General features: G+C 37.9%; 2 protein-coding genes across 3 annotated transcripts in view; one reads left to right on the top strand and one right to left on the bottom strand.

The window, feature by feature from the left end:
- Nucleotides 1–16011: 16011 nt before the first annotated feature.
- On the bottom strand, nt 16012–32794 carry LOC114908895 (gastric triacylglycerol lipase). The gene is made up of 10 exons (XM_029245629.1): nt 32738–32794; nt 29437–29545; nt 29111–29228; nt 28377–28575; nt 27169–27278; nt 22886–23022; nt 20950–21096; nt 19891–19962; nt 19410–19481; nt 16012–16382 (listed from the first exon to the last, which is right to left on the bottom strand). The coding sequence occupies exons 2-10, from the start codon at nt 29536–29538 to the stop codon at nt 16146–16148; spliced, it is 1194 nt and encodes a 397-aa protein (XP_029101462.1). The 5' UTR covers nt 29539–29545; nt 32738–32794; the 3' UTR covers nt 16012–16145.
- Nucleotides 32795–47277: 14483 nt separating this feature from the next.
- The window catches only part of RNLS (renalase, FAD dependent amine oxidase), a 266259-nt gene continuing 241447 nt past the window's right edge, over nt 47278–72089 (top strand). The window contains exons 1-4 of one of the 2 annotated variants that reach the window (XM_029245137.1): nt 47278–47698; nt 48590–48695; nt 49300–49442; nt 57244–57402. In XM_029245137.1, coding sequence (XP_029100970.1) covers nt 47278–47698; nt 48590–48695; nt 49300–49442; nt 57244–57402 — 829 coding nt within the window. The remainder of the gene's footprint in view (nt 47699–48589; nt 48696–49299; nt 49443–57243; nt 57403–72089) is intronic. The other variant, XM_029245138.1, reaches the window with a different exon arrangement.

Genomic DNA, 72089 nt, shown 5'->3' with positions numbered 1-72089 from the left:
TCTCAAATTTTGAGATGATAGAAAACCTATCCAAAATTGACACTGAGGGGGAGAAAAAATACTTTTCCCTCTAACCTTGTAGGTTCTTGGCTGAGAGACCCCTGTAATAAAAGACAGATTAACAAGAGAAAAAACAAACAAGTTTCATAACATGTATACCTCCTGTATACAACATAGGAGAGACCCTGGAAAACTGAGTAACTCCCAAAAATGGCCCAAGCCACGACCTTAAATACCACCTCAAGCTAAGGACAAAACAAGATCTTGGAAGGGGGGAGGAATTATGAGAGGTGAACAGCAAAACACAGTAACAAGGGGTAGGTAGTTATGCACAGTTAAGTTGTTGTCTTCTCCATACCTAAGAGTGTCTAGAGATTTAGAGTCATTCTTCTCTTTCTAGTACTACAGAGAGGGAGACTGCCTTACCAATGGAGATTTCCCTTATAAATGTAAATGTCTCGTACAAAATGGTAATTTCTACTCAGTTTTTAGAGCCTTTCCTATGTGTACTGTTTCTTAAAAATAATCAGCCTAAAATAATCATTATGCCAAAGAGTCATATCTTGGGGTGACAAATTTTGCTCCCCTTTGACACCGTTAGTCACAAATCAGAATCTGGATTTGGGCCCAGCTCTAAAGCATATGTTCTAATATTCTGCCTTGCAATAAAGAACAAAATATATGGATTAAACAGCGGGGAAAAAAATCTTCTCATGAGCCTATGTTTATGTCTTCTGTATAAACTAACCAAGACTTTAAGATCAGTAAGCTTTTTAAGATATTTTAATGGTCAAAATACTTTTATTAAGAGCTCAAATGTTTGGCTGTGCTATTTGGCTCAATCACTTCAGACTGACAGCACAGTTATCCCCAAAAGTGCTCAGTAATCAGCCTAAATGCATTTCCCTGATTGTGGAATGCACTGAGTTCAACTTTAACATACAGGAAGAACTATACCTTGGATCATTTGCAACTTGGGCTCAGGAAATACTTTTGAATGAGGACATTTGCCTTAATAACTTGAGAACACATAAGAATGACTTTGTACTGAAATCTTGCAGCAATTGCAGAACAAGTGGCAGGTAATTTTAACCACCTTCCTATATCCCTGATGATCAGGCCTCCTCTGGAAAGATTTGTCTTTCTGATTCCACCATGCTGTTTATTCAATGAATATAATAAAGATTCCAGAAAAAGCTTTTAATTGTTTATAAGAATAGTTGGCTCATAGGTGATGTAAATGAAATCAAATTCTGACATGGGTAAAGGAGTAACCAAACAAGTCCAGGAAGAAAACCTCATTACATCCTAATTATTCCTGAAAGCATATCTCGATATTTTGATGAGAGGGTGGAAATTCAGGGAACGACAACAACTTCTTAAATATTGTTAAAAAAGAATTGAGTAAATTTGAAGATCTAATTGGGTTTATTCAATGATTTATGAATCAGCATCATCTTCCCTAGAAAATAGAAAGGATCTCCAAAGAGCTACAGAATGGGAAATGCTTTTAAGGGCAGAAAGGGGATGGAACAAGAAAGTCTTAAAAATGAAAGAATTATTTCCCCAGGCAAGGCCACTTTCCTTTGGGGGAAGGCAGGGGTCGATCAGGTGGATTACCTCATTAATGCTGGCCATGTAATTCCAGATGGTCTGGTTAAATTTCACATTCCTGGGAAAGGTTGAAACTGCAATTAAGTCTTGGTTTGCTGACATGAGACTTGGCACAAGTGACTTCATTTTGAGCCTTTTTTTAAAACACTTCCCCACTTTTGATCAGATTCTCAAACTAATTGAGAGATGTGATCAAAATTTAAGATACCAGTGCCACTTGCAGCTACTGCTCTGGAGTTCTCCCAGTTTTTGATGATCCTCAGTGTGGTATTCACAGGTCATGACTTTTTTTGTTGAATCTCTGTTGTAGTCCCAGGTCACAGTTTCAGGTTGACTCTTGTTTTAGTTGATCATTCTCTTCATTCCATTTTTGATGTTCCTGTCTTAAGGAGACCATGTGCTTGAGCTTAGTGGCTGTAACATGCATTTAAAGCCTTTGAAAGAGTACATTGCACCGGTAGAACTACCATGATTACTATAAACAGAATAATTCCTGATGTCTGGAGTGCACTTGGAGGCTATGGTTGCAAAGACCCAAACCAATCAAAATCAGATAAGTCAAAGAAAGAACCCACCGAGGGAGTAGTCTTTTTAAGCTAACTGGTTTGCTCAGTGATCTTATGTAACTGAATTTCAACATCCCCAGAAGTGTCAATCCAGGTACAGCAGGCGATATTGATCACAGCACAGACAACTCTTTGCTCAGCTAAAAGATAATTCAGGGCTAGGGTATTACAAGAACAACTTTGGCCAGTGAGTCTAAGATTTTCGATGAGCAGCTATTGTTTTAACTATCACCAATACTTTCAAGAGTTAAGGAAGGTTTCCTGATTATAACATATTTGCAGGCATACCTCAGAGGTATTGTGGGTTCAGTTTCAGATCACTTGCAATAAAGTGAATATCACAATACACCAAGTCACATGATTTTATTTGCTTTCCCAGTGCATATAAAAGTTATGTTTACTCTATACTGTAGCCTATTTAAGTGTGCAATAGCATTATGTCTAAAAAAAATGGACATACCTAAATTTAAAAATCTTTTATTGCTAAAAAGTGCTAACCATCACCTGAGCCTTCAGTGAGTTGTAATATTTTTGCAATAGTAACATAGTTTCATCTTAGGTTACGGGAAAAGGCCAAAAATTTAAATGAAATTCTTTTAAATATCTTGTCAGTTTTCAGCTGGGACAAATAATAAATATTTCTGCAGTATTGAGCAACTTTTTTTTTTGAATTTTATTTTATTTATTTTTTATACAGCAGGTTCTTATTAGTTATCTATTTTATACATATGGTCAAAATATTAGTTATCTATTTTATACATATGGTCAAAATACTTTTATTAAGAGCTCAAATGTTTGGCTGTGCTATTTGGCTCAATCACTTCAGACTGACAGCACAGTTATCCCCAAAAGTGCTCAGTAATCAGCCTAAATATATATGTATATATGTCAATCCCAATCCCAAATATATATGTATATATGTCAGTCCCAATCTCCCAACTCATCAACCCCGCCTCCCCGAGCCCCTGCCACTTTCCCCCCCTTGGTGTCCATACGTTTGTTTCTCTACATCTGTGTCTCTATTTCTGCCCTGCAAACCAGTAGTATTGAACAACACCTTGAACTCAAGTGATATCCCCAGTAAGAGTGCAAAAGATATTTTATTTTCCTCTTTCTACGTGGTACTACAGACAGAGATCTGGGACAGCTGACTCTGGTAAGAATTCTCACCCTTTGCGAGCTTCTGCTAGTTTTCCCAGGATACCATCTGTAGCTTAGGTACCCACCAAAATTTGGAAAGGTTTTTTTTTTTTTTTTTTGCGGTACGCAGGCCTCTTACTGTTGTGGCCTCTCCCGTTGCGGAGCACAGGCTCCGGACGCGCAGGCTCAGCGGCCATGGCTCACGGGCCCAGCTGCTCCGCGGCATGTGGGATCTTGCCAGACCGGGGCACGAACCCGTGTCCCCTGCATCGGCAGGCGAACTCTGAACCACTGTGCCACCAGGGAAGCCCTGGAAAGGTTTTTAAAATTAATTTTAATTTTAGTTTTCTTTTGACTATTTCAGGAAATAACTAGCAGTTTACTAGAAAATCCTTCAGAGTCCTGTTGACCCTTGGAGGGACCATACAGTGGCTGTCCTTTAAGGTTAGATATGAGGGTGCCTTTAAGGGTAGATATGACTGTCACTAATTAGGCGACCTTTTATTTACAATATTGTGGTCTCTTTATAATGGACAGACAATTTAGACAGAGAATTACTGGAATGAGTACTCAAATGAAAGACGAGAGAGGAGAGCAGTAGGAGTGACGTCAGTCTCTTGTTTTTTGTTTTGGGTACTCCTTGTGTCTTTAATTTTCATTAGCCTTTGCAACAATTTTTTTAATGAAGCAATTTCAATTATGAAGAATCCCATTCAGTTTGTTACTTTGGGAATCTTATTTTCAAGTGTGCTTTTAAAATGATCTTATTTAATTGGAATGTTCCTCATAACGGCCATGGTAATTTCCCTGAGGGCTGCCGGTAGTTTGGTAGGACCCTTAGCTGCAAATAAGGAGAACCCATATGTCTGTCCAGCCACATCTTGGGGCCCCCAACCTGATGGTTACCAAGCTAAGTTCTGAGGAAACAAAACAAAGATCTTGTCTAAAATCTAGATGCTCTGAGTAAGATTTTGTCACTTTCATAGACATTTATACCTTCTAGGACCATAGTTCTTAGACATAAAATAAGCAGGTGTGCTGGAAGGTGGCATGCTTAACTCTTGAGAATTTAAGGGTCCCATCTTTTATTATTTATTTATTTATCTATTTTAGTGAAGTTTTGGGGGCTCTCAGAGCCAAACTGATACTTAAAAGGTATGCACTACTGGGTTGGGAATTGTGTGATGTTTTACAGTGTAACCTGTTGCACAAAATTTTTCTTGAGGTTGGTGGGTTACCTAGTGTCAATCTAGCCCACTCTGTGATCAATATATCCTAACACAGGAGTCTTTAGATTAGGTGGTAAGTGCTCTAACAGCTTCTAAATACTCAATCCATGCTCACCAATTTTTGTGGCTTTTTGGCTTTTAAGATTCCCATTGGCAGTAGCCTTTAACTATACAAAAGAAAGAAAATAAACATGTGTATCTTAATGTATCAGGTAAACAAGAGATGTTGCTACATCCTGGCCAAGAGAAGGCCCTGGGTTTACCACCACCAACTCCCACCATGGAAACTTGGACTGGGGAAAGGATGGATTGGGGACTGCGAACTGGGGGCTCTACATTAATGGGGAACTGTGAACTGCCACTAACAGTTTCCAAGTGGATCTTAGGACAGAATTAAGGGCTAAGAGTTTTCATTAATTAAATTACAATTGTGATCTGGAATAAAGGTTAAGGGCTTGGGCTCCAATCAGAACCATCTGTCAGCTCAAGCTGACCTGCCCTGTGTTGGAAAGTCAATTAGATCAGGAGCTCCATGCAAAGAGAGTGGACCTCAGAAACGAAAGGAACTTACATACGGCCCTTGGAAATGGGGAGAAGACAAAGAACTCAAAAGGGTTCGTGGGTGCCATATCTGTGTTTAACAAAATCTGTTAAAAAACAATATTCAACTAAGTAAATTTGAAGATTTAATTGGCTTTATTCAACAATTCATGAATTGAACAGCATCCCATCTAGGAAATAGAAAGGAGCTCCAAAGAGTGGCAGAAAAGGAAAGGTTTTTATAGGCAGAAAGGGGATTGGGGCAAGGTAGTCATAAACAAAAGAAAGGATTATTTCAGGCAAGATGATCTTCCTTTGGGAGACGGCAGGTGTTTATCGGATGGATTACCTCATTAGTGCTGGCCATGTAATTCCAGACTGACTGGTTAAACGTCTTATTCCTGGGTGAGGCTGTAACTGCAATTAGGTCTTCGTTGCAGACATGGGGCTTAACACAACTGACTCCATTTTGAGCCTGTTGCTTCTTTTTTAAAAATGTACAGGCATATCCTTGTTTTATTGAACTCGGCTTTATTGTGCTTTTCAGATATGGTGTTTTTTACAAATTGCAGGTTTGTGACAATCCTGCATTGTCAGATGATGGTTAACATTTTTTTTGCAATAATGTATTTTAAAATTAAGGAATGTACATTGTCTTTTTGGATATAATGTTACTGCACACATAATGGACTACAGTATAGTGTAAACATAACTTTTTTATGCCCTGGGAAACAAACAAACAAAATGTGTGATTCACTCTATTGTGGTATTCACTTTACTGTAGTGGTCTGGAACCAAATCCACAATATCTCTGAGGTATGCTTGTATAAGGATATTATTAATATTACAGGTCTGTCATATCATGAGGGAAAAGACTTTTTTAAAAGAAACTCAGAAATCAACTTGATTCTCATTTAGGAATTAAGCCTCTGTTGGTTAAATCAAAAGCTGGAAATTGTGAGAGGCTTCTTATGTTGGATTCAATCAGGAGAGATGGAGTCAAAAAACTAAGGGTTCAATAGTCCAGCTCTAGCATGAGGTTGAGGATGAGCCTAATAGTATTGATGTTATATGGTAGGAAAATGTATTTAAGAGGGGCTGGGGAGTGGAATTTTATTAGGAATATAGCACTTGCATAGATTGAACTTAATGTGGCCATTTTTGGAAAAAAATAAAAGGGAACATTAAAAAGTAAAATGGGATTATAAATTGGTTATACCTTACTGTCTTAGAGGAAAAGGATTGCACTTGGTTAAAAAAAAAGAATTAATATAAAGTATTCTCAAGGATGGATTATATTATTGGGATTGGAGAATACCATCAGTGAATATATGGCAAGAAAGAAATAAGAAAACAGGAAGGAAGAACTGGGATAAACAGAGTCTTGAGATACTTATAAACCAAATACAGTGTACGGGAGTGTTTATGTCCTGATTTGGACAAACTAATTGTAAAAAACACATTTATGAGACAATCATGGAGAGGTGAACATTGCCTGAATATTTGATAATATTAAGGAATTTTTGACTTGCTTGGTGCTTAGGTGTGATATTGATATTGTGGTTATGTTTATAAATTGTCTTATGTCTTAAAGTTATATAATAAGATATTTCTAGATGAAATGACATGATGTCTGGAAGTTTGCTTTTAAACAATCTGTTGGGCTTCCCTGGTGGCGCAGTGGTTGAGAGTCCGCCTGCCGATGCAGGGGACACGGGTTCGTGCCCTGGTCCGGGAGGATCCCACATGCCGCGGAGCGGCTGGGCCCGTGATCCATGGCTGCTGAGCCTGTGCGTCCGGAGGCTGTGCTCCACAACAGGAGAGGCCACAACAGTGAGAGGCCCGCATACCGCAAACAAAACAAAACAAAACAAAACAATCTGTTGCTGGGTGTGGTGGGATATAAATGAAACAAAATTGGCTATATACTAATAATGATTTATGCTGGACTATAGATATTTGGGGGTTAAAGTATTTTCTCAATTGTTACATTTGAAAACTTCAAAACTAAAATTAAAAAAAAATAACGAATAAGAGATGAAGTAAATCAAACTCAGAGAATTGTAAGTTTTATATTAAGTTTAGGAATAAGTGCTGTAATGATTGTTTGCTATTATATGTGATTTGCTATTATACATGTAAATATGTTATTTATATGTTTGCTATTTATATGTGATTTTAAGAGAATCTGGCACATTAAAGAAATGGACAGATTAGGCACATGGAGAAAAATTTGTTCAATTCTTTGTTGCACAAAATTAGTAAAGGCATTAATTACAGATGCACATAATGATAAGCTTCAATAATTAAAACAAAAGCTCCTATGTTTCTGCCTGTGCCATGCAGAAGAGAAGATATAAAAAGAAGCAAACTGGGTTCCCTGAATTTATAGACTTTATAAACATAGAAGAAGTGATTAAAAACACATCAAACATACCTACTGTGCAAAACAAAATGGTAAGAACCATAACAGAGGTAAAAATGTACCTTGTAGCATGGTATCATGTGAAAGATTTATTTGTATTAGGACTTGATTTGGGGTGTAGAATTTGGTGGTGTGGAATATTGAACAAACTTGGGTTTTCGAGTCAGGCAGAACTGAATTAAAATTACCTTTCCACTATTTGCTGCGAGATTTTGCACACAAAATTTATCTTCAGCATCCTTACTTTTTAAGATTGGTATAATATTGTCACTTTTGTAGTATTTTTGCGGGAATTGTGATGCCATTATCAAGTATTAATACTTAGCAAAGTGCTTATTTTCCCTACCTTAAGTTTGTGAACTTCTCTAAAACTCAATTCCTATTTTTTAAGTTTTCCACAATTTTTACACAGGGTCTTAACATACTACATAAAATGAGCATAACCACTATTGATAAAATGTATATGCCCTGGATTAAGAGGAAAAACAGAAGCAAATTTCCAAATCTTCCCTCTAGTGTCAAATTTGGGTAATTGCATAGTTCCTACACATTTCTTTTGAAAATAGATTGTGAATATGAGAATACTATTTTAAATAACAGTAAGTGTTTTTCTCTTAAGATTATTAGCTGCATGTTCCCTTCTGGCCACTTAAGGAATTTATCTCATAAAACAGTTAAATTTTAGAGCTGTAAAACAAAAAACACTGCCAGATCTGCAGGAATTCTCATGTAACCATTAATCATATTTTTATATTAATGGCATAGGTTTCCGGATCTGTGTGTAATCTGAAATATCTAAATACGATTGAGGCAGGAGATGGATGGGCCCCAAGCTAGGCATTTACAACTGGCCTCCCGTTTACATTTCACGGGGCAGGAAAAAGTGGGCTTCAGGTTGGACAGCTACAACTAGTCTCCTGTTTGCATTTCCTGAGACAGGAGATAGGTGGGATCCAGGTTAGACATTTAAAATCAGCCTCCTGTTTGCTCACCGAAATGGAAGTAACAACAGAAACAGGTTAAATAGTCAGACTTTGTGTCCTGTGTACCTCTTAAGATAATAGTCATGGCAGGAACAGAGAGGAGCTAACACTTGTTTGAGTAAAGGACCAACAGGTCACATATTTCCCATCCTTGGGGCCAGGGAGACACTGCACCTGTGCATAAAGCCTCCTTGGGGGTCAAAAAGGAGGGGGCACCACCCCATAATATGTGATGCTAAGACCGTCCCTTAGGCCTCTGGGCTGTAATCCATCTTGGAAAAAAGTTGTGCACGCATGTTGGGGAGGCTAGGGCGGGTCAGGTGGAAAAAGAAACCAGATAATTGGCCAAAGGTAAACAAAGACCCAGAAGAACTGACTTATGTAAGTGACTTAACCGCCTCTTCACTGCGCTACTCCTTATTAGGACGGACGCCCACACCCTTTCTCTCGGGGTGTGCATCTTTGCCTTGCTTCTGTCTTAACTAAACAAGCTGTTTCTCTGTGTGCTCTCCCACTTGTTGTTGTGCTATGTCTCTAATAATTAATTTTGCACCTGTTTCTACAGATTTTGCCTCCTGGAGAAATGCATTTTTCACTGGGGGCAAGGGCCAGAGGGTCTGGTGGCTAGGATTCCTGGTTTTCATCCAGGCTACCCAGGTTCAATTCCTGGGCCGGGAAATAAGATCTGCTGCCTTCCGAGATCATTATTATCTTATTTAAAACTCAATTTTGACTTCAAAATGTTTTTATAGGTGAAGAAACCAAAAATAGGTTATAGTAGATGGAAAATGATCATCACTCTTGAAAGAATTTGAAGAGGTTCAGAAGAAGCCTCCCCAAATATGCCACTTTGTTATGCAGACTATTTTGAGCTGAAGGCAGCCACACCCAGCAGACTCAATAACAAGGTAAAACAATTTAGATAGGGGGTCTAACTCAGAAAGAGAGCTATTACCAAGAGATAACTTTTTATCTGAATGATCTATCTGTGTGGCAGGACAAACATCAAATTACCAAACATCTGCCCTCCTCACCGCCCCGTGAGTCACCTCCACCCATTGAAAGCCCCAAGCCCCTATCCTGTTCCTTAGCCCAAGATAGCATATAAGCCTCAATTGTCTGCCTTGTCCTTGGGTTTCATTGTCTTTGTGGCGTCCCCATATGTACATAATTAAATCTGGTTTTCTCCTGTTTATATGTCTTATGTCAGTTTGATTATTAGACCAGTCAAAGAACATAGAAGGGTAGAGGAAATTTTTTTATCTCCTGCAGTTCTGGGCTTCAATCAGTGCACCTTGTAGTTATAGACTGGAATGTCATTATATCAGCTTCAGGCATGAAATTACCATTAAGATTATTAAGATAATATCACAAGCAAAAATTTTTCTCTTTTATTTCAACTGTTTCTTTGTTTCATATCTGGATAAACTGAAGTTGATAATGAAACCGAGCAGGACCCCGTGGGACTCCTGGGCATGGAAGCCTTTCTGTACACCATTTCTTGTTTGCTGGAAATAGGCTTTAGCCTCCATGACCTTCCCTGAGTTCCAAAGGGCAAGTTCAAGCAGTTGTTAATCAGGGAAGGGAGGGGATGCAGAGACAAGGGAGGGGCAGTCAAGAAACAATAGTGCAGCCTTGGGACAGGATCCCCGTCCTGCCTCAAGGGATACGTATAACAATATCTTTGAGCTCTTCTGCAGAACTAAAACCCTGAACAAATGGAAGATGTTAACTACTTGAAGCATTCTTCATTCCAGAGAGAAGGTCACAGTTTGATAACCTTGAGAATCACAGAAGCTCATCAGGAGACCACCTGAGTCCAGATTAAAGGAGTGCAAGCCCCACACGAACCCTGATCCTTATCAGCAACCCTGCCCTTGAACCATTGCTATAAAACTCCTCACCAAATCCTCCCCCCACATTGGGACACACAGTTTTGAGGGCACAAGCCCACTCTGTCCCCCTTTTGTAACCAAGCAGGACCCTATGGGGCCTTCCCGGGACAGGCCTTCCCCGTATCCTCTGTTAGCTCCTCCCTGAAGTACCTAGATAATAGTATTTGATGCACAATTCCTGAGTGGTTTTGCAGATGTGAACTGTGCCCCCCCCCCCCAAAAAAATGTAAGATGTTAACTACTTGATGACCATGAGCATATAGCCCCAGGCCTCCTGGAACCTAAGGATTGATAATGTTAACCCCTGTGACACCACCCTGTTATCTCACCATCAGCCAATCAGAGAATTGTGTCCAAGCTGATCCCATACCCTGCCACCCCCTTCCTTCACCTAAAAGTGCTTTGCCGAACCCCTTCGGGGAGTTTGGGGCTTTTAGGGCATGAACCACCCATTTCCTTGCATGGCCTTGCAATAAACCTTTCTCTGCTCCAAATTCCTACGTTTCAGTTTGTTTGGCCTCACTGTACATTGAGCACACGAACTTGCGTTAACACTTTGCCTGGCAAAGCAATAAAGTTATTCTTTCTACTTCACCCAAAACTCTGTCTCAGAGATTCAATTTGGCACCGGTGCACAGAAGCCGAGTTTTCAGCATCAATAACAGCTAAGGTTCGTCTGAAATAGAAGTATAAAAGCCACAAAGCTGAACCACATTATAATATATGAGAAGTGTCTCTAATAAGAAATGTGTTACTTACCAGAGTCAATGACATAAAGATTACAATAGGTATAAGTATTTAGAAATGTGAGTTTCTGATTATAAAGCCTAGCCAAAGGAAAGCAAATCAACAACAGCATAACACAAGGTGTCTTCTTAATAGATTTAGAACAATGATTCTCAAAGTAAGTATTTCTTTTTTTTTTTTTTTTTTGCGGTACGCAGGCCTCTCACTGTTGTGGCCTCTCCCGTTGCGGAGCACAGGCTCCGGACGCGCAGGCTCAGTGGCCATGGCTCATGGGCCCAGCCGCTCCGCGGCATGTGGGATCTTCCCGGACCAGGGCACGAACCTGTGTCCCCTGCATCGGCAGGCGAACTCCCAACCACTGTGCCACCAGGGAAGCCCTCAAAGTAAGTATTTCTGACCAGAAGCATCAGTGTCACCTGGGAAATTGTTAGAAATGCAGATTTTTAGACTCACCCCTGACCTACTGAATCAGGAACACTGGGGTTTAATCCTAGCAATTTGTGGTTGTAAAAGCCTTTCAGGTGATTCTGATGTACACTAAATGTTGATGTTGAGAGGCTATTCTCCAGAGTATTTCTATACGTCTCAGATCAGTTTTTTTCCAGACTATCTTTTCAAGGATGTTTGTAAAGCAAACAGCCTGGAAAGACAGAAGTACTGTCTCTCTCCAGGGTAGAGGGCAGGTTTGTTCTTGACCAGTACGATAAAGAAAATGTCTCTCTCTGGGGGCAGAGACTGGACAGGTTTGCAAACAGCTGCCTTTATAAGACTGGGGGCTTCCTAAGCGTGGGGATCCTCACTGTGACATAGATACACTATATGTCCAATGTTCATCTAGGCCTGCTTTCACATTATCCCTATGGATCTTGAAGATCAAGGGGAATGTGAAGGTCATGAAGTGTGTGTGTTACGAGTAAGAGTCTTTTATCTTTGAAATGGGGGTTTCCTGTCTTCTGCCAACATCCATGAAATTGTGGCAGGTTACCTTGCCAGCTTGCAAGACTAGTCACATCTGTGACAGATCAGAGCTACTGGACCAGGACACTCAAACACATTGGAATTCTTTCACTTTAGTCAGTTCTCTGCTCAGGTGTCACTTCTCAAAGAGACCTTTCCTGATCATTCTATTTAACATAGTGCCTTGTGTGCTTCCTACTCACCTATCAACTATATTTTTATTATCAGTGGTTCTATTACCTGATAACATAATATACATACATACATTTATCTGTTTATTACCAACAGATAAATGTATCTGTTTATTATTTATTTATTATTACCAACCTTCACCACTAAAATATAAGTTCTATGAGGGCAAAAGATTTGTCTTTTGTTCTGCAACCAGAACAGTGTCTAGCTTGATAAATATTTATTAAATGAATATCAATATAGTGTATTCTGTACAACTTAAGCTTACTAAATGGATATAAATATTTTCCACAAGAAGGGCAGATATACTAGACCAAGAAGTTATTTTAAAATATTGAACCCAATTGATTAATTTTGCCCTGTTTTGATAATAAGTTCAGCCATATTTTATATCATTTCTTGGACAGGCTTTAGCAGAAGGCATATAAAATAACTCTGGGATATCATTTCCACATCTTCTCACCTCTTTTTTTGGTTTGAACTTGCTCTAGAGCCAAACCATTTGCAGATCTTCTAATCTTTTGATTTCCTTTGGTGATTTGAGCTGTTTTAAATTCAATCAGCCTTTAGAATTCTGAAGAATAGTAAATGTATGCTATGAGATGTTTCAAAGTGAAAAGTGTGAAACATAGAATCCTAAACTCATTAAAATGAAAAATCTGAAGCTCTCAGAAAGGGTATATTAATGCTTCAATGATTAAAATTGTTTGGCAGTATATTTATTCAAGGAAAAATAATTCTTGTTCTGACTGTGTACCTGGCTGACTGTGTACTCACATTCTCAGCAAATCATGTATGTTTGTGCATAAATATGTGCATAATTTCATATGTATAATATTATACATGATGTATTATGTATATATTTATACACATAAAATATATAATATGCATTTGTAAAAATATGTATGTATACCTGTACATAATGAACATATATTCTTCAGTGTTCTATAACCTAATCTAACATCTTTATGATGAAGACATAAGGATTCACCAGCAGAGTCACCCGACTCCCAGTAAATAATCCTGTATCATAAATCTCCACCTAGTAGGTACTGGCCTTGCTATAGTGACATAAGTTGAACAATAAAATAGTAAGCTAAGTAATCTGGTGCTACTGAGTGTGCTGACATACATGGATTGTGTTCTCTCAAGTAAGGAGCAGTAGATTGTTGGGACTTGTAGAGAGACCTTGAATTAAGGACATTTAAAAAAGCATAAGTGTTTCACTGAAACCTCAAGCTCACAGATACGGCAAGTTAAGCAGCCCTGGTTTGGAGAGCCAACTGGATGATACGATAGATGAGATGAAAACTTTGGAAGAATGAGTAGGCAAACCACACGAATATGAGAAGAAGAAAGTATTTTTCAAATGCTTTTTCAGTCTCAGAAATAAACCTTGAAATAATTAGATGAGGGTTAACATTCAGAGAAATATGATTCACTAAGCTCCAAAATGTATAGTAAGATAAAATCTTTAGATGGAAGCCAACTGGTCCCTCAGATTGGGTCTAACTTGGATCCATAATTATGTGTAAACTTTGGCTTTCTGTGTTTTTTAATATGACTTCAGTACTTAAAGATAGTCGGGTTTGAGGAACTGCTTTATACCAACCAAAATCACAAGAAGGGCTCAATGAACCAGAATATCAATGCTTTATGTGTGCAGAGAAATTACCTGCTGTTCAGTAGATCATACACTTAATACTGACTGTTCTATGAACTTCTCACTTAGTAGGTTAGTCCAGCTTGAAGCTAAGATTGTCTGGTACGTAAGAACAACAAAATTAACTTAATAGATAGTGCCTTGGAGCTATAAAAGTAATAATGGGTCATATTGGTCGAGTGCTATCATGAATCATACACTAATTATATTAAACTCTCTGGCACAGAGTAGCCATTCAATACATAGTCGTTCAAAATGAATATGGAAATCCTCACAACCACCCTTTGAGGTTGAAGCATAGATCCATACTTACTGTAGAGCTTACTATGACATCTCCTTGTTATGATGCTTTGACTTGTTTTACAGTTTATTTCAGCTATAATTTAATATCCTTGATGAGGTTTTGGATTCACTGCTATTATGAGCAACCCATCTGAAAACTACTTAGGGTGGGGTTATTTAAGCAGACATTTCATCTCATCTATATTTTAATTTGCTTTCCTAAGTGCTATTTTCAAAAGGAAATTCTACAGTGGCATCCTCCTTGTATGCCTTAAACATTTTCCCGTGTTTGGCTAAGATTATATATGGCTTTTGCAATCTGATCTCTGAGTAGGGCTACAACAATGACCAACTGAGACATAACAAAGCAGATGAGGAGGAGGTTTGCATCTGAAAGCACAAATCCCTTCCTATACCTTCCTTTTTTCTTTTTTTCTTTTTTGAATTTTATTTTATTTATTTTATTTTTTTACAGCAGGTTCTTATTAGTTACCTATTTTATACATATTAGTGTGTATATGTCAATACCTTCTAATATTTTCCACTCTTTACTTTTCTTCTCTCCTCTATTCCTTCTTTCTCATTCTAACATCTATCTAGCTACTTCTGCTTTCTTTCACACTAGCAGAGAAAGCTCACATTCAACCGGCATTTTTCTCATACTAGATGTCTGTGTAGAGCCTAGGAACTCAGATATCCAATATTACTCCGAATAATGCTTTAGAAAAACCTCAGCACCACCTCACTCCATTGCCTCCTTCAGATAACTCTAGAAATATTTAATTTGAAAGTACAACAGAGCTATGTACATCAGCTTTGTGCAGCAGAAAGAGAAGAGTACTTGGGCTAGAATGTGTGGATTTTAACAATGCCGTTGTACATCTTTTATTAAGGTGCTCAACCTTTATGGACTTTAATATCCTCACTTGGAAAATGATGGGGTTAAACTAGGTAATGCTTAGGCATCTTTTAATTTTAGAATATCTTGACTTTTAAAAATGTGAATCGTATTATATCTAGTAGGCTTGAGATTACAACACAGTTCTCTGTTCAGATATATTGGTCTTCCTATGAGTTATGCACAGAGCATGGATACATACTTGTAAACCCAAAATAAATTAAGAATTTTGGAGGGGAATGTGAGCAACAGTATGATGGTGCAAGTTAAGAGGTATATATGAGGCACAGCTTGGGGGGTGTGCGTACTTAAGGCATCTGGTAAGTAGAAGCCAGGGATGATGATAAATATCCTACAATGTCCAGGACAATAAAAAAATTATCTGTCCAAAAATGTCAATAATGTTGAGGTTAAGAAATCCTTTACCTCCCACCTTCCTGAACTGGGGGTTGCCTGTTGCTCCCTAAGCTACCCTTGTTCTTTTCTCCCTAGAAAGGGAAAGTGAGCTGACCTCAATTCAATTTACAGTCTAATTTGCCTTTTCATGGAGTTTAACAAGCAAAAGAGCAAGTGATATCCCCATAGCACAGATGGAGAGACTGAGCTTTAGCAACAATAGACAATAGAAAGAAAACAATTTACTCAATCTCAAGTGTGCATACGAGGTATCAATACTCAACCCCAAGACTGTCTTTTGGCAACACCCATGATTCATGGCTCATTATCTACCTGGAGTTTAGAAGATAAACTGAATGGGAGGATTGGAAAGGAAGTTTCACCTCCCCAAGACTGTGTTCACTCAAGAGTTTCTAGATAAATTTTCAAGTGAAAAAAATCTAATTTAAAAAAATTCTTTTCAATTAAAAATGACCAGTGAAAAGTTTGTGGATGCTAATATATTTTGAAAGTCAGAATTACAGAAAGAAACATTGCATTTAAAACAGTACAGAAAACTATGTGGAAGAGAAGAAATCGTTTTGGGAAAAGTAAATGAATAATTCTTTAAATCCAGCACTACTTTTTATCTTCTGCCATCATAGAAATGATTTCATTGTAAACTTCTCGAGGTGCATCCATTGCCCAGATAAAGTCCAAGTGATTGTAAGTAGGAATTTCCTTGTGGTAAATGAGATTAGACAGTTTTGGAAGCAAAAGACCAACATCCTGAGGGTCAGCCAACAGGTCATTGTCACCACTCCATACTGCAATTGGTACATCCATGGCTGTCAAATTGTAGTTGGGAGGTGTGGCCTAAAACACCAGAGGAAGAGAATCAGAGTTTTAAGAATCAGAGTTTTTATAAGTAACTGCACTTGAAACTCAATACTTACTCAGTGGGTAGATTAGATATCATTAACCTAGTTTTTTAAAAATTGAGATATAATTGATATATAGCATTATACTAGTTGCAGGTGCACTACAATGATTCCATACATGTATACATTGTGAAATGATGACCACAATAAATCTAGTTAACATCTACCAGCACATGTAGTTTTTTTATATATATATTTATAATGAGAGCTTTTTTTTTTTTTTTTTTTTTGCCGTATGCGGGCCTCTCACTGTTGTGGCCTCTCCTGTTGCGGAGCACAGGCTCTGGACCCGCAGGCTCAGCGGCCATGGCTCACGGGCCCAGCCGCTCCACGACATGTGGGATCTATCCGGAACGGGGCACGAACCCGTGTCCCCTGCATCGGCAGGTGGACTCTCAACCACTGCGCCACCAGGGAAGCCCAATGAGAGCTTTTAAGATATACTCTCTTGGCAACTTTCAAATATACAGTACGGTATTTTTATCTATAGTCACCACGCTGTACATTACATCTCCAGGTCGTACTTATTTTATAACTGGAAGTTCATACTTTTTGACCACCTTTACCCATTTTGCCCACGCCTCTGGCAACCACCAATCTGTTTTCCGTACCTATGAAGTTTTTAAATTTTTTTTTTTTTTTAGATTCCACATGTAAGTGAGATCATACAATATTTATCTGTCTGTGTCTAACTTATTTCATGTAGCATAATATCCTCAAGGTCCATCCATGTTGTCACAAGTGGCATGACCCAGTTTCATAAGTAAATCTTAACAATTATTGCTCAGAGTTACCTTTATCCACAGAGGAACATGGATGCAATGTTTTAAATCAGTGCTTCTCAAATTCTAAAGGCCCTGTGAATCACTAGGGGATCTTAATAAAATGAAGACTCTGATCCAGTATATCTGGAGGAAGAGCCTAGATTCTACATTCCCAGACGATGCTGAGGCTGCTGGTCCTGGACCATGCTTTGAATAGGTGGGCTTTAGATAATAATTCTTACAAAGTAAAAACTTAGATTTCAACTCAAGCTGAAGGAAGTGAATGTGACTGAATTTAACTGTGATAGATAGTTTCTACACAAATAGTTACTCAAAATGTCCTGAGTCATTTATTTTGGCTTTGTATGGCCTCCCAGTATAGTCATTCCATAGGTGATCATTTCATTTAAGGAGCTGTATTTGTTAAATACTTGCCTGATTTTACTAAATATACGTTCAAATTCTGAGAAAATCTATCAGTAGCCCCATTTCCTATTTCTACAAAATCTCCATTCACACAAAGATTTTAGAGATTCATAAAGCAGGCCAAGGGGACAAGAGAATCACCACTAACTTTCCCACAGTTCACAGAGAATTTTGTTAGTTTTTAAAGACAATATTCTCAAGAATTCTATTACGAATATTTTCTTTATCCTTATGTAATAGCCAATTCACCAAAGAAAAATATTTTATTATATGCAATTTTTTCATAGTATTTTAATACTTTACTATATTCCTTTATATGTTGAAGAAAAGGGAAAATTGTGGAGAATATCTATAAGAATAAACCTACTTTTCTTTACTCATATTCCACTATTCAAAGTGTTTTCCAGAACCTAGCTTCTGGCTCTTAAATTAGTGTCACTCCCTCAGTCAGTTGAAACCATCCTGAGTTTGGCTTGGTTGAAGGGAGAATGGAATTGGGGGTGGGTGTTTCATGCCCCACTTAGCCCTTCAAGACGGAGTCTCTGATTAGTTATTAGAGCCCAGTATAAAGATAGAGTCTGTGTCTGGGGGGTTTGAGGTTGTGATGGTTGGGGGGAAAAGTCTTTACAACAAATGTTTGATCTGATTGTGTTCAGAAAACCTCTTTAAAGACATCAGAGATGTAAAAACAAGGAGACTGGGCCATCTTTTTCACACAAAAGACATTATGGTGAAAAGATATAAATCCCTTGTAGATATTGAGTCATTGAAGCAGACGAAAATTAATAGGGTTGTTACTTGGTTGGAAAATTGGATGTGGGGTGAAGTAGAAGGGGAAAGAATTACCAAAAAAAACACAGAGCAATTCTCTCATTCAAAATTAGCCTGTGACAATCTGAGAGTTTATCCTGAGCTGACATTACCCATTAATTACTGTCAATAACTCCCTGAGTCTGGGTGGAGAGATGAAAAGTTATTGTCTCAACTTATATTAACTTCAGGTACGATGGACTCCAAAGCCTGGCTTCTTTGTACTACAAGTGGGAGGAATGCTCAGTATATCTACCTGCATGCAAGGCTCTTGTCTGCTGAAAAATATTTCCAGCCTTGAACTGCAAGCATACCATCCTTCTTTTATGTCTGGGAATATGGTGAGAAAACTTCTCTGCCCATCAACAAAGGATAGGAAATTGTTTAAGAAGACCAGAGATTACAGCTCTATCCCATGAACAGTTAGAGTTATTGGTTTAGGGAATTCCCTGGCGGTCCTGTGGTTAAGACTCTGCACTGTCACTGCCAGGAGCCTGGGTTTGATCCCTGGTCGGGGAACTAAGATCTGGTAAGCCTCGCAGAGCGGCCAAAAAAAAAAGGAGTTATTGGTTTATTTTGGTTTATTATAACAGTTAGTTGCACTTTGGAAAGGAGAAGACAGCATGCCGGGGGTCTGGGATACAGGGCAGATCTGTCTAATGCAGCGAGGGGTGATAAGATCTAGAAGGTTCTCACTGCAGTGGTGTGGTACTTTGAGGGCAGCTTGAATGAGCACAGACACTGGAGCGTGAAGGCTCAGTGGAGGAATTAGAGACCAGTGTGATGTTCCACATGACAAAAAGACTCAAAGGATAGAGTCATCTAGTTTATAATTTCCTTAAGGCTAGGTCTAGGCAACAACATTCCTTTGGAAAATACCTGCAAAGTTATCGTAATTTCATCTTTAACTTTTTATATCTTTGTCTTTCAAAATGCAAATAACCTCAACTTAAGATGCTTACCTGGTTATAATGCAGTAGGTTCTGAGTTGGGGTTCCCCAGTCAAAACCTTGGAACTTCCCAGACTTAACAGCCTAATGTAGAGAAATTAAAGACACAAGGAAATTAAAAAGTCACTTGGCTATGTAAATAATAAAATGCCAACTTTTCCAAGGAGTCTACTTTTAATTTAAATATTATTTAAAATTTTTTTCTCATTCCAAAAATAGACTATTAATCCTCCTCAACAATTTATTCAAGTTTAAATGCAGCTTTGCTTGAAATAATTTCAAGTCATAATCATCATTTATTTCTTGTTACCCAAAGCAGCTGTTTTTTGTAGGATTTTCATTCACACGGATTGACAGATATTTTCATCTGGTAGTCACGTGCCAGAAAAATTCCCTTTTAGAAGCATTTGACAGAATAGTTTAAGACTGTGCTTTAGGTAAATTGTTAATGGTTTAGGCCCACAAAAAAAGTTTTAGCAGCTTGAAGTGATACCTGACTCCAGTGGAGGGCGTTTTGAACTGAAGTTCCTGCTGGATTATGTGCTAGATACACATCTAAGCGACTCTAGAAAGCAAACACACAAGCATGCACATGCGCACTTAGATGTACGTTCAGTTTCTCACAAACATCTAAGACTTAACTTTTTCTGATCTAGATCAAGTTTTATAGGCAGCATTACTGGCAGGATACGAGCAAAAAAGTTGTACATCACTTTATGGCTTGCAAACTGTGATTATATGGGCTAATTTCGAGGGTATATAACTAAACTAAACAATTTTGAGGGAGAATAGGTGTCAGTGTATCATACTATTAGTAGCAAAACATGATATACTATGAGCAAAACATGATATACTATGAGCATTGTTTTGTACTATGTTCTATATACTTTACGTATGTTAGCTCATTTAATCTTCACAACAACTCATTTCATGGATAAGGAAATCAAGATGGAGGAGTTCAAGTGCACTGCAAAGATAGGATTTGAATTTAGGCTTTTACCCTGAATCCATATTCTTAACTACTTTCTGATACTGCGTTTTGTCACATGTGCTTTTAAACATCCACTTGGTGCAAAGCAAATGAAATAGAAGGTAGAGTGTGGACAAGATCTTACATAAATGCTCTGAAACAAGTTTTAGAAAGTGTATGGAGATGACTATCAGCATTAAAAATATTTAAAGTAATATTCAATATCTAGACATATTTTTCCTACAGAGGAACCTGACAACTTGGTTCAATGCCTCCGCTCACAGAATTTAAATGTCACACCAATTATTCAGGTGATCAGAAGTGAGTAGGGAGCTTTTTGTTTTGTTTTGTTTTTCCTACAAGCTGTTTACTTCAGGGCACAGTGAGGTGATGGAAGAAATGTGGAGGCAACAAAACTGCGAGCAATGACTTGTGATTTCTCGTGGGCTTATCTGCATATCATGGACAGAATTCTGAAGTGACTCCTGGTTCTAATAAAGTACCATTCCTAAGTGATGATGAGACAAGTAATCCTGAGGGTTGCTCAAAATATTCAGAATAGAAATTTCAATGCATACAAACCATGTTCAAGTTTTTATTATCAAATCCAGTCATGGCAAACAAGGCATTCCTACAAAGGACATTCAGCATCTCACGGGCGCACACTTCAGCACCAAGAAATTTTTCCAAAAAATTGTGTGGGTAGAACATTTTGTTACCAAATAGAATCTGAAAAATAAAAGCATCATTAAAGATTTGCAAATAACAAGCTGCAGAAAAGACATTAATTTGTCTTGTTCACTGGTACAAATGGGAATAGACATTATATTTTCATACTTCTATATGTTGTCTTAAGAGGTTTAAATACTCTCTCTCATTGAATCCCCACAATAAAGATATGGAATGGACAGTGCAGGTATGAGTATTGAGTATTAATTGCTGCATTGAGAACTGCACTGGGTGCTGAGAAGTATAAGACACAGAGTTACAGTCTAGTTGGGGCCATAGGAGTTAGGGAATAAACTCATAAAACAACATGGCAGAATATCATAATTAAGTGCCAAGATGTGTGATTTCGGCAATAAATAATAAAAAAAAATCAGGAGGGGAAATGGTGACTTCTAAGCCATATTTTCAGCAAAACCTTTAAGAAGACAAAGAGGCTTGGTAGTTTAAAAATTGAAAGGACACACCCTAATTGTTCTTAAAATAAGTAGACACTTTGTTATCCCCATTTTATTTAATTTATTGAAGTATAGTTGACTTACAATATTATGTTAGTTTCAGGTGTACAACAGAGAGACTCCATATTTTCAAAATTATACCCCATACAAAGTTATTATAAAGTATTAACTCTATTCCTTGTGCTATACATTATATCCATGTGACTTACTTATTTTTTAACTGGTAGTTTGTACCCTGTTATCCCCATTTTATACGTGAGAACATAAGGCTAATGAAGAGTCAGGATCTTGGTCTAGCGAGAACTGGATTACAGCTAGAATCTTGATCTGAGCCTCAAGCCTCTGACCTAAGGTCTAATGCTTTTTTAAAAACCTCTCTCTACATTGCCTGTCAGAAAATCTGAATATGAGTAAGAAACAAACAATTTCTGAATCAATGCAACCTGTAAACATACTCAGGGTCATCACACAATTTTACATTTTGAGTAAAAGCTTTACAAATGTAGTTGGTCTGTCGGTAAAATCTCTTAGATTTTAGGCATGCGTGTTAACTGAGTGAAAAAAAAAAAAAGAATAGCACTCAACCACAGAAGAAAATGACACCATTAAATTTTGTAGCCTGAGGTAAACTGTTCTCCTAAAGGAGCCTGTGTATGTGTGTGTATGTGTTAGTTTCGGTGGGTGGGAGAAGTCAGTGATTAAACACTGGAAAAAGGAAAGATTATTAATTCCCTACCATGTATGCCTCCATAATATTTACAGTTTATTGAAATCTATGCTACTGCCCTATGAAATCCCCATTTAAAGAGGAAGGAACTCTTAGGAAAAGGCTTGGAAAGCCAAGGATATTATGATAAGTGGTCTCCGAGTCCTTGCCTCACTTCACCATTTCTATCTTCCCCCCCTCTCTCCTTTTCCCTTTCCTTCCTTTTCTTTCCTATCCTTCTTCTTCCCACTTTTCTTGGACCAGGTGGTTTAGGCTTCTCATTTGACTCTTTTGCTTTTATTTCCCTTTCCCTGGTCTTGGGGGGGAAATCACAGCCTTGAAGACCTGTGTGGGTGCTTGGTAAAGAAACATCCATGGAAGGAGCAAAAACTCTCCCAGGCATTGCTAATCCACACAAAGTAATCGAGAATAAAGAAATCGGTGGGGATCTCATAAACTATAATGGGGATTAAACCATGGTCAGTGCTATTCAAGAAATAATATAAACATGTTAATTTCCATCCTTGAATATAAACATGATTGTCCACCAGGTGTTTGTTCTCTTTCCATCACTTTGAAATACACAAACAATTTAATATCTTAGACCCAGTTAAAGGGAATCACATACCTTGAAGAGGAAGGGAGGAATGAGTGAAAGTTTGTTCAACAGGCTTTTGGTATACTTCACTGTGGCAACTGGGGCTAATGCATAGAAGGCTTTGATTTTTTGAGCCAGCGTGGGATTTGTAGAAAAGGCGATAAAACCTGAAAAAGAACAACAAAAGGTGAAAGGTGTGTGTGTGCGTGTATGCTTTACAATGTGACATTACTTTGGATTTACTAAGGGTGCCATCTGGGACAATCTGAAATCGACAGAATGATCAGATTTTAGTATATTTGTTTTATTTTCATAGATTCTCTCTGGGAACATGAGGGTAGAACTTTTTGAAAGTTATAATAAACTGTTTTATCTGATTTTAGAAAATAGGCCAACTTTAGAATAATCATGTGGTAACAAAAACGTTCTATTACAACAGGTTTGGTTCAGTTTAAAATTATCTAATCTCATAACAATGAGATAATTAACATTTAATATGAGTAGGGTATATAAGTGGAAAGGTTAAAGCACAAATTTGAAATGTGTCCAAACAGAGTTTGAAACCTGGTTCTGTGATTTATTAGCTTTGTGACATTGGAAAAGTCACCTAAACTCTAACAGCCTTTGTTTCCTCATCTAAAAATGCATGTAATAATGAATGCTTCCTTGGGTTGTTTAGGAAATACTTGAGGTGAATCATGTAAAGTATTTACCAGGAACTAGTCACATGGTAAATGCTTGACAAGTGAGAAGCCGAGATAATTCCAGCATCTATATACAATAAACATTCTCAGCCCGTCTGCTTTTAATTGTTTTCATGAACAGTAGCATATAAATAGACTGGGTTCTAATCAAAGAATTATCAACTTAAATTCTTTTTTTTTTTTTTTTCTGCGGTATGTGGGCCTCTCACTGTTGTGGCCTCTCCGGTTGCGGAGCACAGGCTCTGGACGCGCAGTCTCAGCGGCCATGGCTCACGGGCCCATGGCTCACGCTCCGCGGCATGTGGGATCTTCCCGGACCGGGGCACGAACCCGTGTCCCCTGCATCGGCAGGCGGACTCCCAACCACTGCGCCACCAGGGAAGCCCTCAACTTAAATTCTTCACAGTTGAATTACATAGGACAATCTCTCCCTACTGTTAATAATGACATATTGACGAGACTCAATAATGCCCTGAAACAAAATTTTTCCGACTTATACAACGGCCTCAGTTACATAATATCCAGCCTGATCCCAATGGAGGAAGAATGGTCTTTCCAAGAGCACTCTGTTTATTAAGGGATTCTTTATCTGGTTGCCTAACTCTGCAGATATCAGCCAACAGATCATCCAGAGTAAGCAAGAATCACACGCAAGGAGCCTGAGTGGGTGTCCATGGGTCCATATAGGGTCAGGACAGGTGACTTCTCAGAATAAACTTAATCCCATTTAGACACAATTCTATCAAGGATACTTATCTAACTTTCAAGTACACAGCAGATTGATTGGAAGATGTAAATTAGAAGGCAGAAAAAAATTTCCCAAAATTTATGAGTATGGTGACATAATGACAAGCTATCCAATGGTGAAAAAGAAGAATGAAAAGAAGTTCAAATGAAAGAAAGGCAAAATTTAAATACTCAAGAGACTGGTAGGTTGGAGTTATTTTGTGTCAGGACAAGCAGTTCTATTGATATCAATAACTCCTAAGGAAATTGTTGCATTTCAGCTAAATGCAATCATTTTATAGCCCTATATCATTGAAAAAAGTTAAGCTATGTTCAACATGTTCTATTTAAAAAAGCATGGACATCGGTCATAAGTTGAGGTAGATTTCCATCCAAAAGGGTTAAATTTTGGATAGTTTTGGAAACTAAAGGAGTAAATTTTAGGAATCTAGAACATTTCTCACTTTTTAACAAAGAATTTGAATCCATGGTTAACCATGTGTTTTGTTGCTGTTCTTCATTGCCCCGATTTCTCTTCGAGTCCAAGGCATTTATTCAGCTGAAGCTGCAGGGAGACTTTTGATTTTGCATTTGCTCAGGAGAACCCAAGGTCCCTTCCTGGGTCATCCTGCATTGAATGACTGGTCAACAAATGGGTAAAGGACCAGCCAGCTAGTTCCACTGATGAAGACTCTGAAGAGCCATGTCATACAGAGCTGGCTGAGGACTTTTGGGGACTGCATCACTGCCCAACTTCTCCCTCTGCCTAGTCCTGCTTTTTTGCCCTTTCCTCTAAAAGTGCTTTTATTAAAAAAAAAAAAAATAGCACAAATCCTCATCTCCTTGGGCCCATAACATATTACACAATGACAGAAACATTGGGAAGCTCTTCCTCACTGACCCTTTTTTCTGTCTAAAATTCTACCAGTGGGATCCATGCTTTAGGATGAACAAGCAGTGGGAAGAGAACTTCCACAGGCTTCTACCAAGCATTTCATCCACTCTCCTGAATATGCCCATATATGGACATTGGGATTGTTTAGAATTGTAGTAGGAAGTAATGTCACTGGCTGACAGTGAGGATCAACATAAAAAATACACCATTATTTCTCCCATATAATCTCCTATTCCCCCTTCTGCTTTCATCCTTTCTCTTCCCTTTACAGTTTCTCTCATGGTCTCTTAAATTTCCTTGATTATGCTTTTGTCCCAACCATTCCACCAAAGTTGCTGTTAGAAAGGTTCCCTTATAGCTTCTAGGTTGCCAGAACCAAGGGTCAGTTCTCAGACTTCATTTCACACGATTGATCAAAGCCTCTTCCACAGTTGACTGCAGTATTTTCCTAATAATACTTTCTCTACTTGCCTTCCAGAACACTAGACATTCCTGGCTTCCCTTACACCACAGTCACCATTATTTTCCAGTTTATTCACTTGATTCGTCCTCATCTTCCAAATCAATTGTGGCCCAGGCCTTAGGGCTTGGACCCCTCCTCTTTTCTGTCTGAGCTCAATTCTTTGCTTATTGCATTCTGTCTCATGTACTGATGATTCACATTTTGTATTTCAGCCCAATCTTCCCTCCTAAACTCCAGATTTGTATCTACAGTTGACTGCTTGACGTTCCACTTGGATCTCCAATAGCACCTAACACTTGGGTCCAGAACTGAGCCCCTGCTCTCCCCACCACCTCAGCTGTTCTTACTGTCTCCCTCGTCTTCGCTAATGGCATCTCCATCATCCCAGTGCTCTGGCCATAAATCGTGGTGTCATCCATGACTCCTCTTTCTCTTACACTCCATATCCATTACATAAGCAAATTCTGCTGGTCCCCCCCACCCACCCCTCTATATATATGTAGAAAATACGTCTAGAACCTAACCAGGTATCTTTACCACCCCCTCTTCTGGGTCACTATCATCTCTCCCCTGGGTTACAGGAAGAGTTCAGTGACTGCTTTCTCTGCTCCAGCCCTGTTTTCCTTCAACAACCGGAAGGATCCTGCTAACAAGTCAGATCATGTAACTCCTCTACTCAAACTTTTCTATGGTTTCCTTTTCACTCAGAGAGAAAGCAAAAATCCCTACAACAGCCTCAAAAGCCCTGAATAGTCGACCCTCCTCGCCACTCCCACCCAACTCATCTTTGTCTCTCTCAATCTGATTCATCCACACAATGAACAGCCCCATTGCTGTTCCTTGAATGTGCTGCATGTGCTGTAGTGTCAGATCTTTTGTGCTATCTGTTCCCTCCTCCTGGAATATCAGTCTTCCAGGTATGAGCTTGGCTCACTGACTTCCTTCACGTTTACTTAGAAAGTACTTGGTGGTGTTCCTGGTATAAAATTGCTGTGTACCCCTCTGATGCTCCCTAATCTGACCCCCTGATTTATTTTTCTTTTCATAGTATTATCATTATCTAGCATAGTACGTATTTTACTTTTTAATTTTTATTATTTTCTCTACCTTCTCCTGCTAGAGTATAAGTAGTAGGAAGACAGAGATTTTAAACTATTTAATTTTTGCTGTATTCTTAGGATACATTATAGGTGCCCCATAAATATGGTTGAATGAATGGAATAAACTGAGACCAGAGCCTGTGTGGTACAAAGTTTCAGAGCATTGGCTTGGGCATCAGATTTCCTGACCTGGTATCTGAGCTACCCTATTTGTAATAACTGTGTTACCTTACACGAACTATTTATTTACCTGCTCTTTAGTTTCACTATATATACAGTAGGAATAATAATGGTCTTACATCATTGGGTTGCTGTAGACATTATATAATGAATGGAAAGCAATTAGCATGATGACCAGCATGTCTGCATAACCACTGGAAAGGGGTCTATATGAACTAAACTACCTGCTAACTGCTGTTACCTACCAATGGTGGTACCCTGGGAATGGCCAACATAGTGTAGCTTCTCCTGTCCAGTTTTACTTAAAATGAAGTTGATTGTGGATAGAAGGTCATATTTAGCCATTTCATCAAAGCTGCAAGAAAAAAAGACAAAATAAAAATGAATACATTTCCTTGCTCTACTTTCTATAAGTCAACCTATTTAAGGTAAGGTTTCCTTTGAAAAATAGAAAACTAGATTCTCTAAGCATTGTTGCTTATAGACTGTTAGTGAGTGTCAGGGGCTTTTTGGGGTGGCTTCTCATAAACAGCTGACATCATTTCTGAAGCACAGCACATCATTTCTGAAGCACAGCTACAATTTAATCCAAACACAATAGTAGCTGTAGCTGGGGAATACTTCTACCCTTGAACCTGAATGTCAGATTTAATAATCATTTGTATGTTGTGTTCCACTGCCATGTAATATGAACAGAAAAATCAGCCAGAAAAACCCTTTGAAAACGAGAACAGACTATGCCACTCCCCTTTTGAAAACTTTCCAGGAGCTTCTCATTACACTTAGAATGAGCTCCAAGGCCTTAACCAAGACCTATGCAGCCTGGCCTGATTTGGCCCTTGTCAGCATCTCTAGTCTCCTCTCCTCTCACTCGCCCTCTTCCTCGCTACACTCGGGACACACGAGCTTCTTTCACTTCCTGGAACTTCTAAGAGCACCTTTGCACCTCATCGTCATCAGGCAAATTCTCTTCTCCACTTCCATTAGTAATTTCTAGGAATAAGGCACAAGAGGGCCAGTGAGAGGAAATCTTTGATAATCTCCCCATGGTGTCAGAATTTCATTGTCTTCCCCACCCCCACTTGAATACTGATGATGACGGGTGCTGTTCATGAACCCCAACTGGGTTTAACCTTCTAGTAATCCTTGTGGATGTTCCTTCAGAATCTGCTGGGGGCAGCAAATTTCCTTGCTTCAGTCATTTCGCTCATTCCTTGTGGAAAAGCATATTTAGGGAATCCCGTAACAATGGTTACTGGGATCACAGACAGTTTGGAGGAAAGGCTACCCTTGGAATGAGGTGTAAGGAAGAATCCAAAAATGTATTAGAATGAAGATGACATCCTTCTCCTCCTATTTGGAGTGTAATTTGTTAAAATGAGGCTAGGCTGGAAGCAGTGAATACCCATGCTTTTTAACTCAATATTTATTTTCAATCGTTCCTTTTCTTTACCTGAAAGCCCAGAATTCAGCTGAGTCTGGTGAATAGTATAAATTTGTCCTGGCCCAGGTATTTCCTCTGCTGTTTCCCAGCCACACATCATATCCAGCATCCGCCAGGAGGAAGCCCAGGCTGTTGTTGGGTAGGTTGGAAATCCAGTTTGTGGCCGATGCTAGGAAACCATGCTGCAGAAGCACAACAGGTCTCTGACCTAAAGAAGATAATTGTTAAAATCTTTATAAGCTCACTCCTTATTCTCAGATAAACATGAAGATAGAAACAGGCTTTTATATGAATAGAATTAAAAACGTTTGCTTGGTGAGGTGAATATTTCTGAATACGTTATCTTAATTGTGGTGACAGTTTCTCAGATGAAAAAACATGTCAAATTGTACACTTTAAATATGTGTAGTTGATTGTATGCCAATTAAACCTCAAAAACCTATTGAAAAAATTATATTCTAAGGAAATTCAGCATTATGTTAATTAAGTGGGTCTTCTATTCAGGGGCTCTGAGTTTCCACCCAGCACGACAAGCTAAAATCATGGGCCAGTGCGCTTCACATCAGAGAAACCAATGTAAATCTGGTATCACTCAGACCCTCAGCTTAATCTCAGAGACCAAGGTGGTTCAGGTTTTTTTTGAGTAACTTAATCTAGTGTTTTATGATTAGAATATTTTTGACTGGAATGTATTTGATTCAGGATTTGAGACACTCATTTTTTTTCCCTCACACCAATCCTACCCAAATGATTAGCATCATTCTTCCCATGAGGAATCCGATAGAGCTGAAGGATGTAACCATCCACAGTTATAACTTTGTGCATTTCACTTCGGTAACCCCAGTAGGAAATCATCTGACTCTGAATGCAGAAAAGACAAAACATTTAACTTCATGAGTATACTTGGCCACTTTGGATTTTTAAAATAGAATTTCTTATTGGTTGGGGTAACATCTACTTTGTAAAGAAATCTTTCAGACTTTATAATAAATCATGAAGGATTAATGAGAGCAATAGTATCAATATCTTTGGAAGTGTTTTTTAAATATTAGTGATATGAATAACTTACAATATTCATATTGGCTTCAGGGTTCATCGCTTTTTTTCCAAGGAAACAAAATGAATTTCCAGACATGTGGATGAAACACATTGTTACAAGTAGCCACCACATTTTCAACCTATTAGAGGAAAAAAGTTATTGCATGATGTTTGTGTTTAAGGAGAGCCTGAGAACAAAGACTCGCCGCAGAGGGATCAAGGTTGGCAGATGGCAGGAGAACCTGGGTCCGAGGATCCAGTGCTTGGTATATGAGATCTAACAGGGTCTTGTCTTCAGAGAACTCACCACATCGTGAGGGGAGAGACAGATGTGTAAAGAATCCTGCAGTGGAGTGCATCATGTGCTCAGATGAAGACCAAAGCCCAGAAAAGGGCATGTCCAGTCCAGGATCCCTCATCAAGGAAGGACTTTGATTTCTGTCTGGAACCTGTGGATTCCCATGTGATCAAAACCACAGGAAGGACACTCTCAGGCCTGCCTGTCACAGGGAGCGGGCTGGGGAGCTGGGGCATGGGGCGGGTGGAGGGCAGGAGTCCAGCCCCACATTGTGCCCCATCATAATGGACTCAGCAGTGTAGTCCTGTCTGCTCACCTCCCCAGGATTGTCTGTCCTTCCAACCCATTTCTCAAACCAGGTTTCTAGCCTTAGTCATGAGTGTCTGCAAAATCTCTGAGTTTCAAAATGTTGTACCTTCACTTTAATAATAATCTAAACAAATTGACAGGAGAATAAAAAAATTTGCATGTAGTAAATGTTACAATATAACATAAAGTCATGATATTGAGCTGCCTTGCTATTTGCTTCATAGATTTTCCATTTATTACCTTATTTGTCCTATTGTTCTCCTTGTTTCTCATCACTTTGTCAATTAGTAGGTTTTTATAATACTTCTGCTATTCTGCTAATTTATTCAGCTTTGTACACGATTCTATTTTCCCAAAGGACCTTTTATTTATCAGCCTACCCTTGTAGCCTTGATGTCAGAGCTACCATTTACCATCTGTTTTGGTTTGAGTTGGTTTCCCCCTGACAACCCGAAAAATAGATATGTTCAGGTCCTCAGCTCAATACCTCCGAATGTCACTGCATTTAGAAATAGGGTTATTAAAGACATAATTTAAGTTAAGATGAGGAAATACAAGAGTAGGGTGAACACTTAATCCAATATGAGTGGTCTCCTTTTAAGAAGATAGCCATGTGAAGACAGAGACACACTGAGAGAATACCGTGTGACAATAAAGGCAGAGATTGAAGCTATTCAGCTGCGAGCCAAGGGGCAAAAGAGCCTGCTGGACAACCGCCGGAAACCAGGAAGCAGCAATGAAGGATTCCTCCACATGTTCCGGAGGGAACATGGCCCTTCAGACACCTTGATTTTAGATTTATAGACTCCCCAAATGTAAGACAATAATTTTCTGTTATTTTAAGCCACCCAGTTGTGGTACTTTGTTCTGGCAGTCCTAGGAAACTGATACACCATCTGTCAGAAAAGGGAGAGAAAATTAATACCTGGAATGATCGTCTTTTTTGAAACTGTGAATAAAACAGGGAAGTCTGTCTGTTTTTTATGTAAGAACTTCCTTTAATTCCCACAGAATGGCAGACTAAATGTTACTCAGATGATGACAATACAGAGAAATTTTTATATTATTGCCTTAAAGTACCTGGATTCAGAGATGACCTAATAAATAACTCTTGTTCACTCGCTATACTACACATGATGCATACTACTTAATCAGTGACCATTGCTCTGTTTTGAACTTGTAGGTGTCCTGATTCCTCTCAATTCCTACTGCAAAGATCTCCATCAACTTTTCCCCTCTCCCTAATGGATACTTTTCCTAAGGGATGCCTGCACTAGCATAATCCTGCTCCCACCCTGACCTTGGAAATGCTCCACTGTATTCCATTTGCAACCTTGTAATGTTTTCAAAGTTTCAGACTTTTATTTTCCCCTACCCTCTATTTGAAGCCATCATATCCAAATGTGGCTGTAGTTTCCACAGCTGCAGTCTTCTGTTCTAAACTTGACATGTTTATTCGACAAGGAAATGGTTAGCCTGAGGGATACATGAAGGAATGGCATGTTCTCTGCCTTCAAGAGACTTACAATGTAGTTAGTGATAGTTCAGCAGTACCAACTCTTTATACTTGCTCTCTTACCTGTACTGTCCATGCATTTCTCATTCCCTTCTACTTCAGGTCTACTCAGGACCTATGTGCTTGCTCTTAAAACCCCATAGATAAACTGAAGCTTTAGATATAGTCAAACAGAAGGATGACTAGGTACCAAGGCAGCTATACAGCACCCTGCTCAGTCCTTGGCTCCATAAACATTTGCTGCTCAATGAATGAAAATTAATTATACTATTAGTAGTACTCCTGAAACCTAATAAGTCTCTTTGTTAGCCTCCTACTTTCTAACTAACAGCTAAAATTAAATTTAAATTGACTTACCCCACTATTCCTAAGAGCCGCCTATGGCCCGTTATCTTTTATCAAAAATTAAAATAAAAATTGTTTCTCATTCACTATATGAACCTCAGCAGGCTTATTAGGATTATTTGTTCCCTAAGAAACAAATTTGTGTATGTTGTTTTGACCAAGGTTGTAAAAAGCTCAATTCAAAGCTCTCAGGTTTTGACGGTAGAGGAAGACTAGGAGAGAAGGCAGGAAGGAAGGTAAGAGGTAGGCGTGAGAGGGGGAGAGTGAAGGAGAGTGATATTTATATAAGATACTAGGATTGGTGACTGTGAGGGACCTAATCTGGCCAAGTCTGCCAAACTGGCTTTTTTTCATAACTATAAACACCATAAACATTCCTTGAATGTTATTTGAATTACTAAAATAAATGAATTTTTCCAAAATACCCCACATACATTGTTAATAAATACTGAATAGTTAATAAGTACTGAATATGTTTTCAAACTCCTTGCCACTTCCCATAGAGATCGTGAATAGAGTACCATTCTACCCATATTGGTTTGAGAAACAGTCAGGTTTGATTTCAAGTTAGAAACTGCATAGTGAGGAGGTAGAGCCCGTTGGTAATACAGCCTGTTCCTGTTATACATTCAGAGCATTGCTTGTTCTTTCTTTTTTTCAAATGTCCTGAAATCAGTCACCAAAGGAGAAAAAGAGAGAAGAAACTTCCTAGAAAAAAAATTTTATATACATATAATCAAGGTTAAAAAATTCAATGGAAAATTATATTTTACCTAAGGTAGAAATAAAGTTCACAAAACATATCAATATATTAATTTTGAAGTATATTAAGTCAACTTTATAACACCAGAGAGTCATACTCACTGTCACCACACTGAATGCTTTCTTGAAGGTAAATGAAAAACTTAATTCTCTTCTTCCTTCTCTCTCTCACTAAATACCCATATATATATAGGCGTACATGTGTGTGTTTTGGGTGACCTTTCCTAAAAATGTGAAGTCACTGCATTTCCAGTGAACTCTCATATTTGCCAAATGGCAAGTCAAATATTGCATAAGCAGTAAATTCACAAGAGGATATGGTTCCAATATGTCCTTAGAGATTCATTCTTTTTGATTTGTCACCTCCTGAAACTGCCTCCAACATCCTCATTCTCTGAGTTTTCTTGATTCTGGCAGAAATCAATTTTTTTCCCATACTTGGGTAGGAGCGCTTGAACCCATAAAGAATCATATTTACCTTAAAACAGTCTGTATGACCCCCGGTATACTTTTCAAAATTTGAGAGAAAAACAACTTTTATCAAAAGGTTTTGATGGTTGTTTTTGCCTAAATTATGAAATAACTAATACAAAGTATTGCACATGTGAAAAAATGAAGTTTTATTTATTGAAATATTGCTTTATTAAGAACACTTAATAGGAGATCTACCACCTTAACCAAAATGTTATGTGTACAATACAGTACAGGGGCAGCACTGGTATACCGGGATCCTCTCTAGTGTGTTCAAACTCGTATTTTTCTTTTCTCCAGTGGTGTGCTGGAATCTCCCTTCCAGATGGCTGGACTTCTACTCTATAAAGCCTTTCTCATCCACAGGTGTCAGACCACATCGGCATTCCCCAGGTTTTCCTAGTTGCAGCTATGAAGAGTTGGGACAGTTTCAATGGCTTCTGCTGGTTCCACAGCCCATACGGAGGTGTGTCTGCCTACCAGCTGCACAGGTGGGTTAGACTTTTCTTGGGTTGCTGGTAATATGGTGCTGGATTCCACAACTCCCAAAGAGATTTTCTTGTTTGTGATGGATATTGATTTTTAGTTGTTAAAAAGGGGAATGAAAAGAAGGGACATTTTATGTCACCTTGATGCTGATGTCACTTTAGTATTGTTAAAATGTCAACTTTTCTTAAATTTTTCTATTTTTTTCTATATTCAGTAGAATCCCAGTAAAAATTTTATCAAACTTTTTGGTAGAAATTGACAAGCTAATACTAAATATAAAAAACAAAGTACTAGAATATTCAAAGAAAATAAAAGAAAAAAACCAAGTCAGAGTATTTCTCTCTGATTTCAAGACTTAAGTTACTGTAAAGGTACTATAAGCAAGACAGTGTGGTAAACAAAATATTTCTATAACCGTACAATGGAATTCTACTCAGTAATAAAAATGAGTAAACTACTATTACATGCAACAACATGGATGAATCTCAAAATCATTCTATGGAGTGAAAAAAAGAAACAGGCATCCAAATCATAAAAGAAGAAGTAAAACTTTCACTATTTGCAGATGACGTGATATTAAATATAGAAAACCCTAAAGACTCCATCAAAAAATTAGAATAAACAAATTCAGTAAAGTTTCAGAATACAAAATCAATATACAAAAGTGTTGCATTTCTACTCACTAAAAATGAACTATCAGAAATGGAAATGAAAAAAAAAAATCCCTCTTACAATAGCATTGAAAAGAAGAAAATACCTAGAAATGAAGGTAACCAAGGAGGTGAAAGACCTATACACTGAAAACTATAAGACATTAATGAAAGATATTGAAGAAGACACAGATATACATCAAGATATTCTGTGCTCATGACTGAAAGAATTAATATTGTTAAATTCTCAATATTACCCAAAGCAGTCTGTAGGATCAATGCGGTCTCTATCAAAATTCCAATGGCATTTTCCCCAGAAATAAACTATCCTAAAATTTGTATGAAAACATAAAAGACCACAAAGAGCCAAAGCAATCTTGAGAAAGAAGAACAAAGCAGGAGGCATCTCACGTTCTGATTTCTAACTATATTAAAAAGATATAGTAGTCAAAACAGTATGGTATTGACATAAAACCAGACACATAGATCAGTGGAAGAGAATAGAGAGCCCAGAAACAAATGCACACATATATGCTCAATTAGTTCACAACAAAAGAGCTAAGAACATACAGTGGAAAAAAGAGAGTCTCTTCAATAAATGGGGTTGGGAAAACTGGATAGCCACATGCAAAAGAATGAGACTGGACCACTATATTATACCATGCACAAAAATTAACTCAAAATGGATTAAAGACTTTAATGTAAGATCTGAAATCATAAAACACCTAGAAGAAAAATAGGGAATAAGCCCCTTGACATCAATCTTGGCAATGATGTTTTTGTATTTAACACCAAAAGGGCAAGCAAAAAAAGCTAAAATAAACAAGCAGGGCTACATCAAACTTAAAAGCGTCTGCACAGCAAAGGAAACCATTAACAGAATGAAGTCAATCTACCAAACGGGAGAAAATATTTGCAAATTATATCTCATAGAGAGTTAATATTCAAAATATATAAAGAACTCACACAACTCAATAACAAGAAAACAGTTCAACATAAAAAGTGGCCAGAGGACCTGGATAGACATTTTCCCAAAGAAGACAAACAGATGACCAACAGGTACATGAAAAGGTGCTCAGTATCACTAATCATCAGGTAAATGTAAATTATAACCCCAATGAGATATCAACTTATACCTTTTAGAATGGCTATTATCAAAAGACTAGAAATAACAAGTTTTGGCAAAGATGTGGAGAAAAGGGAACACTTATGCACCATTGGTGGGGATATAAATTGGTACAGCCAGTATGGAAAACAGTAAGGTTTCTCAAAATATTAAAAACAGAAGTATTAATGATCCAGTAATTCTGCTTCTGGATATTCATCTAAAGAAAAGGAAAACGGGGCTTCCCTGGTGGCACAGTGGTTGAGAGTCCGCCTGCCAATGCAGGGGACACGGGTTTGTGCCCTGGTCCGGGAAGATCCCACATGCCGTGGAGCGGCTAGGCCCATGAGCCATGGCCACTGAGCCTGCGCGTCTGGAGCCTGTGCTCCGCAATGGGAGAGGCCACAACAGTGAGAGGCCCGCGTACCGCAAAAAAAAAAGAAAAGGAAAACACTAACTGGAAAAGAAATATGCACCCCCATGTTCTTTGCAACATTATTTATAATGGCCAAAACATGGAAGCAATATAAGTCCATTGATGAATGAATGCATAAAGAAAATGTGATATCTCTATCTATCTATCTATCTATCTACCTACCTACCAATCTATCTAAAAAATCCAGCCATAAAAATGAAAAGAATCTTGACATTTTGGACAACATAAATGGACCTCGAGGACATTATCCAAAGTGACGTAAGTCATAGAGAAAGGCAAAACCATATGATCTCACTTATATGTTATCTCAAGAAACAAACAAATGAAAACTGAACTCATAGTTAAAAGATTGGTGGTTGCCAGAGGTGGGGGGGTAGGGATGGGTGAAATGAGTGTATAGGATCAAAAGGTACAAACTTCCAGCTATAAAGTAAGTCATGGGTATGTAATGTACAGCATGGTGACTCTAGTTAATAATATTGTATTGTATATTTGAAAGTTGCTAAAAGAGTAGATCTAAAATGTTCTCATCAAAAGAAAAGAAATTTGTAATTATGTGTGGTAATGGATGTTAACTAGACTTATTGTGGTGATCATTTTGCAAACTATACAAAAATCGAATCATTATGTTATATCTCAAAAATTGTCTATTTAAAATTAATTTCTTAAAAAATAGCATCAGTTTAAGAAAAGTTCGTTTCGACTTCACAACTTATAGTTTAGTAATACCATGAGTTTTTTTTTATCATTGCCATCAAATCTGGAAAGCCCTCTGTCAAGGTTTTGTCATATGTGTGCTTCAAAATTTCAGGACAGTTCAAGTCGCCCTAAATACTTAAGTACTCTCTAAACTGACTACATTTTTCCTAGAAGCCTTTCAAGACTGTTATAAATAATTTACCTACACAGAAATTACTGAAAACTACAAAAATATATTACCCTATATTTAGACTATATATATTCTCAGCTAAGTGTCCATAGGCAAATTCCAAAACTTCCATTGGCCATGCCAGCACTAGCAAACCAAAGGGGAACAGTGACAAAGAGGAAATGAGAGTGGAAACATCCAATGGTCCTCATCAATTGTGGTTACTATATATTGATTTTCAAATTTTGTAAAAATATATCACCTTGTGAGTCAGTTAGAGAGCCCTGGAAGGGACTTATGCAAGTGAGGGTTTTGAAGCTTAAGTTTTGTGACTTTCACAGTCACTCCAGGTTGGCTTGGAGAGGAGCAATCAGATTTCGAGAGGAGCAGGGGAAAAGGTGGATCTGAGAGAACTGAATGATCTGAAAGAAAATATGTAAATTTAAAATACATGCAATCTATTATAATGGACAAATGTTACCATCCTGGAATAAATTTATTACTCTGTATTGGCCTCCACCACCTTCCTTTGCCCAGACACTCAGGAGTGAGTGTGTGTGTGTGTGTGTGTGTGTGTGTGTGTGTTTGTGGAGGTGGGGGGGCGCCTCAGGTGAACGTTGCATCCGTAAATTGAAAATAAAGAAGCTCTGTTTTCTTTGTGCTTCTGAATATAATACGAATAAACGTAGGACATTGTTTTTAAAAAGACAAAAAAATACCTCTGTGTTATTCAATTTATATAAAATTATAGACAGTGAAAACTGATCTATGATGACTAAAATTAGATCGGTGTTTGGCTGCGGACAATTATAAAGGGATAAATTAGTAAGGAGCATGAGGAAACTTTTTGGGGCTGATGATAATGTTTGGTATCTTGATTAGGATATTAGTTTTCTGGATGTATACATGTAGTAAAACTCATAAAATTGTGCCTTTTAAATATGTGTAAATTAATACATATAGCTGATTCACTTCGTTGTACAGCAGAAACTAACACAACATTGTAAAGCAGTTATACTCCAATAAAAAAAAGTATAAATTAATGTATTTCAATTATATTTCAAGGTAGACAGAATAAGAGAGAGGCCTTTTTTCAGAATGATCTTTGCACTCATTCCAAAGGTGTAATTCAAGCAGATGGGGTGGGTGTTACGAAGCTTGGACCTTGGTTTTATCTTTCTTTGGAATTCCTGGTCTTGATCTTGTTTTTCCTGAATTAGTACCTATTGATACCATCTGACTTAACTGGCCCTAGCAGAGGCATCACTCACTTGGTCTTGAAGATTATGACCTCTCCCACTCTCTGAAGTTTATCTTAGCGTAACTCCTAAACATCTATTATGGTGATCTTTCTAGACCTAGTTTACACATGATATATTTTCATATAAACTCCCAATATAAATAGACTACATTCTTCATGAAATCCATTGAACTTATTCATTCATTTTTAAAAGAATAAGCCTACGGAGAAAATATTTTACTGAGCCACAGATAGCAATATACCTATGAACTCTAAAGACATTATAGTTTGTATTGTGTGACTTACAGATACATTATAATGGTAATTAATTTAAAGTTCTGTCAAGGAATAAATAATGTGAGAAAACTATTATTTTGGGAGAGAAGTTAACATATCATTTTTTCATTTATCCATATTCTTGTTTACAGAAGAGATGCTTAGCAGAAAGGTGAGGTATGACATATATGTCCTTACAAAATGCTAGACCTGTGTAATCTGCACTACCTGGTATAGAACTCAGTATTGTGGCCTGATGGTGCTCAGCAGATGAAGATTAAGTTGCTTCTCAGATTTAAAAGTAGTATCTGGAGATTGTAGTTAACTTATCTCTGACCTAATATATCTATGGCTGTCTGATCCTATACTCAAGTTTACTCGGTGTACACAAGGTACTTTGCAGAAATGAATATTTTAATATTTCTGCCTAGTTAGTACTTTCTGAGCAAATAAATCTTCAACTTGAATTAAAGGACAAGCCTTGGAAGTTAAAAAGTGTTAGACCTAGAATGATTTGCTCCCATTCAAAGAGTAATAAATCTTATTTCCCTGGAATCAGTTGCTTTCATTCTGTGGTAGGGACTTTCCCTTTTCTCTCCCTGAGAAAATTTGTTCACATTCAAAGATGGATGAAACTCTGGGTCATGGAGCCAGCCATTTACATTCCAGTGGAGCAGTTTTCTTTCCCTCTCCCAGGAGGTGAGGTGGCAACTAAACAACTGTCCTATTCCTATTTAAACTGCTGGATTCATAAGTCTAGGGTTCTTCTCCTATGGCACAAGAGAAATCCTTTGTGCCATGGGCCTAATCATAATACAGCTTCAGAAGGGGAACAGATTGAGGCATGAGGAACTGATGTGTTTATTGCTACAATAGTCTTGCTGATCCAGAAACTTTACGTTTACTTGTAGGATAAAATAAATGCATAAAGAAATTAAAAACTTATCAGGATAGTTCCAATTAATATCTAGTCAGAAAACAAGTACACTAACAGTCACTTCCATAGTTCAGTTCAATAGACGTACCTTTTCAGATTTCCAGAAAATGCCAACTAGGGAAAACATTGTAGTATGCGGGAACAACTTCACTGTAGCTCAGTGAGATCACGTGCAATTTTTCTAAAGAAGCTATTGCCATACAAAATAAACAGATGGATTACCAGTAATATGAAGAGTCTTTGTACTGTGTAGATTTGGACAACAGTGTCTTTAGGAGCTAAAGGTTAGGATGCTCACAAATGCATGGAAATATCCGGGAGACTTTTACAACTGTTCAAACAACTACTGAATAGCTAATAAGAATTCCTGCCAGTGCTGCCATCCATGGGGATGCATAATGCGTGAAGTGAATTCCGGAGCTGTTGAAAGAGGGAACCAGAGGTAGGGAAGAGTAAAATAGAAGGTGACATAGAAAATACAAAAGGTTGAAAGGTGACATAGAAAATACAAAAGGTTGAAAGAAAATTTTCCAAGCACCTGTGGGGCAGGGTCTAGAAAAGTAAAATGAAATGTTCTCAACTGCTTTAGTTAAAATAAAAGTAGTTAATGACAATGCGATAGAAGATAATATTGTCAGCTTATATAACATTTTGGCATATCTGATATGTTTTGACATGAATTCTTTGTTGGCAGAGGTGGAGTTACCATAATCCCTTTGGGAAAAATGATACCTAACTGAATGTAAGAATAAAGATATAGTATGTATGCAAATCGAGTGTTTACATTTCATGGGACACAGTTACAAGTTAGACAAGACCTAATATTTGTGGCCCATCTTGGCTAAGTTTTTATCTTCCATGGACAGATGGTGTTGGGTAGTGGAGGGCAGAGTGAAATAGGAGGCAAGTGTTTCAGAAAGCAAGGAGACTTAAGGTGGCCCAATTTCTTCAAACTGAGAAAAGGAAACATGTATAAACCAATGAGGAGATTCTGGATTTTTATACATGGCCTTGAAATCCTAGCTAGCCATGGGACCCCGAATCATTCTCATGGCTACATAAGGTAGAATGGCCAACCAGCACCAAGTGATTTAAACCATTAGCTTGGATCTTGATGTTTTTGGTTTTTAAAGCTAGACCCTTGATGTTTGGCCTGATAGCTACACATGCTTGTCCGATCCATTACATTAACTTCACAAAAAGACGACACCACATTTGGGCTTGATTTAGCATTTTATGATTGAATTTTACTAGTTTTATAGCACAATTTCTATAGGAATAAGCTTTTCATTGTCCTAACATTTCATAATAAAGATATGATTGTGAGTTCGTGTATTTAATTGAATTATACTGATATGATACTTTAACTTGATATATTTAAGATACATACTTTAAAATATGTAGGGAATGATTTGAAATGAATAAAGTTATATACATTTGAAAGTTTTTGCCTACAGCAGTGCTGGGGAAATTAATTTTATGATGTGTAAAAGTCACTTTAATTCATTTCTTATTTCATTATACAAAAGTTTTTAAGTTTTTTTTTTTTTTTCTGGCTGCATCACAGATCTTAGTTCCCCAACCAGGGATCAAACCTGTGTCCCTTGCAGTGGAAGAGTGGAGACCTAACCACTGGAGCACCAGGGAATTCCACAAAGTTTTAAAGCTTTATTTACTCAGAGAAGAGAAGGAAGGGAGGAGAGCAAGGATAAGGAAATGAAGAAATTTTGAAATTTTGAAATTTTCTTTGAAAAGAAAGTGGAAGAAGAAGTTTCCAATTAATTTTTTTCCTTCCATATCTTTTGAGATATAATTCACATACAGCACTGTGTAAGTTTAAGGTGCACAGCATAATGATTTGACTTACATGCATCATGAAGTGGTTACCACAATAAATTTAGTGAACACCTATCAACTCCTACAGATTCAAAACGAAAGAAATAGAAAAACAAATGTGCCTTGTGATGAGAACTCTTAGGATTTAACTTCTTAATACTTTCCTATATAACACAGAGCAGTGTTAGTTATATTGATAATGTTTTGCATTACATTCCTAGTATTTATTTAGCTTATAACTGGATGTCTTTCCCTTTTGACTATTTTACATTGTTGGCGCTTACTCAAGCAGTGCCCCAGAAGCAGCCCAGACTTCTGATGGCAGCAGGGTGCCAGATTTTCCATGACTGCCTTGCTGTAAGCCCCAGCCCAAGCAACATGGGCACGCTCACTCCACTCCACAGCGCAGCACTAGATCTGGGGCAGTTCTGACTAGGGAAACGATGTGATCGTGGGCTGCATCTGAGCAGAACCACAGACACCTACACAGGCAGATCATCAGACCTCTGTAAGCACACACACTCCACTTGCTTCAGCACTCTTCTCCTTTGGGGCAAAGGTCCCAGTACAGGGAGAAGAAAAAACACACACTTAAAGGGGACAAAACCAGCTCAAGCCCAACCCTCAGCAACTTGAGAGTAGACCCTGTCCCTGATAGGGCAGTGACAGCCACTGAGCAGAGAGGGAGTCCTGCTTCATTCTCTACACAGCCTTTAGCTTCTCTATCACCAGCCACACACGGTACCAGGGTGATAACTGCCAGCACTTCCTGAGGAAAGATATGACTGGTGTCCACATCAAATCTAGCTCTCCCACCAAAGGCATTGGGCACATGCAGTCTGCATATAGGTACTCCCACATAAGAACACTCCCCCAAGACCACAATAGGTAACTGTTTCCACAAAATTCATAGAGACAGAGAAAGTAAGGTGAATGAAAAGGCAGAGGAAATATTCACAATTGAAAGGGCAAAGAAAACCCCTGAAAAAATAATGAAACACCAATAAACAATTTACAAGATAAAGAATTATCTTGTGGTAACAAAAATGCTAACTGAATTAGGGAAGAGAATTGATCTAAACACAGATCATTTTAACAAGGAACTAGACAGTATTAAAAAGACCCAATCAAAAATAGATGATTCAATATCTGAAATAAAAAACACTCTAGAAGCAATGAATAGCAGACTAAATGAAACAGAACACATAAGTGATCTGGAAGATAGAATAATGGAAATCACCCAATCAGAATGGCAGACAGAAAGACAAATGAAAAAATAAATGAAAGCAACATATGATATCTCTGGGATAACATTAAATATGCCAACTTTCACACTTATAGGGGTTCCAGAAGAAGAGAAAGAAAAGAGTGTCGAAAGTATATTTGAAGACATTATGGTTGAAAACTTTCCAATCTTAAAGAAGGAAACAGATATCTAGGTCCAGGAAGCACAGAGTCTTAACAGACCCACACCAAGACATATCATAATTAAAATGGCAAAAGTTAAAGAGAGAATTCTAAAGGCACCAAGAGAAAAGCAAAGGGTCATATACAAGGGAACCCCTGTAAGGTTATCAGCTGATTTCTCTGTAGTCTCAACAAATTTAAGGGGATTGAAATTATATCCAGCGTTTTTTCTTACCACAATGGTATAAAACTAGAAATCAATTACAAAAAGAAAAATGGGAAAAGAAGAAACACATGGAGACTAAATATGCTACCAAAAAAACCCACAATGGGACAATAAAGAAATCAAAGAGGGAATAAGAAAATACCCCAAGACAAATGAAAATGGAAACTCAACACTCCACAATTTATGGGATGCAACAAGAAGTTCTAAAAGGAAATTTAATAGTGATGCAGGCCCTTCTTCATAAAACAAACAAAAAAGTCTCAAATAAATAACATAATCTTACACTTAAAGGAACCAGAAAAAGAAGAACAATTAAATTTTATGTAGACAGTTTCCATCTGTAGTATATCTATAATAAATATTGCTCTATTCCTATTTTCTATTTTATAAATAAATAAAAATGTTACACAAACAAGTTTTAACTTCAAACATTCTTGCTTCAGTTGTTGGCAAATTCTATACGAAGCTGCATTGGAAGGGAACTTCTAGATCTAGACAGAATTCTAGTTTGAGAAGAACACTAAAAACAGGTCGCCTTAATTCTCAGAAGCCCTATATTATGGTTAGTGCCTTCAGGATATCTTCACAATTCTACCAATTACTATATATTGAATATATAATGTAGGAGAGATACTTTCACAATCAGTATTAAGTTGCATCACACAATGCAGCTTCTTTGAGGGTATTTGCATATTTCCTGTGAGGATCTATAAAAATTAAGACTCTATCATTTTGGAAAGGCTTTCAACACCTGAGTCAGTGGCAATGACAAACAACTTGAATTTTTCTGGCAGTATTTTCCAGTCCCTTCCAACTGATATTATAAACTATCTATTCTTTTTCTGCTTCTTTTGTGGGATTTTTTTTTGTGGAATGTTCTAAACCTTGATAACTCTACTGTTTACAGTTCTCATGTTTTGCTCTCTTCCTTTTCCAGAGCTCTTCAATAGAACTTTCTGCAACAAGGAAATGTTATCTATCTGTGCTTTCCAGTATGGTACCCAGTAGCCACATATGGCTATTGAGTACTTGAAATGCAGCTAGTGAGACTGAGAAACTGAACATTTAATTTAATTTAATTAATTTCGATTTAAATTTAAATAGCTACATGTGGCTGTTAGACATCTACCTTACTGGACAGCTCTCTGCGACAGATAAATGAAAGAGACAAAAGTATTTTGGTAAGTCAGATTAATCTTGGGCTTTGAACACATGAGGAATGACTCAATCCTACAGCATCATATGTTAATGACTCAGATTCTTTTAGATCAATTTATGACTGAAAATGAATGCAACCCTGGCAGTCAATAAAACATATCTTTTTGGCTTTTGACACTTTATATTAATTACCAACTGGCAAACTTCTCTCTGGAACTACTGGTCCTAAGGCAAGCATTATCCATAATAAAAAATGATTCTTAAAATTTTTTCCTCTTTTCCATACGAGAGAATACTAATATATTCAGTTTCTTCAAAACAGGTCCTGGTTCATATAGAAGGTGGGACGGGAGAAGTCCTGGTCCAGTCCAGTCCAGCCAAGAGGACTAACTGAAAAAGTTCTCATTTGGCTTCTTGGCCAGAAAGCATGACAAGCATCTTTACAATCCTTTCTCCAGACACCGTATCACTCCTCCTATCCCCAACCAAAAAAGCGTATCATACAACTCAGTTCATTCCTGCCCAAATATTTCAAGATTGTTTCATTGCTAGTAAGACGTATGTTTATGTTTCAAAGAGCTCTCTTCTTGTCAAAAATATCAAAATCACCATGGCATGGAAAGCATCCATGAGATGAATAAAATATTTTATTAGTACTTGCACTTTTTTTAACATCTTTATGGAATATAATTGCTTTACAATAGTGTGTTAGTTTCTGCTTCACAACAAAGTGAATCAGCTATGCATATACGTATGTCCCCATATCTCCTCCCTCTTGTGTGTCCCTCCCACCCTCCCTATCCCACCCCTCCAGGTGGTCACAAAGCACTGAGCTGATCTCCCTGTGCTATGTGGCTGCTTCCCACTAGCTATCTGTTTTACATTTTGTAGTGTATATAAGTCCATGGCACTCTCCCACTTCATCCCAGCTTACCCTTCCCCCTCCCTGTGTCCTCAAGTCCATTCTCTACATCCATGTCTTTATTCCTGTCCTGCCCCTAGGTTCTTCAGAACCTTTTTTGTTTGTTTGTTTTAGATTCCATATATATGTGTTAGCATAACACATAGAGAAATATGTTTTTCTCTTTCTGACTTACTTCACTCTGTATGACAGACTCTAGGTGTTGGGGTTTTTTTTGGTTTTTGTTTTTCTCCAGTGGTGTGCTGGACTCTCCCTTCCAGATGGCTGGACTTCTACAAAGTCTTTTTCATCTGTGGGTATCGACAGCATTCCCAGGTTTTCCCAACCTTGGCTTAGAGAGACTGTGGAAGGTTTGGTGGCTTCTGCTAGTTCTGCAGTCCATATGGAGGTATGTCTGTCTATTACCAGATGAACAGTGGGTGGGACTTCTCCTGGGTCCCTTGTGCTGGATTTCACAACTCCCAAAGGAGTATTTTGTTTGTGGGTGGGTGCCAATTGTTAGCTGTTAAAAAGGAGGACAAAAAGGAGGCATATCTTTCACCACCTTGATCCTGACATTACCTCAGTATTTTACGAAGTCAATTTTCCTCAAATTTTTCCATATGTTGAATATTGTCACAGTAAACATTTCAGCAGACTTTTTGGTAGAAGTTGACAAGCTAATACTAACATTTATATGAATGACAAAGAACCTAGACTATTCAAAAATTTTAAGAAAGAAGAATAAGTTGGAGGACTTTTCCCTGACTTCAAGATTTAATCAAGTTACTATAAAGTTACTGTAATCAAGAAAGTGTGGTAGGGCTTCCCTGGTGGCGCAGTGGTTGAGAGTCTGCCTGCCAATGCAGGGGACACGGGTTCGTGCCCCGGTCCGGGAAGGTCCCACATGCCGCGGAGCGGCTGGGCCCGTGAGCCATGGCCGCTGAGCCTGCGCGTCCAGAGCCTGTGCTCCGCAACGGGAGAGGCCACAACACTGAGAGGCCCGCGTACCGCAAAAAAAAAAAAAAAAACAAAACCAGAAATGAAACTCTGCCATTTGAAGTAATCTGGATGAACCTAGAGCAGGGGCCCCCAACCCCCAGGCTGTGGACTGGTACTGGTCCAGGGCCTGTTAGGAACCGGGCCACACAGCAGGAGGTGAGTGGCGAGTGAGTGAAGCTACATCTGCCACTCCCTATTGCTCCTCATTGCTCACATTACCACCTGAACCATTCCCTCCCTCACCCACCGCCCCATCTGTGGGAAAATTGTCTTCCATGAAACCTAGAGCATATTAGGCTTAGTGAAATAAGTCAGACACAGAAAGACAAATACTCTCTGTTATCAGTTACATGTGGAATCTAAAAAATAAAATAAACGAATGAGTATAATAAAACAGAAACAGTATCACAAATATAGGGAAAAACTAGTGGTTACCAGTGGGGAGAGGAAAGGGGGAGTGGCAAGATAGGGGTAGTGGATTAAGGGATACAAATTACTGTGTACAAAATATAAAAGCAACAAGAATATACAGCACAGGGAAGTATAGCCATTATTTTGAAATAATTTTAAATGGGATATAATCTATAAAAATATTGAATCACTATGTTGTACATCTGAAACTAATATTGTTAATCAATTATACTTCAATAAAAAATTATCTAAAGATTTTCTATAATAAGGTGTGAAACTTTCATCTTTCATATGCTCCAAAAATTTGTTTACTATTTGTATTTTGTCTTGTATATTTTGAACATAATTTGTAAATGATTATGTATTCGATGTTTTTCTCTTCATTTCCATTTTTATGTTGTTTTATTTCTTTGCTTAGGAATGTCTTGTTAGGTTACATATGTTCATCTGTATCTTCTAGTTCTATTATCTTTTATTAGATATATGTAATATTAATCTATTACCAACTTGATGCCTGGTAATTGCTTCATGATGTGTACCTAAAGTAAAACTTCTAATTTTTAATGTTTCCGTTGTAATTGGCTACCACTGTCAACTTTCTTATAATTCTGATAGCTATTCAAGTTTCTCTGGTTTCCAGGTAATAGTTTATCTGCAATTCAGGGTAACTTAGTTTTTTATTTTTTAATAGTTCAGTCTTATCCTTGCTTTTTATTGTTTCCTTGAGAACCTCCAGGGCAACGTTAGAAAAAACAAAGACTAGTGGTAATGGCATGAATCCTTGTCTTGCTCATCTTCATGTCCCTTTATAGCATTTGGAATGTGTTTTGACATAAAACTTAATATCTACTGAAGAGATGAGTGATCTAAAATTTTCTGGTGAACCAAGTATCTTTAATTTTCAACAATTTGGAATGTAGAATTTTTTGGCCCCCTTTCACAGATGGCGAAATTGAGGTTCAAAAATGTTATATCCCTTACACAAAGCCCGAGGGCTAGTTTAAGAAAATCTCTCCAAAACTCTTTTCCTATTATGTGAATAGTAGCCATTAAGGTCTATTGAAAAAAGCTGGCTCTGGCATCGCTGGTAAGCTCCGTTCGGACTTAGAATACTAAGCTAGCAAAGGTTCCAGCAAGGCATAGTTACCCTAGTAAGTTACCTTGGGCTGGGTCTCCGCGGTAATCAACACCAGCCCTGTGGCGAGGCGGGGTCTCACACTCTAACCTACATGATTTACAGGTTTACAGGGGGCGAGGGGCAGGCTGGAATTCACAGCTTATCGGATGGGGCCAGCCTGTCTTGGAAGCCAGCTCCTGGCCCTCAAACCAAGGGGAAAGCCAAGGTTTGCTGCTCTTCAGCGCTTATCATCCCCTCAGCCCCGGTCGCCTCCTCTCCGCCCCCTGCAGGCCAGCCGAGGAACTGCTCAAGGGCCGGGTGGGGCCCGGAGCGCGGAGCCGACATCTCTAACCCGCTGAACTTTGGCTGTTCCACCTACTGCAGGCTGGCCACCCCGCCGCGGAGACAGCGGGCCATGGCGCGGGTGCTGATCGTGGGCGCCGGGCTGACGGGAAGCCTGTGCGCAGCGCTGCTGAGGAAGGCGGCGACTCGTCCTTTGCACCTCGCTGTGTGGGACAAGGCCGGGGACTCAGGTGGGTCGTCTCCCGGCCGAAACGGGGGGGGGGGGGGGAAGAAGCCGGCGGGGACCATGGCTTCTGAGGTGGCGTGGGCCCTCCCGGGGTAAGTCTGTGAAGAAATTCCAGCAGCTCGGCGGGCTTCTGGTCATGTGATCGGAGACTTCCGGCGCCCGTAAAGCCTGAGAGGGCGCGCGGGTGGAAGCGGCGACCCCGGCTGGGCTGGGGGGTGGGGCGGGAGTGCCGAGAGCGCTTCAGAGGGCGGCCTGAGCGGCCTGGGAGGGATCCTGACTGGAGTTTGCAAATCCTGGGCCTGCCGCTGTCGCTAAGAAACGGATTTTTTTCTTGGCCGCTCTGTGCCTTGGAGGCTTATCTCTAGATTATGAGAATCCTCAAGTGCCCATTGACCAAGACTTTACGAAGATTTAGTTGACAGCATCCTGTCCATCTCCTGAAATCTGACTGCAAGAGGGAGAGCATTCGTTGATTCGTTCATTCTGACGTTTCATTCATTATTTTGTTTTCTTTTGTCCGTTCGTTCATTCCTTTTACTCAGATAGGTAAATAGATGCCTCAGTCACAGTGCTGAAGGGTGGCGCGTTATTCATGAGTTCTTTTAAAAAAATATCTCACACTCAGTGACCAAATTGTCTCTTAATTACTTCCTGACAATGTTAGATGACAAAATCTTCGGTATAAAAAAACGTTTTCTAGATGTCCGTAATCTGGAGAAAACAGAATATTTAAAAATATATTAATTATTATGAAAGTAAAAAATTCTTTTAAAAATTTAAAATGTTTCCTAAAACAGTTCTAAGTAATCTATTTGTGGTAACCTGGGGTGAATAGCGTCAACTGCAAAAGGTTCATTCTAATGCACTAAGACATCTTCCTGGGGACTAATTCAAGGGGGAAGAATGACCACAGCCAGCAGTCCTCATAATCCACAGAGCACAGTGGACTTGGGTGCCCAGTACATCACCTGCACTCCTCATTATGCCAAAAAACACCAGAGGTGAGTCAGTTGAAAGGGGTGGAATCAGTCTTACTGGTTGTAGGATGTAAAAAGATACAAATCATCCATTTTTAGCAGGGTTAAACTTTGACTCTTGTAATATAGTGAAATTATATTATCATCATGATCGTATTAGCAGTAAAAGGTTAACCTGAGTAAAGCGGGGAAATTGTAATACATACCTCATCCAATTGTTGTGACCATCAGATGAGATGTTGCATGGAACATAGTAAGGGCTCAATAAGTAAGAGTTCATATGTTGGTGCTGAGGAAGAGGACAGATAGCTGTGATGGAAGTCAATCTTAACCAGATTTAAACCTGGTGTATTGAATATCTTTCTTTTGATTTTCACTGTCTTTAATTTTGAAATATATGAGAAAACAGACCTTTGACTAAGATTAGCAAAAGACTATGGATTCTCAAAACATTTCCATTCTTCACCTGAATTATAGTTTTTATTAACATAAAACATATGTTGAGTTGTTCATAGAAGATTTCTAGTTATTATTTAGGATTGTAATCTCTAAGAATTCTTGGAAGAGACTATAGTATTTAGAGCTAAGTATAGCTTATAGTTATGTTATACATATTGATTTATTTCAGTTTTTATGAAGAACTGTTAGCTCCTGGTGTTTTGAAGCCTCTGACCTCTCCTATTGAAGGAATGGTGATGAAAGAAGGAGATTGTAACTTTGTGGCACCTCATGGAGTTTCTTCAATTATTAACCATTACTTGAAAGAATCAGGTGAGAAGAGAATTTTTTCTGCCTTCTTTTAAAGTTAGCATTTTAAAATAAAAGTTATACACATAAGTAAATATTAATGCTATAAAGAAAGTTATAAAATAAAGTAAATGTTCTCCTACTCACCACTCAATAGCTAGTTGTCTTCGCCTAAAGTAATCATTGTTTCCAATATATGCTTCCAGAAAAATGTTTATGCATCTATCTATTGTTCTACGTGGCTGTCTCTATTTACCTATTCATATATTTGTATATATTCTTTTTTAAAACAGAAACGAGATTATTTTACATAAGCCATTCTATACTTTTCTCATCTATGTTTATAATAAATCAATTTCTATCTCTATCTAAGTCTATATATATCCTATTGGTTCTGTTTCTCCGGAGATTCCTGACTGATGCATAATCATAGAGTGAATCATATCTTGGGTCTATTTTCATATCAGCAAATTCAGTGTGCTTCATTCTTTTCAATGCCTGTTCAGTATTACATGGTATGTGTGTATTGTTATTTAGTTAACTGTTAACTTTCTGGTAAGCATGTAGATTGTTTGGGGGGGGATGAGGGGTTGTTTTGGTTTATGCTAATACAAATATTACTGCAATGTTTAACCCTGACATACTTGTGAAAGCATATCTGTAGGATCAGTTCCTAGCAGTACAGTAGGTGTGTCAATGGTATGTGCATTTTTTATTTAACTAGGTTGTGCCATCTCTTCCTCTTAAAGAATATCTCATCAATAGTGAAGGAGCACGTCTCTTTCCACACATCCTGATATTATGGAAATTAAAAAATTTTGCCCATGTGATGGGTTAAAATGGTATCTCCTTGTGTTTTGATTTGCATTTACTTAATTATGAGTGAGTTTATGCATCTTTGTTTTGCTAACCACATCTGTGCTTTTTTTTTCTTGTGAATGTCTTATTCATAACCTTTGCCCATTTTCTATGAGGATTTTCATTTGTTCTTTATGTTTATTATAAGTGTTTTAAAATGGACTTTTTTGAAAAAGATGATAAATAATCTTGGATGATAAATGATTTATTTTTTAAAACAGAAATAGGCTTCTTGATGAATCATAAATAATTGCCCAACTGAAGAGCACTGAGGAAAGGTATAAGGCTGAGTATTTGTTTTGTTTCATAAGCTATTTCTAGAATAATTACTGTTTTTTTTGGTCTCCTTCATCAAATATTACTAATTGGGAACCCTGAGAATCCTTGATACTGGGCATGGGAGGGGCCAGTGAGATTGAATATACAACATGAGGACATAGTAAATACCATTCTGGGTGAAGCCCTTTCTCCATCTAGGATTTAGTCTATGATGGTGTATTCATCAGGATTTTCCAGAAAAACAGAATCAAGAGGATATATATACACGATATATATATGATAAAGATTTATCGTATAAAATTAGCTTATGTGATTTTGGAGGCTGGCAAGTCTGAAGATCTGCTAGACCCAGGAGAGTTGATGGTTTAGTTTCAGTCCAAAAGCCTGAGACCCCAGAGAGCTAAAGGTACCGTTCCAGTCCAAAGGCTGGTGAGCCTGAGACCCAGGAAGAGCTGATGTTTCAGTTCAAGTCTGAAGGCAGGAGAATAAAACAATGTCCCATTTCGAAGGCTATCGTCTTCGAACTGAACAGAACAGAACATAGGTCTGTTCTCATTTATTGTCTCATGTGTTCACATTAAGCTTATTACAGAGAAAACTGCGTTTATTGACATCAGTTTTACCTACTGCCTGTCTTACTCCTGGGAGGGTCAGCCTTTCTGTTTTATTCAGGCCTTTGATTGATTGGATGATACCCACCTATGTTAGGGAGGGCAACCTGATTTATTCAGTCTACCAATTTAAATATTAATCTCTTCTAAAAACACCCTCACAGACATACCCAGAATAATGTTTGCCAAATATATGGGAACCCCCATGACTCAGTCAAGTTGACACATAAAATTAACCATCACAGATGGTGACACCATTTGGACATTTTGTAGAATGTCACCGTCAGCTTCATATATTGCCACCATACAACTTTAAAAAAAATCTCATTTCCATCATGATTTTTACTTAACCCAAATTAGATGTGCATACTTACTAAAATTTCCAAGTACTTACTAATTGTATTATATATCTAACCATCCATGCATGCATACATCCATTCATTCAATAAACATTTACTGAGTGCTTACTATATACTGTTTTAGGCACTAATGATACATGAACCAAAGTCCCTGCCTCATATAGCTGAGGGACACTCCTTGAATACATTGTACCTACACCCTTTTGTGTTACGTGTTTGGGGGAATATATGCTTTATTTTCCAATTTTGCTTTGGAAACTCTTGGCAGAAGAGGTCATATTTAATTATTTGTAGCTCAAACAGAATCTAATAGTACCTTGTACATAGTAGGTAGGTATAGTGATATAGATTTAGATTTCTAAGATATATAAATATACATATATTCATTCTAATTTAGCCAATTCTTAGTAAAAACCTATTTATTCTTTCAATTTGTACAGTCTGTTCAGAGTGTGAGTACTTTAGGTTTTCTTATCACTATGTAAAATATTTATTTCAAAAGTAACTTTTAAAAAAGAATTACATACTACTGGTAGAAAATTTGGAAAATACAGAAAAATAGCAGGGGAAAGTGTCACTATGATATATAAATCAACAATAAGTCCATTTTGTGACATACTTTCTGCTTTTTATTAAAATGAGTTTTTATATAATTGAGTTCAAGGTCTACATATTTTGAGTGTATGTAAACTTTTTCTTAGTTTTTTTAAATATTATCTTTGTACTGCTTCAAGAGGTCTTTCCACCCTCTACCCAGATCCATTATTAGAGGCTTTGTAGACCCTATCTATACCATTTAAAATTTTATAATTATATCCATTTAAGCATTCTTTAAACTTCTTTAAAGCTTTCTGTGCTATAAATGGTTTCTATCTTATTTTAGTTGTTTCCACAATATAAGTCGAGAGGGTCCCTGTAATCAGAATGACCTGGATTCAAATTCACATTCTACCACCATTTCCTAGCTATGTAATATTAGGAAAGTTTTAAAATCTATACCTTGGTTCTTTCATTGGAAAAATGAGAGCAATAACAGTACCTAGTACTAAGTTTTGTGAGGAATAAAGGATATAATGCACTCATTGTCAATTTAAGCAAATAATAGGCCATGTACATAGAAATCTCTTGATAAATGTTAGTTTAAAAAATAGTCTACTTGAATGAAGCTGACCTTTGCATGTGCTCAGCGCATAAGAACCCAAATTGCCAAGTCATTCCAAAAAATACTCTACATTTTGGGATCAGTTGAGTTCACAACCCCACAGTCTGATGGTCCAACCAGTTTTATTTAGTTTGGGACTACACTTCCAGGGAAATTATCTGTATTGGGTATGTCTAATCAGGTATGCTTTAGAATAGGTTCAACTCTCGAAAGCCAATATTTAAGTAGACCAGTTTCCCAGAATAAGTAGTAAAGGGCAGGAGGAAATAGGCACATGCCTCTTCACCTTATGGTCTGTTCTCATTTATTGTCTCATGTGTTCACATTAAGCTTATTACAGAGAAAACTGCGTTATTGACATCAGTTTTACCTACTGCCTGTCTTCCCAATTAATACAATCTTCTTGAGTAAGTAAAATGTGCTTTTTCTGTTGTTTTACTTTTTTGGTTGTCATTGTTGGGGGTGGGAGAAATTCAAAAGAACAAAAGCTACTCTATCATTTGTTAAGTGCTATTTATCTGATACTATGTTAGGCTCTTAACATACATCATTTCTAATTCTCATATAGCCATTCAAGGTGGTTATCATTCTCCCCATGTGCTAATGAGAAAAATGAGACTCCAGGAGGTTAAGTACTTTGCTTATGGTGGCTTAACTAGTAAGTGAGAGACCAGCACTCTCTTTAAGCTGACCCTGTTGTCATTTCCTTTTAATGATCTCACGGAGGACAATGAAAGGGTCTCATACCTATGATTTAACATATTTTCCTTTCCAGGTTTTCCCCTACAGTATGAGAGACTGCTCCCATCCTACCCTGGTTCTACATGTCAATGGACACCTGGCTCAAGAGAACAAACTCATAGTGCCCTTCCCCTAGTCCCCCTCTTTCATTGGTTAGTCCCTGCCCCAGGGGGAAGGGGCTACTAAGGAGTAATGCCATTTTACTTCTTTATGCAAACAGGGAGATCAATCACCTGCTGGTTCCTGCCTATGACCTTTAGACAGTGATGAACCAAGTCCTTTTGCTTTTGAATAAGGCCCATGTTATTAAATCATTCATAGGAGGATGAATTTAGTTTCCAGGACAGGGTGAGCATCTTTTATTTAGTTTGGCCTACCATAGGAAGAACTGTTGCTGCATTTATTTGTTTTTATTTTACCGTCTACTTCAAAAGGGACATTGACTAACAATCAAAAGTCAACATGGGCAATGTAACTTGTCAAAGTTGACAGGATCGATTTATTAGAAAAGATGGTTTAATTTGCAGATACCATCAGCTAGTGTGATTTCTTTCTAGTAATATATAATTTTTATCATTTTCTCCCCTTTTACTTTTGTGTTTACTTTCTTTCTAAAATTGATGTAAGACAATTAAGGCTGGGCAGTTCTGTCTCAAAATTTCTCCTAGGCGGGTGATCATGGCACTCATCCATAACAGTGTCTGTCAGAGAGAAGGTAGAAGATAGCCCAGGAGGCTTGGATAAGCACTCCGCAGTTTAAGCAGTGCATTTAGTTAGACATTGCTTACATCTCTTCAGGTCCATCTCAGCAGTTCTGAACTGAAACCTTTTGTAGGAAATTATTGGAGGAAAATGAATTTAGATTCTCTCTCTAAAATGGAAGAAGGCAGGGGATACACATTGAATACATAAATAACAGAAACATATTTGCTTTTGTAAAATGGCTAAAACTTCTTTGTGTTCTGATAGCTTTGTAGTTATCTGCAGACTTTTTTATTTTTATGAAATATGTGCTGGGGAAATAGTGGTAAATAAAACACATGGACCTTGCCTTTGTTAATATAGAGTGTAGTGGGGGGAAAAGACAAAAACTAATTTCACACACATAAAAAGGGTACATAATAAATGCTAAGAAGAAAGAGTGAGAGCCTTATGAGAGAGCTATAATAATAGGACCTAAACTAACGTGAGTTTGAGAGGAGTGAGGTATGGGAAATGTGTCAGGGAAAGCATCTCTGAGGAGCTAATGTTTCCATGGGTACCTGAAAGGTGAGCAAGAGTGAACTAGGCCAACAGCTGAGTGGTGAGAATTGCATGCAGTGGGCATATCAAGTTGCAACTGTTCTAAAGTAGGAGGAAGATGGTGCATTTATGGAACGAAAAGGTCATCATGACTGGAGTGTAGTGAATGAGGGAGAAAACAGTAAGAGGTGAAGTTTAAGAGTAAAGCAGGAGCCAGATCGTAAGGGGCTTTGTAAGCAACGTTAAGATTTTATACTTTATCCTAAATGCAGTGGGAAACCACTGAAGGATTTTATGCAAGAGAGGGACATGGTCAAATTTACTAAGCTCAGATTGAGAGATATTATATAGTTCTTTAAGTGTTTAAAAATGATTTTCCAGAGCCTATAGATTTGGTCATGTGGTCCTTTCAAAAGTTATTAGTTACTTTCACAAGGAAATGCCACTTTCCCTGAAACTGACTCCTAGCAATTGGACAGGAAAACTTCCTGGTTAGTCAGAGCAGCTATACCATTGCCCCTAACTCTTGGAAAATGCTATTTTTTGAGTGACTTTGCCAGTGGTGGTGTTAGATTTGGGTCTATCTATCTACCCCAGTGGTCTCACACTTTAAAGTACATGGTAACAAACCTGGGGGCTTGTTAAATGCAGGCTACTGGGCCTGATCCCCAGATTCTGATTCGGTAGGTCTGGGTTGGGACCTGAGAATTTGCATTTCTAACAAGTTCCAAGGTGCTGCTGGTGCTGACTGATATACATCTTGCAGAACACTTTGGGACCCCTGGGATATATGTCCAAGACGTTTGACTGGATATGGAGAATTTCTAGTTAGTGGACTTCAATTCTGTTAAACACACACACCTACTCACCACCAAAACCAAAACCAATGTAATGCTGTTTTCAAAGGGAATATTATGTGAAAACACAACTGAATGAAACATATAAAGTCAGCTGACTTAGTTGAGGTCCCAGTCAGGGCCAGGACTAGAGTGAGGCAAGTGAGGGGTGAGACCTCCTAATCAATAGAACAGAGGGAAGTGGAGCCATTCTGGTTGGAGTAAAGGAGATGGTGGGTGTGAGTTGAAAGCTCCAGTTATTTGTGCCTTCCCAGGGGAGGGGCCTTAGAGAAACCCTCAGGCAAGTTGAAGCACTATTTAGAAGCCCTTGCTCTAATCTTTGAGCAGAATGATGCTAATTGCCTCAAAGAGATTGACCCCTGGGCCTCGTTACGTCTACTATATTTGCATTTGATTAAAAAAATTTGTAATTACTATGTTGTAGAGTTATTCAAGGGAATGTGAAAGATGTAAAGGTATATGAAATCTGGAGACCTGACATGGACGAGCCAGAGAGAGTATGTTGGGATAGATAAGACATATCTAAAGCATAGAGATACTTTGGATCAATGTCAGAAGGAGTGGTAAAGGCAGTGGTTGTCGAGATGAGAAGGATCACATTGAGCTGGAGTAGCCGCGGACAGGAAGCTTCATGGCAAAGTTTGGATTTAAGCTGGATGTTTAGTGGCTAGGAGCACGAGGTGTCCCATGCAGTGATGGACAGGATCTTTCATTGTGCTTTTCCCCCCTTATTCCATTTTTATTTACTTCTTTTCTATTCACGAGGCCAAATAAAAGTAGATTTGCTTTAACATCAAATTTTTCTCACAACTGGAATGTGAGGTAAGTACTAGTATACCAAGGAGACTTAATGATCCAATTATATTTTCCTATCTTTCAGTTTATGGTTCATAATTCATTCTCTTAAACAAATATTGATTAAATACCTAGTACATGCCAAGTACAATACTTTATATGCTATATATAGAAAAAGCAGGCATAATTTGTGGCTTATGGAGCTTACAAATTAAAAGGGAAGAAAATATTAATCATATAACTACTCAAATAATTATTAAAATATCTTTGTGATAAATGCAAATAAGGGAAATGCTATGAGAGGATATTCCAGATTGTATTTCTCTTCATTTTGATTCTTTGTCATAAAGGTAGTTGATCCATCGATGAGACTTGGATTTCTCTTCAGAGTTTTTTTTTTCAGGTTTAATAGGGAATATTGATACTTTTAATAGGGAATATTGCTCTTTCTTGGTATTACTAGAGAGAATTCTTTACAGCTTTACTAAGATGTATACTTGCTCTACAAAGATAATGAACTTTAGAGTCAGGTGGATGTGGATTTAAATCATGGCGTGACATTTCTAAATCTGTTTCCTTATCTGGGAAATGAATTGGTATAATGTATATCAAGTGTTTGGCATAGTCTTGACATACAGTAGATGATTAATGAAAGATATCTATGGTTTCTATTATTATTAATTGTAGTAGTATTATTATTTTTTTCCCCAGAGCAGGCATTGTTAGGGAGGTCCAAGGGTGCCAGAAGGGAGGGATTCCCATTAAATGAGATAGAAAGTAAAGAAAGTGAAGCCCAGGGGCTGTACAAGAAGAACTTTTCCATTTTATTCATCTGAGTGGATCCAGTTTGTGACTCTTCTCTTCCCTCTCATTCGTATGGAAAATCCTGATTATGTGAATATGATTTTGCTTTTGGAACAGGTGCTGATGTCTACTTCAGACAATGTGTGACCCAGATCAACCTGAGAAATGACAAGTGGGAAGTCCTCAGGGAAACAGGCTCCCCTGAGCAGTTTGATATTGCTGTCCTCACGATGCCAGCTCCCCAGATTCTGCAGCTTCAAGGTGACATCGTCAACTGTGAGTCTCAGCCTGCACTGTTTACCTTAGGGAATGGGCTCCCTTTGAGAGAGCGTGAATTCAGTTTAACTGACTTAGCAAAGGGTATATTAGGGATTCTACTGATTTGCATGTTTTAAAAACTGACACTATGGTCTGGTTCATTATATTAGTCTAGGTCAAATTGAAATCCAGATTTTTAAAAACCCAGTTAAAAATGGAATATTTCTCTTTTTTTCCTTGCCTTTAAGAAGTAAGTATTTTTGATGGAGATGTAGTAGTTTGGCCCAAAAGAAGAACAGTCTCTTTGTGGCCATTCTGGAATAAAGGAGGTTTTTATGATATAAGCATTGATTATGTGACAAGCCTGGTAAACCTTACCTTGGATCGTTCTTGAATGTGAGTCTCATGTTCTTCCCTGACTGTGATTTGTTGACTCACCTTTCACCTGGCTTCTCCCACCTCCTTTTTAAAAAAACAGCTTTGAGACTAATTCACATACCATACAACTCATCCATTTGAAGTGTATATTTCAATGGTATTTAGTATATCCAACGACATACTGCAACCATTCCCACACTCAATTTTGGAATATTTTCATCACCTCAGAAAGACACCCCATATCCTAAAGCTCTCACCTCCGTGCCTCCATCCCCCATCTCTGCCTCCAACTCTAAGCAAACAGTAATCTATTTTGTCTCTATAGATTTCCCTGTTACCTGGATTCTTAAGAAAAGCTTTTCTAGAGCTCTGTTTTGTATCTACCTATGCCAGGTTTAACTGATTATTCTCCTCCCTTTCATCATGTCTGACTGGCCCTGACACATCAAAGTCATTGATTTCTGGAGGATACCTCATCTTGCTTTGAAGTCCATGAGTTATAACAAAGCAGAGTCTGGTGATGGTGGCAAGGCTTTGGGGATGTGACATGCCTGTAGCTTTTGACTTGGTGGCATGACTGAAGTGATATTGGATTTGATTGAGAAATAGCCTTTTATGCCACTGTTAGAAAGAAAACTGGTAATGAATATCATTTATAGATCCTAGATTTAGAACTGTAATGGGGATTGTTCTCTGAGGAAGAGTGTAGCTGCATATTACATCTTGAAAGCAGTTTGACTATCAGTTCTACCATGCAGTAGCGATATATAGCTTCTTTTGTTGTACAGTCTGAGACATATAGAAAGGATTGGAATGTTTATTAGATAGCTATAGGCAAAGTAAAAAACGAATTTCAAAGATCTCTTTCATGGGTCTACCTCTAGTGTGTTGCCAAAGTCACTTTAAAGTAGGATAATTTATTGCCTCGGATTCTGTAATAATTAGATTGATTTTGAGAGTGTTAAATAACATACTGTAACTTAACTAAAACACAGTTATTGGTTAGTATATTTAGTGGTACTGTAAATTACATATTCCAATTTTTTAAAGCTACATAGTTTTGTATGTGGAGACCCTTCAATGTTGCATTTATTTCTCAATATTTGTATTAAATGACATATAAAATATAATACCATGGCATAGACTGAGTCCTAAGATGTTTAAGGGCCTGCTAATTAATAATTTTATTTAGATCATCTTTATCCTTATTTTTTGAGTAGCTGAACTGTGTTGGTCTGAGAGAGATAACTTAAATTCTTCTACTATTATTGTATTTCTGTCTTTCCTGGGGTTTTGGGAAACAAATTTTTTTGCTTTATGATTTTTTTGATACCACATTATTTGATTCATAGTATTTCTTCATTAAAATTTACCCTTTAACTTAAGTTCTTTCTTTAGTGTCATTTTCATTTTGTTTTGCTTTCATATCATTCTTGACTGATAAATGAGATGCTCATTGTTTTATTTTCATTTGTCTGGTGCATCCTTTTTACTTTTAGCCTTTCAGAGATATTTTATTTTAGAAGTACCTCTTTTGTATTTGGTTATCTTTGAGTTGAGTAATTTCATAAAGATATATCTTATTGTTAATAGTTTTGTGTCAGTTTTTCATGAATCGTGTTGTGCATTTTGTATTTGAAGGTTCAGCTTTTCCCTTATTTTCAGCTGTTTCCTTCTAATACTTACATGACCATCTATCTATATCTGTTCCATTTATTATGATCTCAGAGTATCTTAAAAAATTCAAAGTATCTCCCTTCCGTATCTGCCGTTTGTCTCAACTCACTGTCAGTTTTGGTCTTTGCATTATTTTTATTTTCTATTTCTAGCCTTCCACTATGTCACTCATGTAGTTTTCAAATGTGTTCCTTTTGCTCCCTTCCTTGAGATATTGTTTCAAAGAGGTCATATATTCCTTCACTGTTTTCAGGTCATTGCCTAAGTGTTTGTTGAACTAATCTGCTTCCTGGAAAAATTTTTCTGATATGTATTTTTCATCAGCTCATTTGTTAGGTTCTGTATGTTCTGCTGTCTTCCTCATTTTCTCTGCATAGGTCCCTGTCTAATCATTACTCATCTTTAAATGGGGCCATTTCTGTCAATTTGTGAAGGAAAGTGTTGTCACAGAAGGCCAGACATTTTAGTTAGAGTATATTGAATAAAATTTGTAAATATTTAGCTGTGAACTATTAAATGCTAGTGATCATTAATATATTTATTAACATGGGAAGATATAAAAATATTTTTAATTTAAAAAAGATAAAAGGATGTATTGCTATTTCTTTTCTATCTATCCAAAATAGTTTAGTAACATTGTTATTGCTTGAAGATGATTTTCATCTTCTTTGATACAATTTTTTGAACTGTCGTAACTTTAAAAATAAGGATAGTTTACTCTTATTATAAAAAATGATAATGGTGACACAATTTTAAAAAGTGTATCATGCTGAAGAGGAAATAGATCTTTTTTCCTTTTCTTTTTTAGTGGTGGGATATGTAGGCTCTTTATGATGAAAAAGTTTAAGAATGATTGACTTAGTACTTTTGATTAAGAGTAAGGATCTTTGGGGGGTTTTACTGGCTCAGTTCAGAATTGGACCTCATGCAAGCAATTCTTTGTTTGCTTCGTTGTTATGAAATAACCCATTTTAGCAGTAAAGGTTTAAAACAGAATGTCCTAACATGACCCTTGAATACCTGTGGGTCTAAAACAAAGGGATTAAAAACATATGATTTCTATTTATCTTATAAATCTCAATAAGGACCTCAGTATGAGGAATTCGTGTCACCTCTCTGTTTCTCGAGAACCTTAAATACACTCTTGCTTGTTCATTAGACATCTTCAGTTTCTGTGAAAGACCTCCATTTACAAAGCTATCTATTGCCATCTAGTGGACGCAGTATATATTGCAGCTCCCCTCCAAATTTTTTTAACTAGAGAACTATGAAGATGACCGAAATATAGGCTATAAAACTATAATATAATTCAAAAAACTCCATTCACACAAAGAAATAAATTTAGGTCCATGATAATTAACTTACCCAAAAGTTCATAGCTAATTAGTGACAGAACTAGGGCTGTGCTACAGGTCTCACATTCATACAAACTATAAGCAGCCCTGTGTCTTTGGCTTTCTTTGTGCTTGTCTTTTCATTCTCTCTGTCTCTCTTTTTAAATCATGTCTACCCCTTAGAATCAATATAGTACCATCTCTTACATGAAAGACTTCCCTTTTGATTACAGTGTGGTCTGGATTTTCCCTTATCCATCCTCCCTTTCCCTATTTTCCTTTTTACAAAAGAAACAGAACTAGGGTTTTTTTGGCAATTACTTATTACACTTACTACATTCTCCCAGTTAGGAGAACAGGGAAGCTTTATGAACTATATAGTTAACCTCTTATGATTCATGATTTGCCATCTGGTTCTGTAACAGTGCTACTCTCTATATATGAATATTATAAAAACTAGCTCACTTAATCCTCACAACAATCCTAATTACTATTATTTCCATTCTTGGTGGTGATGCTGAGATGTGAGCCTTAGTAGTGTGACTCCAGAGCCCACACATGTAACCACCGTTATACACGGTGTCAGACTACCCTAATACTGATTGTTTCATGTATTTGTGAGTTCCCACCGTGTCCCGCTCATTTTTGATCACCATGTTTTCCAAACTTGCCTAATGAAGATTGAGAGTTGAAAACACTTAAGGGGCACCTTTGAGAAGGTTTTGATTGCTAGGGTTTGGGTCAGGCCCAGGAATCCATACCTTTCACAAGCACCTTATGGGAATTTTTTCCTCCCAGTTAGGCCTGTTTGGGACATTCTGCCTTATCAGATTTTATTATGATTCTTATATTCCAGTAAGTTTCTTTCCCACTAAACCATAAAATCCAGGAGGAAAGAGCTCCTATAGACCACCGCATCCCCACCCAGCATCAAGTACCAAGGTGCATGCAGACCCACACACCACTATTATTGTTCAGTCAGTATCTGCCAAATGGCTGAGCATCTGTCTTATTTCCCAACTTGATTATAAGCTCCTAGAATTCAGCTAATCTTAGAGTCTACTGGTCCTGGCTTGGTCCCTGAGTCACGGTACTAGGATGAAAGCGTGAACCTTGGACGGATCATAGAATTTTAGGACTAGGAGGAAGCTTGAGGCTCATTGCTTCTTCCACCCCGATGAGGAATTTAAGACATTGTCTGCCCTGTACAAGTTCATACAATTTATTAGGGGCTGGACAGGAGAAAGTATGGTCAAGAAAAAAGCAGGCGCCTTTCAAATATCATTATTGTCTTGATTTCATGTTGCCTACACACTTAAATAGAGCTCTTCATCAACTGTAATGGAACATCTGGGCCTGAAATCCACAAACCTGACTTTCCTGCCATAGTTCTTTCATACTCCTGCTAGGAAAGTGGCAGAGGCAGTGGAAAGGATGTGGGATAAACAATGTAAAATAAAACAGGTGGGATGTGGTAAGTGATTATGAGGAATGAGGAGCATGGAAAATTTCTTTTCTCTACATCAGACCGCCTCCGACATAGGGCTCCTCAGGTTTTCTTCCACATGCTTATATTAAAGGAATCCATTTTTTTTTTTTAATTTTTTTTTTGCGGTACGCGGGCCTCTCACTGTTGCGGCCTCTCCCGCTGCAGAGCACAGGCTCCGGACGCGCAGGCTCAGCGGCCATGGCTCACGGGCCCAGCTGCTCCGCGGCATGTGGGATCTTCCCGGACTGGGGCACGAACCCGTGTCCCCTGCATCGGCAGGCGGACTCTCAACCACTGCGCCACCAGCGGAGCCCAGGAATGCATATTTTTAAAGGTCTCCTAATGAATAATCTTCCTTTATAGTTTGGTATGCTATCTCACATCCTTAAAACCAGAATGCTAATTTTTTTTTTTTTTTTTTTTTTATGAAACGAAAGGAAAGAAGGAATGAAGGAAAGGGAGGGGAAAGGAAGGAAGGAAAAAAGAAAGAAAGAGAGACAGAGACAGAGGCAGAGAGACACAGAGAGAGAAGGAGACAGACTGGGTCTGGAGCTGGACTCTCCGTGTGAGAGCCACTGCTCCTATCCCCGTGTAGACTCACGTGCATTCCTGCTCTGACCAGATGAATCCATAGAGGTGAGAACCATATTCATCTGAGCAGAAACATGTCAGTAACCCTCCGGGGAGAAAATGTGCTAGTCCTGCCCTACCCTTACCCCGTAAAACACTGCTAATTTTGGGCCAAAGCCCTCAAGCCCCCTAACATTACTTCAGAAAGCAGACAAAAGTGTGGTCCATGCTGAGCATGTGGCCACAGATCAGGAGAGTAGCCAAAAAGAGAGTTGAGAGAGGCAAGGAGAGTCATCTAGCTGGCCTCCTTTCTAGAGGAATCCTGGTCTCCTCTGGGTTCCTTGAATGAACCACACATTCTTCATCTGTGTGTTTACTCACAAAGCTCCCGTTGCCTGGAACAATTTGACACATCCTTTGTGTTCTCTGTCCTTCAGGATCTAGCTCTGGGCCTCTGAGTTCTTCAGAGCTTCCTGGGGGCTCTGTGCTTCAGGGAAAGCGTTCAGAACCTTCTCTAGCACTTGGTTTTTACACTACTTATTTAGCATTGGCTACTCTGTTAAGGGAGTGAAGAATGTAGACTGACAAAGCCAGGATTCGTAACCCAGCTCTGCCACTTACTGTCTGGGTGATTTGGGGCAAGTTGCTTAACCTCTCTGAGCTTCGATTTCCATGTTACTAAAATGAGGGTAAATAACATTATCTAACCACATAGGATTACAGTGAAGATTACATGAGGTAATCTGAGTAGAGGATTTAGAAGTATTAAAGTTAATGTTCCCAGTAACTTTTTAGTGTTTGTGACTTTTTACCGTTAAGGAAAAGGTCTGAGATGTCTATTTAAAGGGTTGTATGCTTGGTGTTGGGGATTAAACAAAGGTGGCTATTTTATTTTCAGGGTTTTACAAGTAGGATACATTACAGACCTATTCCTTGTTGTGAAAGAACATGACAACTGCCTTGAAAACTCTACATTAACTTTTAATTAACGAACTGATCACTTTTTTAAGAGGAGTAAGTCATTTTTGGAGCTTTTTCACAAGTCAACAGCGACATTTTTATGAAAGCCACCTCTTTTAGAGGGAGGTACAACCTCACTCCCTCCTTCACCTCTTCACCCCACACCCCCAAACCTGTACCAGAGTAAGAGAATAGACACCTTGTCATAAGATCTACCCCCACCTGCGTGACTTCCGTGCACACTGTTCATAGGATCACCCATACCTCTGAGGAAGCATCATTATGGGAATGTTTCTTAAGTGTCCCCATGTTCCTGACATTTTTCTAAATGCTAACTCAAGTAATTTAGAAGATGCCATGCCCATTGGCCAGGTGTTCTCATGAAGCTGTGTGTGGGCACAAAAATAACAGATGAGCTTTACGTCTGACCATTGTAAAAGTTCTGTGTTAGGGGAAACTGATGTGAAAGCATTTTTATAAGATGATGTGGTCTGAGCTCTTGGTTATGAATAAGCAAATGGTAGTGGGGGAGATGTCTCTGTAGATGATTCATTATTATCAGTCAAATGTGTGCCCACAAAAAGGCAGCCAGAAAAATCCTAGTAAGGATTTTGGATATCAGTAAGAAGGATATTGGAAACACAGTGAGAAACGTTACTTTGCCCTTGTGCAAAACAATGGTGTATTTGTATCCAGAATATCGTATGGTCATCTTGAGTTAAAATTTACAACACTAGGGTGCAAAGGATCGTCTGTTCCTTCATTTCTCTAAATATACAAATTATTTACTTAGAGCATCTTTTTATCCACCTGACAGGAAACCCACCCTCAGTCATCATTAGAGCTGCCTCCCTTCCCTTTGGGATCACACAGGAGCCCCAGGCTTTTGTAGTGCCAGAAAACAGGGGAGGTGTGGGGTGTAAGTCCATAAGGTTGCCATCATTATTGCTCCTCCTCTGCTGTGTGGGGCTGGGCCAGCCCTGGTCCTCTGACATGGGTTAGACACATTGCCTTGTGTGGACTCAGGGATGCCTTTCTAGGGATAACACTGTACTGACACTGAGATCTTTCCACTGCTCTCCAGGGTGAGAGACATGCTTCAAAGGCATTCTGCAGCAAGATCCCAGCTGGGCTGGGTATACAAGTGAGAGCCAGGTCTCTCTCTCTCTCCCCCAAACCCCTGTCCCTTAAACATTTCATCTCCACTCCCTACCTACTCCCACTTTCAGGAATCCACTAGCTGAATCCAACTTAAGACTCTGAAAAAGAAAGACACTTCACTTTCGCGTGTCTGTATGTGAGGCGGGAGGCATCCCAACCTTTAGAAACACAACAGTGAGCATCTCTTTCATAGATTGGAGGGTGGAGAAAGGAGAGTTGATTTTCCCTAAATGACTTATTTTGGTGAGTTCTTTAATTTCTGGTTGCTATATTATAGCAAAGATGTAATAAACCTATAGGTCTCAAGAATGCAAACTATAATAACTAAAGGATGCATACATGAATATAGTCTAAAAGAAATGAAAAATCCTTTATCTAGAAATATAAAACTCCACAGCTGTACAATGGAGATTTACAATGGCAATAGAGATATATGTATACATATACATGTATATTTAATTATAAATTAGGAGAATCTGAAATTGTTATTAAAATTCTAGAATACAACCACCAAAAGAAGAACAGAAACCTTCAAGCCTTAAGGTACACAGTTTTAGACTAAGAAAATGCCACTTTACTTCAAAGTACAGAAGTTTTCAATCCAATAAAATATTACTTATTTGACTGCATCTAAAAAATGCTTACTTGGCTTACATTTTAAAAATTGAAACACTTGTTCGCCTGAAGTGTAGTCATTTAAAAGTTTCAGTAAATTCACAGATGGTAGGTTTTTAATGAACTATTAAAAATCCTAGGGGTACATTTTTAACTTTCTAAAGATGTCCTAGTAAATAACCACTTTCTCAGTAGTCACCTATGTACTCTCCCCCTCTTTTCTCACATCGGTGCTCTAGCAAGCAAAACAGAGCTCCTCAGGCTGTCACCTCACTCTGTTTTCCTTTCTAACCTCTGGCTACATACTCTGGTTTCAGATATTCTACCACCAATTTGCACCTTAATGCTGTACTTGACATACACAAAATTGTTCAGTATCTTTCTTCTTTTAATGTTATGTGATTTTTGAATTTGAATTTTATTTTATAATTAATACACTTTATTGATGAAAAACTTGAAAGTAAAAAGAAAATAAAATGCATTCATAATTCCAGCCCCATGCATCTTAACCCAGTTAATACATATTTCTAGGTATTTTTAAGGTAGAAATAAAATGTTTTTTTTACTTTATAATATCTTAGGAAAATTTTTTCAATGCCAGTGAATGTTCACATTTGTCATAATTTTTACTATATAGTGTTCTATTCTTTGTATTTCCCTTTATGTATTAAACCAGTTTGATGAACATTTAGGAGGTTTCCAAGTTTGCAAAGTGTAGCTTTGATACTGCAAATCTGAAACAAAAATTTTCTGCACTAAACTCCATACTGGATGCAAACAGTTATTTTCATATAGAGTAGAATAAGGTCCTCTTGATGACTTTTGTTCTAAGTTTTCTTTGTTAATCTGATGTTTTATTTCTCTCTGTGTGCCTTAGAATAAGGTTGCATTAAAAAATCCTGTTGGACTACTGATTTGAATTGCATTGAATTTGAGTGTTAATTTAGGAAGAATTTATGTCTTTACAGTACTGCATCTTCTCATCCAAGAAAATCAAAGTTCTCTATTTAGGTATTTTTACGTCCTTCAGAAAAATTTTGTAGCTTTTATCTTAAGAACTTACACATTTCTTATTAGGCGTATTGGGGAATCTTATATTTGTAGAGATTGTGAGTAATATCACTTTTGTTGTTTTATGTTTATTTAGGTATTTACAGAGAACACCACCTAGCTGAATTTTTAAATCTAACATGAAAAGTCTGTTTCTTTTGATAGGAGAATTCAACACTTTTACATTTATTGGAATAATAACTATATTGTATTTATCCTTTACATCTATGTCTACTTACTTATTTTACTTTTTTTTTCACTTTTTTCCACTTTCTTACTTGCCAGCTTTATCAAGTATTTCTTATTCCTTTCCTCACATTATTTATAGGATCTACAGTGCTTTGTCATTCCATTAATGGTCATCTTCTTATCCCTTACAAACACACTTAAATTTAAACATATCCCATCTCCCTCCTATTTCTCTCTACCTCATTCCACAAATATTTTTTGAATGTCTACTGTATTACATTTTGTTGGGTAAGTTAAAAAAATTAAGTAGTCCTATTTTTTCCTCTCCCCAAGTATATTTTTTATTACTTTAAATGACAAAGCTGATTAGTAATCTTATAAAAAATGAAGGAATCCAAAGTTGAATTAGTAATTCATCCCTGTGCTGTCTTCCTTTCCCATTCCCTGGAGGTAACTGATGTTAACAGTGTAGTGAGTGCCCTTCCACCTTGCTTCAGGCATATGGGCACCTTCTAAATGTATTGTTTTGAAATTGGCATTTTAAATTAATTCCTTTGGATAAATACTTCTAATTTATTTCTGTTTAACAGCTGCATGATTTTCTCGAGTTTGGGAGTACCAGAATTTAGTTTTTCATCTCATTGTTTATTGATAGCATTCATGTGGTTTCTCTTTTTTTCCTATTTATTCCTGTTTATTGCTAAATTGGGTGATAAAATACCAACATTGGAATTTGGGGGTCAAAAGCTCTGTATGTTTTAATACATACTGCCGTATTACTTTCCAAAAATTTTGTGATGATACTCATTCTTAATGTTTGAGAATGCCTGTTTTTCTATATACTCATTTGCACTGGACGTTTTTAATGTTTTATTAATCTTTTTAAGATTTCTGCCAAATTGATAAATGAAAACAGGTACATCATTCTTGCTTTAATTTGCATTTACCTTGACTGAAAGTGAGATTGAGCCTCATTTCATAAGTTTATTGGACATTTAGATTTCCTCTTTTGTAAATGTCCTGGTCATCTCCTACACTTTCTTTTCTAGTGGGCTATTTGTCTTTTAGGAGCATTTTATATATGAGATATTAAAGTTTTTCATATGGTATTACAGATATCTACCAGACTACCATTTATTTGTATTTTGCTCTTGTTTATGTCATTTGCCATAATAATTTGTTAAGATTTTTATTTAGTCAAGTCTATCTTTTCTTTTATAGATTTCCTGACTTGCTAAGAACTGTTTCTCTCACTCTAAAGTCATATAAATATTATAAATTATATTTAATAATTTTAATTCTTATGCTTTACATTTAAATCTTTATCTATTGACATAATATGTGTTTTATAAGGTATGAGATATGGATCTAGCTTTGTGGGCATTTTCCCCCATAGTGGTACCAATTTTACCAGCACCATTTATTTAATAAGAGTTTCTTTTTCCCACTAAATTGAAATTCCACATTTGCTATATGATAAGTTCCTTACATACTTGCATCTGTTTCTGGATATCTATTCTGTTCCATTTATTTACTCCTTTGCCAAACCATCACTATTTTCTTTATAATCACTTTGTGGTTGTAACTCATTTTTAAGGAGTCTGAACTTTATGGGTGTAAACATGAGGAAGTTTTATTTTTTCCTGGAACTGCCCTCACACTTCCCTATTTGAACTCCATGTCTTTCTAGAGAGTGAGTGCCTTAATGACATCTTGATCATTTGCTCCAACTTTCTAGTCACTTTTGGCTGTTGGAATAGTCTCATTTTGGTTTTTAAGACACAGCTGTGTTTATTTTTGAACTTCAGTGCCAGGTAGACCTGTATGTGGTACTAGGGGCTTGTGGCAGAGTGAATTGTGGGGTCTGTTTTATACACACACCCCTTCAGTCTGTCTTTGAATATCTACCTACCCCCACCTTCAGACTATATTCTCCAGGAGACATTGATTGCTCCTATGACTGGCAGCTTGTTGGTGGTAAGAAGGTAGCCTTGGCTTCCCTGCGCTTCATTCCTGTTGTCTGATGCTTAGTGTTGGTTCCATGTAGACAGTGTGTGGTGTGTTTTCTTGGCCCAGTGGGCAGATTTCAGCTTCACACTGAGCCTTTCTGGGGCTGTTAACAAACCCCTCCTATAGCCTAGAGGCAGTGAAGTCAGCACACCAGCAGAGCTTTGCCCCAGCCCCTGCAGGTTCTGCAGTTCAGCAAGTACGTAGTCAGAAAACATGGTCCTTGTCAAACCTTCCTGGAGCTCCCTCCCCAGGGTTTGTTTCTGAATTATCCTCTGGGGACCTCCTAGGAAGGGGAATCACCTCCTCCCAGCTCACAGGATTTGGGGAAAAAACTTATCTCCAGGAATATGACATTCCTGAGAGAGCTTTCATATCCCCTTGAGTCTTCTTCCTATATTGACTGGGTAGTGGGGCTCAGAGCAGTAAGGCCAGTTCTTACTGGTAATTTCTCAGAACTCTGAGAGCAGATGGCCAGGTCCTTCTCCAGTGGCTTCTTTATTGCTTTTTATCCCTAACTTTACAGAGAGCCAGGATAAAGGAGCAAAAATAATATTACAGTTTTAATGTCCGGAAGGCAAGAATTTCCTTACTATGCTTTTATTAATATCTCCCAATTTAATAATAACCATGCCCCCATCAAAAAAGTTTGCTTGTTGACCTCCCTCTGCCCCGCTTTAGCCCTCTGCCCGGCCTTCAAATTCAATTTAAAACTGCTTCCACAATAATATCTTCCCAACCACCAAGACCAGGCTATTTCTCCCATTACATGTTAGCCTAGTTTCCTGCGCCTCATGTTTTAACACTATCACAACTGTAATTAACTAATGGCTTAATCCATTGTGCAATGTGTGTCTTTCCTGGTAGAATTTAAGAATATAAAGCATAAGAAGACAGGAGCTGGTTCTGACTTACCTACTGCTTGTGAGCGCCTCACACATGTACACCTCCAGTCTCTATTTACTCAGTGGATACTGACCAGTCTGAAATACATCATGAAGGACAGGCAGAGGGAGAGGAAGAGGAGGCTTTGGAGAGAAAACAGGTCTTAGCAAAAAGTTGGAAGTAGAAACACTTGTTTTATATATTGGAGCCTGAAAATAGATTGGGTTAGTGGGAGTAAAGGCTTTGCAGTGGGGAATTTGGGGGAGATAAAGCTGGAAATGTGGATTTGGGGCAGAATGCAGTGAACATCTGTTGAACAAACAACAAAGGTCCTAGTTCATCAAAAAATATGGCATCTACCTTTTAAAACCTGACTAGATACATTGAGATGGGAAACGACTTTACCTAATTGGATTGGGAGGAAAAAAACATTTGAGGACTTGGGGAACACTGTTCAAAAGGCTTCTAATCTTAACACATATACTCTCCTTAAACAGACACTTAACTTAGAGCTTTGGTAATCTATACTACAAAAATGCATAATCTCAGAACTTATTATGTACCATAGAATATAATGATAAAATATTACTCATAATGAATGCCTTCAACCTTCTTCCTAGAACTTCTAGAATCTCCCATCATCCTTGATGGAATAATGAGAACCAATTCTTTTTACTAAAAGAAGTTTAAATTCTTCATTCTTCCTTGAGATTTTGATGAAAAGATTTTGATTACAAGCACAGGAAACAAAAGTCCTTTATTCATCGAATAATATGCTTAATTGCTTTTTCCAGCAGACCATCTCCATAGGAGGGGAAATAATTCAATTTCTAAACTTGTTAGATGTTAGCTGTTCTGTTGGGCTTCCTGCAAGCTTATGAACTGAGATCTCAATTTTAGACCAAAAAAATAATTATTACTATTAAATTCCTTTTATTTATTATATCTTGATCTTCACCTTTCGTATCTGCCTCATCTACTTGTCCTTATTATTATTTAAAAAATATTAGACACGGAGAGTTGGTTCCACTTAATCTTATATTCTCTCTCTAAGTGCCTGAGAGGGAACCCAAGCTAATCTTTGCCTCTCTTCCACCCTCCCAAAACTTGAGAGTCAGCAGAAATGGCAGAGACTTTCTTTCACCTTGGAGCTTAGAGTGATCTGGCACTGATATTATCAATACTTGTGCTTACACACTCCAGGTCCTGACAGGACAGAGGGAGTTTTCCTACTTAAATGTCCTTCTGAGGAACGAGTTACTTGTGTTGGGAAAAAAAAAAGAGCAAGAGAATTAACTTCGTGATGATGATGATAACCACCATCAAACAGAGTTTTTGTGAATTTCTATCATTAAGCATTTTACCTACAGTATATCTTTTACTCTTTACAGTCACCTTATGAGCATTATTTTATCCCATTTTATGCAAGGGGAAAGTGAGACTCAGGGAAATTAAGATAACTTGTCTGATGTCACATAGCTTTTGGGTGGCAGATCTGGAATCCAGATTTTCTCTAGGCTCTAGTAATTGGGGCAAGGTACCTTTTGGCCTCTTTATCTGGCACTAATGTGTATGATCTCCCCATGCTTGATATAAATGCATCTATGATGTAAATATTTGGACTTTTTTGTTCTTGTACACATGCTGTCAATAGATGTATGATGTTTGAAACTAGGCCAGAAGGTTGCTTCTCTAAAGGAAGAAAAGATTCCTTCTTAATGCTGTCTTACTGCTGTGTACTTCCTTCCAAACTTAGAACTCTATTTTTCATTCAGAGTTCTTCGATAACAGAAAGGCTTTAAAAAGAAATGTCAAAACTAGAGATGGGGTGAGATGAAAGAGCAGAGAGCTATAATTCATTGAATTGCGTCATTATCACCAACTGAGTCACCAACTGAATTGAATTAAACTTTTCCCCATCTGAGCTGGCAAAGACATTTTAAAGAGAGAATAAATTTGAGAACTAAGATTCTTAGCTTTCTGGCTGACAGAGACATTTTAAAGAGAGAAGAAATTTGAGAACTAAGACTCTTAGCTTTCTGGTAGAAAAATCTGAAGATTCAAATAAAATGTGCTAAACACAAATAAGAACGTATTACCACAATCAACTACTAATTTTAAAACAGGGAATTTTTTTTTTTTTTTTTTTGCGGTACATGGGCCTCTCACTGTTGTGGCCTCTCCCGTTGTGGAGCACAGGCTCCAGATGCACAGGCTCAGCGGCCATGGCTCACGGGCCCAGCCGCTCCGCGGTATGTGGGATCTTCCCGGACCGGGGCACGAACCCATGTCCCCTGCATCGGCAGGCAGACTCTCAACCACTGCGCCACCAGGGAAGCCCAGAACAGGTAATTTTAAACATTTAAGATTAAAAGAGAGCAAGAGAGTAA

Source organism: Monodon monoceros, unplaced genomic scaffold, assembly GCF_005190385.1.
Source record: "Monodon monoceros isolate NGI ecotype Baffin Bay Population unplaced genomic scaffold, NGI_Narwhal_1 Super_Scaffold_4, whole genome shotgun sequence".
Taxonomy (NCBI): domain Eukaryota; kingdom Metazoa; phylum Chordata; class Mammalia; order Artiodactyla; family Monodontidae; genus Monodon; species Monodon monoceros.
This window is presented reverse-complemented; position numbering and strand designations above follow the sequence as displayed.

Bases quoted from the DNA above. Each gene is read 5' to 3' on its own strand.
- LOC114908895 (XM_029245629.1), bottom strand. From the start codon at position 29,538: ATGTGGTGGCTACTTGTAACAATGTGTTTCATCCACATGTCTGGAAAT. The intron at 23,023-27,168 runs GTAGGTAACAGC...GTTCTTTTTCAG, and splicing joins TTCCCAGGGTACCACCATTG to GTTTTATCGCCTTTTCTACA. The intron at 19,963-20,949 runs GTTTGTATGCAT...TTTGCTTTCTAG, and splicing joins ATAATAAAAACTTGAACATG to AGTCGCTTAGATGTGTATCT.